The sequence below is a fragment of the Cucumis melo genome, chromosome 6 (genome assembly GCF_025177605.1).
Source record: "Cucumis melo cultivar AY chromosome 6, USDA_Cmelo_AY_1.0, whole genome shotgun sequence".
Classification (NCBI taxonomy): domain Eukaryota; kingdom Viridiplantae; phylum Streptophyta; class Magnoliopsida; order Cucurbitales; family Cucurbitaceae; genus Cucumis; species Cucumis melo.
The window spans coordinates 6,442,781-6,514,869 of NC_066862.1; the positions used below are offsets into that span (position 1 = coordinate 6,442,781).

The 72,089-nt window shown below is 31.5% G+C and overlaps 5 protein-coding genes and 2 long non-coding RNA genes across 9 annotated transcripts in view; 1 reads left to right on the forward strand and 6 right to left on the reverse strand.

Moving 5' to 3' along the window:
- Positions 1-20,372: 20,372 nt before the first annotated feature.
- Positions 20,373-21,868, reverse strand: LOC127150018 (uncharacterized). The gene is made up of 2 exons (XR_007821938.1): positions 21,620-21,868; positions 20,373-20,605 (listed from the first exon to the last, which is right to left on the reverse strand). It is a non-coding gene; the product is annotated as an uncharacterized LOC127150018 (long non-coding RNA).
- A 2,395-nt stretch (positions 21,869-24,263) lies between these two features.
- Positions 24,264-25,036, reverse strand: LOC103483976 (uncharacterized). Its single transcript, XR_536649.3, has 2 exons — positions 24,755-25,036; positions 24,264-24,635 (listed from the first exon to the last, which is right to left on the reverse strand). It is a non-coding gene; the product is annotated as an uncharacterized LOC103483976 (long non-coding RNA).
- Positions 25,037-30,692: 5,656 nt separating this feature from the next.
- LOC103483977 (structural maintenance of chromosomes protein 2-1-like) lies at positions 30,693-41,087 on the reverse strand. Its single transcript, XM_008440860.3, has 20 exons — positions 40,552-41,087; positions 38,861-39,541; positions 38,573-38,716; positions 38,142-38,432; positions 37,864-38,049; positions 37,621-37,785; positions 37,469-37,528; positions 37,048-37,110; positions 36,858-36,949; positions 36,501-36,597; positions 35,289-35,405; positions 34,929-35,147; positions 34,349-34,489; positions 33,920-34,272; positions 33,624-33,717; positions 33,469-33,557; positions 33,131-33,356; positions 31,889-31,963; positions 31,515-31,652; positions 30,693-31,171 (listed from the first exon to the last, which is right to left on the reverse strand). Exons 1-19 carry the CDS (start codon positions 40,867-40,869, stop codon positions 31,533-31,535), a joined length of 3,531 nt encoding a protein of 1,176 aa, XP_008439082.2. The 5' UTR covers positions 40,870-41,087; the 3' UTR covers positions 30,693-31,171; positions 31,515-31,532.
- Positions 41,088-45,156: 4,069 nt separating this feature from the next.
- On the reverse strand, positions 45,157-49,386 carry LOC103483979 (cell number regulator 6). 2 transcript variants are annotated; one of them, XM_008440862.3, is made up of 5 exons: positions 49,165-49,386; positions 48,866-48,973; positions 47,286-47,400; positions 46,147-46,415; positions 45,157-45,666 (listed from the first exon to the last, which is right to left on the reverse strand). In XM_008440862.3, exons 2-5 carry the CDS (start codon positions 48,971-48,973, stop codon positions 45,439-45,441), a joined length of 720 nt encoding a protein of 239 aa, XP_008439084.1. In that variant the 5' UTR covers positions 49,165-49,386; the 3' UTR covers positions 45,157-45,438. The 2 variants fall into 2 exon arrangements, with proteins under 2 accessions (XP_008439084.1, XP_008439085.1); XM_008440863.3 differs by having other exon boundaries at positions 49,074-49,358.
- A 1,407-nt stretch (positions 49,387-50,793) lies between these two features.
- On the reverse strand, positions 50,794-52,064 carry LOC103483980 (peroxisomal membrane protein 11B). Its single transcript, XM_008440864.3, has one exon. It carries the CDS (start codon positions 51,579-51,581, stop codon positions 50,910-50,912), a length of 672 nt encoding a protein of 223 aa, XP_008439086.1. The 5' UTR covers positions 51,582-52,064; the 3' UTR covers positions 50,794-50,909.
- LOC103483981 (conserved oligomeric Golgi complex subunit 7) lies at positions 52,033-58,063 on the reverse strand. Its single transcript, XM_008440865.3, has 10 exons — positions 57,366-58,063; positions 56,550-56,639; positions 56,321-56,440; positions 56,144-56,245; positions 55,777-56,057; positions 55,143-55,282; positions 54,801-54,999; positions 54,009-54,684; positions 53,217-53,549; positions 52,033-52,601 (listed from the first exon to the last, which is right to left on the reverse strand). The coding sequence occupies exons 1-10, from the start codon at positions 57,648-57,650 to the stop codon at positions 52,323-52,325; spliced, it is 2,505 nt and encodes an 834-aa protein (XP_008439087.1). The 5' UTR covers positions 57,651-58,063; the 3' UTR covers positions 52,033-52,322.
- A 13,722-nt stretch (positions 58,064-71,785) lies between these two features.
- LOC103483982 (trehalose-phosphate phosphatase A) overlaps positions 71,786-72,089 on the forward strand; it is a 4,791-nt gene continuing 4,487 nt past the window's right edge. Inside the window, exon 1 of one of the 2 annotated variants that reach the window (XM_008440866.3) lies at positions 71,786-72,089. This exon is cut by the window's right edge and continues 7 nt beyond it. The gene's annotated coding sequence lies outside the window, so the exon portion shown is untranslated. The other variant, XM_008440867.3, reaches the window with a different exon arrangement.

Below are 72,089 nucleotides of genomic sequence, written 5' to 3' on the forward strand. Positions count from 1 at the left end.
CTGGATCGAACTTAAATATCATTTTGTTTAAATACAATTCATTTGAAAAAAATAAATTTTTAAAAATGTCTTATTTTATTGCTCATTACTCCAATATCTAGCCCTAATATTTTCAAAATACTGTATACTTAATAGCATCTTAATGGGTTAATATTTAGTGGTGTTGATAAAAACGGTATAGCTAAATTTTAGAACTATAGGTTTTTTTGTCCATTTAAAAAAAATGATGGGTTTTAAATTTAGAGATAGTTATTAAATCAATTTTAAAATGTAAATCAATTTTGAAAATAAATTTTAAAACTATTAACTTTTTTGTCAATTTAAAAAAAATATATATTGAATTTTAACACTAGAGATAACTAACTCGAATTTAAAGATCGTACAGAAAAAATCTAAGTTCTCAACGTCAAGTAAATTAACACATAAATTTCTCACAACTTCAATAAGCACATGTAAAAATTAGAATTACAAAATAAAATTAAAAGTCACTATTTTTTCATCATTTAAAAAATTTAACATGTCCACTTAAGGGCTCAAATCGGTGGAATGAACATTTTATAAATTGTAATCAAAATTAGCATATATATATATATATATATATATATATGAGTCATTTACTTGTATATTTGACCTTAAAATTTTCATTCATCTTCATGTATCGAAAAATTGAACATTACAAAATACTTTCCTTGGCTACTTCTTATTGATAATACATTACGAAATAATATATTGATGGCATGCCTAAATTGCAATTAAGAGTACCTAAAATTGAAGAAAATTTTGTTTTCCACCTAAAGTTTATGTTTACAATTATTTATTGACTTTAAAAGGTTTGGAGTCGCAACCAATCATATTAAGGTGTGATTGGTCACCACAAAAAAAAAATTGGTCTACGTAAATTCAGATTGAAGGTTCGGGAGTGAGTTGTGTGTAGAGAAGGTATTAGCACCCTACAACACCCATAAAAATGATTACCAAAATTTATCTTTTAAACTAAATTAACGAGGTTCACAAAACAAAGTTTTTTGTCTGATATTTTTTAAATGTCTCATGGTTATCAATTCATAACTAAAAAAACTAAATCTAAATTGATGATTATATGGGTGGCATGAGAGCCATTAGAAAAATAGAATTTAATTTTTATTTAAAATTTTTTTTATTTACCTCAAGAATATTAAAATATCAAACTTTGATATTTTGATCTCCATCAGACCTTTAATGGAAAATTTCATGTATCTAAAGAATTAATGAATTCCAAAGAAAACACTATTTAGTCCCATTCTAAAATATAAAATTGTTAGATATACTTTGTTTAAAAATAATTTTATTAACTTTTAAAAATTGAGAAATTTCATGTATTTATGAAATTTTAAATATAAAATCCATAAATGAACATTACTCTTTCCCATCAATAATACAGTATAAAATAGTTGGCAAATATGACAAATAATACAACCAACAAATGTTGCCAAATAATACAAGTTGGAGATAATATCTACATATTCAAAAATAAAATATTGAAAATAATATAGTACATTAGAGAAATAATGTTTGGAAAGTAAATAATATACAGTGCTGAAATAAGTACTCTGTCATTCAACCAATTTAATCACTCAATATGAAACATATTTAATAATCAGTAAAAAACAACCAAATTAAACCCTACATTTAACAAATTTTAATCAAATGACTTACTTTTAATCAAATTGATAGCATAGGTAATTTGATGTAACAATTTACAAATGACCTAAACCTAACAAAATTAAAGCACGCAAGCAGATTTGATGTGATAGTATTCCTAACAAAATTAAACACAGTGACAAATTTGATTTAACACTATTCTATCGCTATTCAGTTGGTTTAACCTAAAGAGTCATAATTTAAAGAAAATAGATTTAATTGGTCTAAGTCATAATTTAAAGAAAATAGATTTAATTGGTCTAAACTTAACAAAATTAAAACACCCTAAACCTAAAAAAAATTAAACAATTAAACACAATATAGCCTAGGCAAAATTTGATGCAACAATATCCAATTGGTTTAAACCTAACAAAACTAAAATGCCCTAACCCTAAAAAAAATTAAACACAATCTAGATAAAATTTGATGAAGGAACAAAATCAATTTAACGAATTAAAAACAAATTAAATTTGAAGAATGGAAGAACAATCTAAAAAGTACTTACCTTGGCTGAATAGTTTTTTTTTTTTTTCCTCTTTTAACTGATCTCTCCTTCTAGTAATAAAGAAATCTCCCCCTTCTCTCTTTTTTTCTCTGTTTTTATAGGACACTGAGATGGTAGCTTTAATTTTTTTTTTTAAGATTCCAAGATCACAAGGATCGTGTTTGTGATAGTGAAAAAGTAGGAAGAATCGTGAAAAGGAAGAATCGTGGAGGGGGAGAATCGTGGAGAGAGGAGAAAAATCGTGGGACTGGAAGTGGTTGAGAGAACAGGAAAAGATATGAAATTTAATTATTGTTTTCTTTTTTTAAAAAAAAATAAATTCAAATTCAAATCAACTTAATTTAATAAAAATAAAAAAATAAAGTAAAGTAAATGTAAAAAAATAAATGACCAAAATATGTATCTATAATTTTTTTTAATAATCTTTAAATGACGACACAGTAAACATATTATAACTTTGGAAGAGTTTTAAAATTTCCATCTCTTTCCACTGAAATGACATCTTTTCATTTCAATACATTTTATAACTCTCTTTTGCAGTATGACACAAAATAAAAAATAATAATAATTTCAACTAAAAATCTAAAAAAAAAAAAACTATACTTTTTCCAAAAAAAAAAAACACATAAAATGAGTTTTTATGACTCATTTTTTCACTTCCCCATGTACTTAGGCTATTGTTCATGTGTCAGGGAAGTCTCTTCTTTTTGTAGCGTGTGAATTCAAATTTTGACTTTAATAATAGAAAAAGAAAAAAAAATAACGACGTAGACTAAAATTTATCGTTATTGTACGTGATAATAATTTTTTAAAAAATAGTTTTCAACGCACCAAAACTATTATACACAATAAAGATACAAATTAAATACAAGATTTTAAATGCCAACGTCGACAAACACATTCATACCCTAATTAATTTAGATAAATGTCGATAAAATATGCTTTTCAAAATAGATATTTAAAAATATAAAAATTATATCCTTCCATCCAAACTTGCATTATACACAATAAATCATTACCATTAATATAAACTAGGCCGATGATAGAAATGTTTGAAATTGTTATTAAAAGATACAAATATAATATGATTTACGTAATTTAATAGTAAAAAAAATACAAATAAATTGATAATTAATTAGTAATTATCCTTTAAAGGAAAATACAGAAAAGGAGTTTTCAAGGTTCATCCTTGAACTTATTTGGAGGATGGTAGTTTCCTTTCCAACCTCTATCCAACACTTGATTATATGATCTCTTCTCCTTCACCTCCATTCCATTCTCACCTAAGATTACACATACAAATTAAATTAATATATAATTTTTAAGCTGAATACAAATCTACCACTTTGCCCTTTGTTAAAAGAAGAACACATATTCATATTAATTTGTTTGACTCTTAGGTTTTTCATGAACATTTAGAAGAAGTATTATCAAACTGAAAAATTGGACTGTAAAGCGTCGGTGTGATAATGACTTTGAATGAAAATAGAGATCAATAACATTGAACAACAACCACACACACCCGTTTCAGGTTGACCTCTTCTTCATTTCATCCAAAATTTTAATGTGATGGGATTTTTGTTAGTAGTACAAAGGGTAGTAGTCTAGAAGCATTTATGAAAACTAAAAAGTCTTAAAAAGGATATTATTTCAACTTTTGAATTTTCAATAAATTATTGTATTTTTAAATAAATAACGTCAAAGTTTAACATTTCTTTTATTAAATTTGGCCAAAAGTCTAAGGACTTTTCGAATATTTTCTTAATTTTGTGTATAATAAGTTTATTTCACAAATCCATTATTTTATTATGATATCATCGTGATGTCGTATATATTATATTGAAAGTTTATGAATCGGTTAAGCTTTTAAATATTTGAATACTTAGTTCTTTTTTTATAAAAAAATTAGCTACGAAAAATTAAAAGGTCGTTTGGATCACAAAAATTAAGAGATCGAATAATTTCTTTTTCTACTTTGGGAGAAGGAAAGGAATAAGGAGAAAGTCATTTTCTTTTTCTACTTAGGGGGAAGGAAGGGAACAAGAGAGGATTATGAAAAGGAAAAGATTATAATAATTCTTAATTGGGAGAAAGAATAAGGGGAAGGATTATAAGAGATTATTTATAATCTTTGTTTGGGAGAAGAATAAGTGGGAAGAAATATGACAATTTTTTTTATTATTTCTTTTTTTTTAATTAGTACAAATGTATTTTTAAAAAATTCATATTATAAATCCAATATACAAATATTTGTATTTTATTTACCAAAATTTGAATTTTTTTATTGAAAAACATTTCCATTAGCTTCCATAAATACGATGTCAGTTTTGAACATTTTGTACACAAATTTTTTGTATCAAAGATTAATTGATGTATTACATGTAAAAGAAGTTACATGTATTTTCTTCAAATTGATGTTGTAAGTGCAATATCGAAAAATTGCGTATAGTTAACAATCGATTTTAAAAACTTTATTATTCTTTTTAATTCGTACAAATGTATATTTTTTTAATTCGTATTGTAAATCAAATACACAAATGCTCATATTTTATTTACCAACATTTAAAAATTTTATTGGAAAACATGTTTCATTAACTTTTGTAAATACGGTGTTAATTTTGAACGTTTTGTACGTAAGCTTTCCATGCCAAAAAATTAATTGATGCACTACGTGCAAAAGAAATCATGTATTTTCTTTAAATTGATGTTGTAAGTGCAGTATCAAAAAATTGTGTATTGTTAACAATCGATTTAAAAATTTTAATTATTATTTTTTTAATTCATACAAATGTATTTTTTTAATTCGTATTGTAAATCTAATATACAAATATTCATATTTTATTTACCAAAATTTAGAATTTTTATTGGAAAACATATTTCATTAGTCTTTTGTAAATACGATATTAATTTTGAACGTTTTGTACGCAATTTTTTCGTGCCAAAAAATTAATTGGTGCGTTACTTGCGAAAGAAATTACATGTATTTTCTTTAAATTGATGTTGTAGTACAATATCAAAAAATTACGTATCATTAACAATTGATTTAAAAAACGACGACCAACGTAATAACGTTGAAACGAAATGAAATATAGGAAACAATAATAATAATAATAAATTTTTTAATTTAAAATTATTATTATTATTGTTATAAAATAATAATAATGATGAAACCACGCCTTCTGAGAAAGAAAGAGAAGGAATAAAAGGGAATTGATAGGAAGAAAGGATTAAGAAAAATAAGAGAGATTAAATATATTCTTTTTCCTCTTCTTATTTTTTGTCTCAAACATTAAAAGGATTAAGGACTATATAGTCCTTTCCTTCTCCTGAACAGGACCTTAGAGATAACTAATATCTTTGATTTAGAAAACTTAAATCACGAAACAAACCCGTGGATTTATTTTCCTTAAAAAACTCATGTAATGTTCCACCAAACAAACGAGGCCTAAAGCATAACTTATTATTCAACTTTTTTTTTCTTTTTGGTTATAATCTACGTTAAATTGTTTGACTCAAAATTTGTCATTTTTAAATAAAATATTTACAAAATATAGTAAAATTTCATATTTATTATTAGTAAACATCGATAGACGCCGATAGTCTTCTTTTCGTGTTCATCAATGGTAGAATATTATTAATAAAATCTAAAATTTTGTTATATTTTTGTAAATATTGTTCACGGTTCTATCATTTACAATAATTCTTGCTTTATGACTTAATGGTACAAACTTATAATCAATTTAATGGAAATTGAAGGATAAGGAAAAACATTTTTTTATTTATGGTTGCACGTGAGAAAAACATGCCTAATAATTTTTTTTTTTCCCATTGTGCCTCTACATCATATTATTTTGGGATGAGATAATATACTATATATCAACTATAAATTCATATAATATTTATTATCTTTCTATTTGAAGTTAGTCTTATACAAAATTATAAACTTAATTTTCTAATATACTGTTTCTTCTTTTAACATATTGGTCAACAAATTTTTAGATTATATATATATATATACACAACTAATACGTATACATGATATACTTATATGTATATGTATATGTACATCCATATGTACATATAAGGATTTGGAGGATGGTATTACAAATCTTCTCCATTTTACTCCTTATTTTGAGTGCATGGTTTTCTATAGTTGTATATCATGATGCAAACTTATAGTTTGTTTGTTTTGATTATTTTGTTCCGAAAAAAGAAAAAGTTTCATAACATTCAATTTTTTTTCTAAAATAGAAATCAATAATGATTGAAAAGAATGAAAACGAGACATTATAAGACAGAAGTTTGAATAATACGACCCCTGTTATGATATTATATGTATTAAAGTGTTCATTTACCAAAATTAAACTTAGCAGGTAGATTGTGATAAGTTCAATTAAATTAACATGCACTTGAATGAAGTAATGATCTAAAGAAATAAACTATCATGAGAAGAGAAAACTTACGAGCTATGTCAGCCATTACATTGAGTTCCCTAGAAGAAACGTTGAAAGCAAGTAGGAGAAGCAAAGCAACGAGGACAATAATCTTCCAAGCACCAAAAAAGGCTTTTCTGGAAGCCATTTTTGTCTGCAAAAACCTCAAGTCTTTGTTATATATATTAGAATTATAGGGAGAGAGACTTTAATTTATTGAACTTAGTATGGAAGAGACATTAGTTTCTTAGTGTATTAATATAAACCCAACAAAGGCTTATATATATATATATATATATATATATATATATATATATATATAATCTTCTCTTTATTTCAAGGTCAAAGAAAACGGCACAAAATAATCGTTTTGTTTCACCCATCTTTTGTATATATACTTGATTTTATATTTACATCATTAGTTGGGTTCATAGTAAATTGGTCTTTTAGTCTTCTTTAGACCCAAGTTCAAACCTACTTTAACCCCTTCCCAAAAATTTTACATCCACCACCGCGTTTCTTTGTTTCCTTCTTCTTCTTTTCTTTTAGTGTAGTTAGCAGTACAGCTCATTTGCCGTCATGGTATAAGCAGTTCTTTCTTTGTTATTATGTTTTCAACAGAAAAAATAGATACAGTCTGAATGTATTTAAGTACTTTTCTTATTATTATATGCTATGCTATGTTAACAAATTGAGGGGTTTTGGGTTGGAATTGGTAGGTTAGGACCAAAAAAACACGTTTATTTGTAAACGTTGAATATTTGGAATAATAATAATAATAATAATAATAATTATTGAAAGAGGAAGAGGTAAGCAAAACTAAAGTATACTAACTTGAGGGTTAAGTTATCATTATCCTACCTATTTAGTTCTTCTAAGTATGGTTTCAAAAGGCAATTCGTTTTATATTAGTGGAAATACTTTGGTCAAATCTCTTAAAATCTTCGGTATCTCGTTATCAAATGGTAACAATTTTTCTTAATCAATACTTTATTTACAGTTAAAAGAACCAATATTTCTTCCTTTTTGGATGTTATTTTAAAGAGAGATGAGTGGAGAGGCTCTAAATTGCTTATGTGATGAAGTTTGAGTCTTGTAAGTACAATAGATAGACTCCGATCATTCAAACTACAAATTTTGTGATTGCTAACAAATATATATATTAAAACTCGATAATTAATAAGAAGAATAGCTCGTGTATTCTATAAAAATTTTAAGGCCACCTATTGATTTTTTTTTCAATATGGGAGATTTTCAACGTTCCTAAAAACTACACATGTTCTTCCTTCTAAACGTGGAAGTGTTTATACGAAGGGTAAGATGAACTTCAATCTTCACAAAAATATTTGACATGACAAACAAATTTGGAAGGATTTGATACTCACAAATGATAAAGAAGCATGGCAACACGATAGGTTGCATACACCATGCTTCCTTTTTTACTAAGTAAAAATAAAATTAAAATAATTCAATTTTATCGAATATTGTTTGGTTGCATAAAAGATGGGTGCAACAAAATAATGCATATGAAGTAGTATATGTGTACATTCCTAGTTGGTTGGAAAAATGTCACTTCGAACGGGAGAACGGAGAATGTACGTCTTATTCGATTGGCATGCATGTTTTCTTGTTTTTTCTTGTTTCTTTGTTTTACTTTCTATATTTTAGTCTTTTGCGCCAAGAAATTGATTTGACAAAGTCAAGAAACAAATTTTATAATTTGGACCAACATATATATGTAAGATTTGAATATATATATATATTAGGGCTACTATTCCTCATAAGGGTCACATAAATGGATTGTGAAGAAAAATGGACGTTTTCCTTGTGAAGGATTATAATAGAGATGATTTAATATCATGTAAAGAAAAAGTCAAGGGTCTGTTACATATTTTAATCTATCTGAAAGGGGAAGCAGTAGGTTAAAAAAAAGTCTAAATAGAAAGTTTTAGGATCATGAGAGATAGTAGGTATTAATGTATATTTTGTCCTTAAGAAAATTGAAGATATTATCTTATTTTATTTTGTATTATCTTGTATTATTTGTTGCCTTTTTCATTCCATACAACCTTGTATTTATACCCCTTTTTCCTTGATGTAAATAATATACACAAGAATATTCATCTAAATAAATTTACATGGTATCAGAGCCTCTTTAACTAGTTACTGTTCAAACCGCCGCCGCCGCCGCCGCCGCCGTACCCATCCGACGCCCGCCTCCGTGAAACCCAGTCGCCTTTCAGATCTCCGCGAACCCGAAGCTGCGCCTGTTTTCCCTTTGCGCGTGCGAGCCGGCCTCCGTGAAACCCAGTCGATCCCGAGCCTACCACCACATCCGTCGAAGCTCCACACTCCAGTCTCCGACCTCCGGCGTCGCTTGAATCTCCGTGAAGCCTGTCTCCAGCCGTCGCTGACCCGTCCGATCCGAGCGTGTCTCCAGCCGAAACCATCAGATCCGAAGCCGAAACCATCAGATCCGAAGCCGAAACCATCAGATCTGACCGACCCACAGCCGAGCGTGTCTCCAGCCGTGTGATACCACCGACCCGTGTGTCACACGGAAAACCCAGCCGTGTCTCCAACGATATTCTCCAGCCGTGTCTCCAGCCGCGCTTTTCCGTGTGATACCACCGACCCGATCCGAGCGCCTTCACAGACCCGCGCTTTTCCATCTACCCGACCCGAAACCACCTACCCGACCGCCGTCTGATACCACCGACCCGAAACCACCTACCCGCCCCGCGCCTTTTCATCAGTTTTGACCCGAAACCACCTACCCGACCCTTTTTCCATCTACCCGACCTGAAATTCGCTCCATCTCTGTGAAACCCGACCCGAAAATTGCCCTTATCTTTATTTAATTATTTTTTTCTGACTTGGTTTTCTTTTCTCTTGTGAGTAGATGGAGAAAAGTGAAATTGCTCGTCCGATTAGCACAATTCTTGATGGCTCTAATTATATTACATGGGCCAATCAAATGAAAAGCTTCTTAATTGGACGAAAATTATGGCGCATTGTCACGGGAGATATTACCAAACCAACCAAACAAGACAAGGAAGATGATAGCAAATTTATAGAACGCCTTGAAGAATGGGACAGCAAAAATCATCAAATTATTACCTGGCTTAGTAACACGTCAATCCCTGCTATCCACACACAATTTGATGCTTTTGAAAACGCTAAGGAGTTATGGAATTTTTTGTCCACGCGATTCAAGTCCGTCGGATTAGCGCATTACTATCAGTTGCACAATAGCCTTGTTAATCTTAATCAAGAAGCTGGTCAATCGGTTAATGAGTATCTAGCCGTGCTTCAACCTATATGGACTCAACTTGATCAAGCCACCATCAGTAAAGATCATCTTCGTCTTATTAAAGTCCTTATGGGACTACGTCCAGAATATGAATCTGTTAGAGCTGCCTTATTACACCGCAGCCCCCTGCCCTCATTAGATGCCGCTATCCAAGAAATATTATTTGAAGAAAGACGTCTTGGCATCAATCTCTCTAAACATTCTGATGCTGTTCTTGCCAGCACCTATTCACCACCTGGAGCATCAAGCACATTTTGTAAAAATTGTAAGCTCACTGGTCATAAATTTATTAATTGTCCTAAAATAGAATGCAGGTACTGCCATAAGCCAGGCCACATCCTGGATAATTGCCCCATAAAACCACCTCGACCTCGCAACTATTCTACCAGAGCAAAGAACTTTACTAAACCCAGTAACTCCTCTGCTGCTACTGTTGCTCCGGATAAATCCACCATCCCCCAGTTCCAGATAAGTGATCTTCAAAGTTTACTAAATCAGTTGATTTCATCACCTTCCTCTGCACTTGCCGTCTCACCAGGTAATCGATGGCTTCTTGACTCTGGCTGTTGCAATCATATGACATCTGATTACTCTCTTATGAACACTCCTAGTCCTACTAAATCTTTACCTCCCATCTATGCTGCTGACGGCAATTGTATGAATATCACTCACATGGGCACCATCAATACCCCTAGTTTGAATCTTCCTCACACTTACTGTGTCCCAAACTTAACTTTTAATCTAGTATCTGTTGGTCAATTATGCGACCTTGGCTTCACTGTCTCTTTTTCTTCCAATGGTTGTCAGGTTCAGGATCCACAGACGGGACAGACGATTGGGACGGGTCGCAAAGTGGGCAGATTGTTTGAGCTTCTATCACTTCAGGTTCCTTCTCCATCCATCTCTGCCCCTGTCACTGACTCTGATACATATCAGTGGCATCTTCGTCTTGGTCATGCTTCTCCAGAAAAATTGCGTCATTTAATCTCCATTAACAATTTAAATAGTATTACCAAATTTGTCCCCTTTAATTGTTTAAATTGCAAACTTGCTAAGCAACCTGCTTTGTCATTTTCTACATCCACTTCTATTTGTGATAAACCTTTTGATTTAATCCATTCTGACATCTGGGGGCCTGCCCCTACCTCCACCGTCCATGGTTATCGTTATTATGTGTTATTCATCGATGATTTCTCTCGATTTACATGGATTTACTTTCTCAAACACCGCTCTGAATTATCTCGCACTTATATTGAATTTGCTAATATGATTCGTACCCAATTCTCTTGTCCCATCAAAACCCTTCGCACTGACAATGCCTTGGAGTATAAAGACTCCACTCTTCTATCTTTTCTCTCCCAACAGGGCACTCTTGTTCAACGCTCCTGCCCCCACACTTCCCAACAAAATGGACGTGCTGAGCGCAAACATCGCCACATTCTTGACTCAGTTCGTGCCCTTCTTCTTTCTGCCTCATGTCCTGAGAAATTTTGGGGTGAAGCAGCTCTTACATCCGTCTATACTATTAATCGTCTTCCTTCCTCCGTCCTTCAAAACATCTCTCCATTCGAAAGACTATATGGTACTCCTCCTAACTATTCCAACCTTAAAGTCTTTGGTTGTGCTTGTTTTGTTCTCCTGCAGCCTCATGAACACACTAAACTTGAACCCCGTGCCCGCCTCTGCTGTTTTCTTGGCTATGGCACAGAACATAAAGGTTTTCGTTGTTGGGATCCCCTTTCCAACAGACTTCGTATATCCCGCCATGTCACATTTTGGGAGCACACTATGTTCTCTCGCTTATCCTCCTTCCACGCCTCCTTCTCTAGTCCCCAATCTTTCTTCACTGACACATCCATTGATCTTTTCCCTCTCTCTGAGTCCACTCCTGGTAATGAGCTTGCTCAATCTGCACCTACTTCTGCAACCTCGGACCAGTCGTCCATCTCTGATGGGAATCCTGACCCTCCTCCAGACATCCCTCCTCGTCGTTCTACTCGGGTAAGGGAACCTCCTATTCATCTCCAAGATTATCACTGTTTCTCTACTATTGTTTCTCTTATTGAACCTACCTCTTATCAAGAGGCTAGTACTGACCCTTTATGGCAGAAAGCGATGAATGATGAATTACAGGCTCTTGAAAAGATGCACACTTGGGACTATGTTGACTTACCTCCTGGTAAAAGACCCATTGGCTGCAAGTGGATCTACAAAATCAAGACTCACTCTGATGGTACTATTGAGCGTTATAAGGCTCGGCTTGTAGCAAAAGGGTATTCCCAAGAGTATGGCATTGACTATGAAGAAACATTTGCTCCTGTGGCTCGGATGACATCTGTACGTAGTTTACTAGCTGTTGCTGCTGCCAAGCAGTGGCCCCTTCTTCAAATGGATGTCAAAAATGCTTTCCTTAATGGGACTCTTTCTGAAGAAGTATATATGAAGCCACCTCCTGGTACTTCTTCTCCTCCTCACAAGGTGTGCCTCTTGCGTCGCGCACTATATGGTCTCAAACAGGCTCCACGAGCTTGGTTTGCCACGTTTAGCTCTACCATCACTCAACTTGGCTTTACTTCCAGTCCTCATGATACTGCACTCTTTACTCGTCACACACCCCAGGGTATTGTACTTCTTCTTCTCTATGTTGATGACATGATTATCACTGGTAATGATCCACATGCCATATCCAATCTCCAACACTACCTTGGTCAACATTTTGAAATGAAAGACCTTGGGTCTCTCAACTACTTTCTTGGTCTTGAAGTCTCTCGACGCTCGGACGGGTATCTATTGTCCCAAGCTAAATATGCCTCTGATCTTTTAGCCCGCTCAGGAATTACTGACTCTAGCACAGCTTCAACGCCGTTAGATCCCAATGTTCATTTAACCCCTTATGATGGTGTTCCTCTTGAAAATGTCAGCTTGTATCGACAACTCGTTGGCAGCCTCATCTATCTAACAGTGACTCGCCCAGACATTGCATATGCTGTTCACATTGTTAGCCAATTTATGGCTGCTCCTCGAACCATCCACTTTACTGCCGTACTTCGTATCCTTCGCTATGTCAAAGGAACCTTGGGACATGGACTTCAGTTTTCTTCTCAATCCTCTCTTGTATTATCTGGCTATTCCGATGCAGATTGGGCTGGGGATCCCACTGATCGGCGTTCTACAACCGGTTACTGCTTTTACTTAGGTGATTCTCTCATTTCTTGGCGTAGTAAGAAACAAAGTGTTGTCTCTCGTTCTAGTACTGAATCAGAATATCGTGCTCTTGCTGATGCTACCGCCGAACTTTTATGGCTTCGTTGGCTTCTTGCTGATATGGGTGTTCCCCAGCAGGGTCCCACTCTCCTTCATTGTGACAATCGTAGTGCCATCCAAATTGCTCACAATGATGTTTTCCATGAGCGTACAAAGCACATCGAAAATGATTGTCACTTCATCCGTCATCATCTCCTGAGCCACACACTTCTTCTGCAATCTATCTCCACCACTGAACAACCAGCCGATATCTTCACCAAAGCCTTACCATCTACTCGCTTCAATCAGATACGTACCAAACTCAAGCTGACAGCTACTCTACCACCTTGAGTTTGAGGGAGGGTATTAATGTATATTTTGTCCTTAAGAAAATTGAAGATATTATCTTATTTTATTTTGTATTATCTTGTATTATTTGTTGCCTTTTTCATTCCATACAACCTTGTATTTATACCCCTTTTTCCTTGATGTAAATAATATACACAAGAATATTCATCTAAATAAATTTACAGTAGGAAAGCATCATAATTATAAAATAGTATAGACTTGGAATAGTGGATTATACTAGTGTTACATATTTTAAAAATGATTATATATTAAAGTTTACTCCTGTTTAACTATAAATGAGGCAGACATTTCATAGAAGAAAACAATTATCTAAACAAAGAAAAGTTTCTCCCGGAAGAGAAAGATTAGAAATATGCCTTCCCCCTCCGTAAGATTATTCGATCATAATTAATTGTGATAGTTATAAATATAGAATACAATTTCAAAATATTAACATAAATAGTAATATTTTAAAAAAATTACAAATATAGCAAAATAATCTATCAAAGGTTAACACTATTAGACCAGTGTTAAACTTTGTTATATTTATAATTTTTTAAAAAAATGTTACTTTATACTTTATTATTATCTATCATTAGAATTACCTAAATGAATTCTTTATAGGGATAAAATACAGACCAATTCATGTAAATAAATAAGGCAATAATTACGTGCAATTCAATCTTAATGATTCGTCTCCTTTTTTCGTAAAGAAAATCATTTAGAAAAGAAAAAAATAGATGCAACATTGTGATACCATTATTAAAAACATCAATTTTATATTTTATATAAAACTTAAATCGACAACACTCTAGACTTTATACTCTTCGACGAAGTTTACTATTTCACCCCTCCAAACATATCCCTAATCTATGTTTAATTTCCTATAAATTTAGAATTTACATATAAGTAACCAATTAAATTAAATGTGACTTTTTGTTTAACTTAAATGATACAAAAGTTTTATATTAAATAAATTATATGATTTTTTTTAGTTAAAAATAAAAAGATGTTCTCTAATTTATTGAGGCTTATGTCAGAAAACATATTAGACTTTGGTTCATGGGTGGCCGATAGGTGTAGAGAGTTGGTAAGAGTAACCAATTCAACTTGAAATATCAATCATTCAAATATACCCTAAATGAAATAGAGAATGAGCTTTGCAAATATGACTTGAAATGATAGAATCTAAAATAGACAAATTTATTGATTAAATATATCATTAATGAATGAAAAATACAAACAGTTATAGTCCAAGAAAAATACATAATTTTCTTTTTTAATACGAATGGATCAATCTAAATCATTGATTAACCCAAAAAAAAATTTATAAAAAATATGTGAAGTTATAATTAAGTTTAACATGTTAAACAAGATCGAGTAGGATTAGAAGGAGGAGGGATTGCATAATTTCCGTTCCAAGGTGGCCAATCCAACTCTTGAGCAATTAATCTTCTAGATTTGTCCTTCGTCACACCATTCTTTTCAATCCTTGTCTTACCTATTCAACCGAAAAAAGAAAATTGTATGACGAATAATTTGAACCAACTCTTTTCGATCTCACTAAAGTCTCACATTATTAATTAGATAAAAGAGAATATTTGTGGTATATAAATGAAGAACCGTTATACCTATTGGTTTAATTAAGGTCCTTTTTTTGTGAGACTAAAAGTAATTAAAATCCTGAAATTTTATGTTCCAACTCCAAAGAAATAGTATATAATTTGGTCGTACCAACAGTCATATTTTGTTTAATACTATTATTGTATACTCAAATTTGAGATTTCAATATTACCAATATTAAGAAATGATATATCAATAAAATATTTGTATCGATATATATATTATTTTTTTTAAGTTAAAACAATTATAAATTTTATTTATAGTAATAACTAAGTTTTTTTACTTTTCAACTAAATCGTTTGAGATATTGTCGTTTAGAATTCATATTCGTATTAAATTAAATAAATAGTATTTTTCTTGTGTTGTACAAACGTAATATTAATATCAACTCTGTAGGTATATCAGCATCTCAACGGATATTTTAATTTTTCTCAAAACTAGATTCTCTTCTCTCTTCTTGGTGTTTTCTTTCCGGTCACCAACCGACCAACGCCACTACGAACTATATTGGATCTTTTCATCTTAGTGTGGCTCCAATAAAGAGATCCTTCCCAAAAGATCATTTGTGTAGTCGGTTGGACACTCCATTGGCCCTCACAAATTTTGACTACCACCCAACGAATCTCTAAACCAACAAATCAGTGGGGTCGGTGTATCAGTTTTAGCCAAAAACCAACCTCGATGGACCGATGAACAACCCTAGCTTCTACTTAAAGTTTATGTTTCAGAGGTTATTGAATGAACATAAAGTTCTGTATTCGAATTCCAAACTCAGGGTAATATTAAAATACGACGAATAAAAGATTATAGATCATTCTTATTATGTAAACTATATGCTTATTAACAAGCTTACGAGTTGAGTGATAATTGAAAGCTGAAAACTTACTAGCTATCCGAGCAGCTCTATTGGTTTCGACGACGTTCATCGCAGAAACATTGAACGACACATGAAGCAGCAAAGCAAAGATGACAACAACCTTAGCAATGAAAGCTGTTATGGAAAAAACCATTTGTGGTTGTAGATTTAAAGCTGAAATAATGTTTTGAATATATAGATAATGTTGGTGGCGTTTATAAATAAACAACCCAAACCAAACTTTGTTACAACTTCAATTAGGCGATGGAGCTTGAAGTGTTTAGGGTTATTTTTCCAATAGCTAACGTGTCATATCCTGACAACAGATATTTTACTTAGTATGACAACACACTAACAAGACATTAAATATCAATTAAGTTCAAGCAACGTTTAGAATATTGATGTTCAATTCATAGGCAAATTCCCCAACATCGGTCAACAGAAGTTAAGAAAGTTATAGATCGATAGAGATGCAGACTTTAATACTTCGTAGACTTTATTATGCATAGTCGACCCTATAAGGAGAAAACTGACATGGATATTCCTGAGAAGCTAAGACCTTATTATGTCTGAGTGTTTAACTTCTACATAACAGTTTGCTTATTAATGTTCCTATAAATTTTTGTATTTCTTTCTGAACCAAAAGAAAGAAAAGAAAAATTGGCATTTCTATTTTAATTACAAAGACCGAGTCTCCTTATAAATGGGCTTGCTATCAATTCAACTTTAGTAGTCTTTGATCGATAAATGCTAACATCAATGCTAATAAAGGTTTGATGAAATGGGTGGTTGTTGTAATATTGGAGAAGGGAAGCGGAGGTATTGTATATTGAACTCTTTCAAATTTGATTTTGGAATTGCTACAAAAAAAAAATGGGGAAAATAAAAAAATAATGTTGAACCTACCAAAAGAAAATTTGGTTTTGGAGTGATCATGCCAACCTAACACATTAGATTTTCCATTCAAACTTCGTAGTTAAACGTGTTTTGACTAATAATAAGTTAGATAATGTCACTTGAAATAATGCCATTTTATTGATATTTCTATGATAGTATTTTTTTAATTGAGGCTTTAATTTTTTTTTTTTCTTTAAATCTTGGTGTCCACTACACTCTCACATGAATATATTTACGTCTATCCAAGTTGATCTAAAGGATTCTTGAGGATTTTATTTTTATTAATTTTTTGAAATCCATAGTGATGCTACCCAAGAGATCTTCTAGTTTGTCTTCTACTAAAAAAACGATGAAATACATCCATAGAATCTTGGAAATTACGATTTAACCTTATTTAATAAGAGTTTGAAATGTGTTTATTTATGAAAATCGATGTAAATGGAAAAACTTTTAAGCAAAATTTTATATTCTATCACACAGAATAATGATTGATGTCCACCAAATGCCACTGATTCATTAATAATATCTACCATTGATATAATATAAAATTTTGATACATCAACACTTTATCAATATTTTCATAAAATTTTAACATTCAATACTAACATTTTAGAGCATCAAGTGGTTCCAACTACACACTCACATGTACATATATATATTTAATCCAAGTTGACTTAGTATTATTTGATTTTGTTAATTTTTAAAAACCATGGGGATGCTACCCTAGAGATCTTCAATTTGTTTGCTATTATTTCTTTGTCAAATATATATGGAGAAGAGACCTCATTATATATATATAGCCTACTTCAAAAAAAAAAAAAAAAAGAAAAAGAAAAAGAAAGCTATGTATACGTATGTGTACTTCATGCTACAAAGAAAATAAGGCCACATGAAGGAGATTTTTTCTTCTTTTTTTTTTTTGGAAGAGGATCACTTTTTTTATACATAGTGCAATAATGTTTTTTTTTTTTTTGGTTGAGAATCTCAAATTGAAAAATTTGAGAAACTTTACCGTACATGTATTAGTCGAGGAAACTCAATGTTATTTAAAATGATATTAGAGTTCGTAAAGTACAATAAAACTGTTATTTTCTTTTCGATGACAAATACAACTTATTTGCACACCCAATAATTGACGCCTGTATATCTTTTTATCAACAAACTAATTAGTTGACAAAAGTAATAACTTTGGATTTCATTTCTCTTTCTTTCAAGTTTTTTTTTCTTTATCTTAGTCTTTTACAATGATATGAATTTGTAATTGCATCTTAGTCAAATTGTATTTTTTTCAATGTGAAACTTCCACATTGAAAAAATTGATCGAGATCTCTCGATGTTTGTAAAGACACATGAGTTTCATTTTACATTGTCATTTGATTTTGAGATGAACTACATGTTATCTAATAAACGTCAGTAAGATTTTAGATGGATGGATTGATGAATAGATTAGCCTTTAACAAATGCAAATTGAACATTGAAAAAACAAAATAATAGATGAGAGAGAAATAACAATTAATCTAATATGTATGTATGTATATATATATATATAGTAGGGTTAAGAACATGATATTGATGCTTCAAAAAAAGTCAACACCACCAACCAAATAAAACAAACACACAGCTTGATGTAAATCTAAACATTGTTTAAGATTAATGTCATCATGGGTTGCTTAAATGTGGATGTTCAATATAACCTCCTCCCCATGGGAAATCTTGAGAAGTTGGTTTGACTACTTTTGGTACAACACCAGCCTTCTCAACATTATTTTTCTTATCCACACCAATCTTACCTGAAACCATTTACATATAAAACTCAAAACGAAACCATATATATTTTTACCAATTTAACTTATGCTTGTCATTGCTTAAATGTATTGCATATGCTTTCTCTAAAAATAAGTTTCCTAAATTAGGGTTACTTATTTATATATATATATATATATATATATATATATATATATATATATATCGCTTGATAAGATTTAGTTCATGCGTGTTTATCGTTAGATTCGGTTCAATTTGGTCAACTTAATAGGTAAAAAAAATAAGTGTATTATATATTCAATCAATCTTTTTTATTTGAGAGAAAATAAGAACAAAACACGGTTCAAAAACGTTATTTCAAAAGTCATTTCAAATACATTTTTAAAACATTGAAAAAGAGTAGGTATTAGATAATAATGAAAATGATGACTTACGAATGCGAGGTTTTTGGAACAAGGGCTCAACGATGTTGTTGGTTGTAGAAACAATAGAGAAAATGAGAAGCAAAGCAAAGAAAAGAAGCTTCAACAAAAGGGAAATTCTCCAAGGGGAAGCCATTTTTTAGGGCATTGAATAAGCATAGATGATGGAGTTGGCTCGCTAGGTGAAGAGCTAGTTTTTGTTTACTTGTATTTATAGGCAAATTTAAGGTGCAAGGACTATTGATAGTAATTAAAAAATGGACCATAGTGAACTTAAAAGAGTCAAACAAGTGGTCATTTCTATTGACACTTTCTTAGGTGTTTTCATGGCTGTCCTGAGCACATGGCCCCATGCTACTCAAGATTTTTATTTTATTTTTATCTTTTTTGTTTGATTTTGAGGTTATCTATAAGATTGAGATGCTTTTATTAGATAATATGAATTCCCATCTTAAAATTCTACTAACAACAAGAGAAATTCGTATAAATATGGTGAGATGTTTTTAAAGGGGTTTTTAAAAAATAGAAGAAAAAAAAGACAAACTATTTATACTTTCGTAAAAAAAAAAGTCAATAAAAGATCAAATGCATTATACGTGAATTTTTCTACAAAGTGCAAGTATTTTATCTATTTTTCTATTTTTAACAATTTCTCTTCATTTAAATTCAATATAAGTATAAGTTTATCAATAATATATAAAAGTCTATAATAAACTCATCTTTAATTTTGTTGGATAAAAAAATTTAAATTGACTCAAACAATACACTATTCATCTAAACAAAGGGGAATTGTCAAAAATAGCAAATAAGACAAAATATTTGCAAAGCAAAATTTTAAATTCTATCAATGATAAATATTGATAGATACTGATACGTTTTTATCAGTGGCATTGATAGACAATGATCGAAGTCTATAAATTTTTATCGTTGATAGAATTTAAAATTTTACTATATTTTTTAAATATTTTAATTTATTTTACTATATTAGAAAATACTCCTTAAACAAACCAACAAAATTAATGTAAAAATAAATAAATAAAAAAAAAGCACCTTATGGGAAACTCCAATGCACCAAAAAATTGTTACATATGCATAGAGCCATCTTATTTTATTGTTAATTAGGTCTTTTTCTAGGGTCACCCCAACAGTACAGTATTTATCTCAAGAAATGAAATTAATGGAAATGAATATGACTCGAGCATGCATGTTGAAGTATTAATCTATATGATCCCATTGGAAAGGAAGAGCTTGAATAGTGTAGTGAGAATAAATAAAGTAATAGATAAGATTATGAAATTATTGAAGTAATTTATTGCAGGGTTAAGAACACTTGGAGATTGAAGCTCCACAAAAGCTGATGATCATCCAAACAATTATAAAGCTTCATACATCATGGGCTGTTCAAGATTGGAGGACGATGAACATAGCCTCCACCCCATGGGACATCATCAGAAGTTGGTCTATTTACTTTTGGTACAACCACAGCCTTCTCACCTTTTTTGTACTCCACACCCATTTTACCTAAAATCTTACGAAAACAATTTGTTAAATGATGACGTACATTATGTATTTATTATTTCAAAAGCACAATGTTATGAAATATTTGTTTCATGTTTGTTATGAAATATGTTCTAATTTTGTGGATCCAACTTTCGTATTTCAAATTAGTTATTAATTAATTTATAACGCTTTGGTCGACTATTTTATTGAATTTTAGATCGAAACTAAAAAAAGAAATGATACAGATTATACCTAAAAAAATAAAATCAAAATAACAACTTTCAATGCACGTTGTCGGGAGTTGAAGCTCCCCAATTTCGAACGGTTTCATTTACGCTTCGAGTGCTAGGATTATTCCCGACACACGATTGCGTTGTCTAGAATGATATGTTTCCGACGCCTAAATGAAATGCGTCGGGAGATCAGAACTCTTGATGCTGTATCGAGAATGATAAATTCTCGACACCTTGCATTCTCTACGTCGGGAAGTTCCTCTTCCGACGTGGTTTTCCTGACCACATCTCCAACGACCATTTAGTTGTCGGGAGAACTATTCCCAATGCCTTTTTGTATACATTCCAATGACTTGATGTGTTGGGAGATCTCCAATTTATTATAGTGTAATATTAAATTAGCCTTTGTTCATTATCGGCTCTTTTACATCAATTAGTGAATTGATGATTTAACAAAATTCAAAATGAAACTATGGAGGCATTTGGACATCCATAATGTAATGAATTTGTAGTATAATGTAATCCAAAACTCATGTTTTAATTAAACGTTTTGGGCTTGATTTTAACATCTGAACGCATTTTGTTCAACTCAACCCTCTTTTTTTCCATCGTTCTCATATTTTACGATCGCCCCAGATACCTTGTTGTGTTCATATCACCCCTCCAAACAACCACCATCTTTTTCTTACCAACTCGACTCCCATTTCTTTTAAAGAGAAGTTTATGTTTCTTGCTTGTGTAAAATAGATTTCATGATATATTCATTTATAATAATGATAAAATAATGGGAAAGAGAACTTACGAATAGGAGGTTTGTGGAGCAAAGGAATGTTGTTTGTTGCAGAAACAGTAGTAGAGGCAATGAAAAGCAAATTAGCAAAGAAAAGCAGTTTCAACATAAGGGAAATCTTCATGGGGGAGGATGCCATTTTTGAGACCATTGATAAGCTTTTCATTAAGGTAGCTGAATAGTTGGTATATTATTTATAGCCAAATTTAGTTAAAGGGTGATGAAACTCAAATGACAGTAACAAACTAAAGAAGAATTGTGGCTGTGTGGCCTACTGACTACTTACAACTTCTACTCCATATATTATTCTTTCGTTGAAATTTGAACTTAAAGAGTCAAACAAGTCGGCCATTTTAAGTGGTTCATAAACTTTGTTCTAGATTTCTCACGCCCCCACACTATTGATTTAGATTTTTATTTGGATCCATATGTATCAATTTACATCCAAGTTGTAACCATTAAAATTTAGAAAAAATTTAGGTGCATTCAACGAAAATCTGATATGTGACTATTTTGTATGTTTCTTCCTTTAAAAAAATCATTCTTAAAACTCATTTGTTTTGTAGAGAAGGGAGAGATGCACCTAATAATTGTCATTAAAGTTATAAACTAATAGTTGTACTCATTTAAAGGCTAAAATTTTTATAAATATATTAATTTTAAATTACTTTTTCTTTCTTATTTTGTTCGATTATTATCTCAAGAAACTTATAATATGAGTAAATTAAAGTCCTATTTTTTAAAAAAAAAATTATTATAAATGATAAAACTATTTAATATATTTACAGAACTCCGATAGATATTGATAGGATAAACATGGATAAAAACTATCATTAATAGAATTTCAAATTTTGTTATATTATATTTTGTAAATATTAGAGTTTATTATACTATTTTTTAAAATGCCTCCTTTTAAGTTAACGTGCATTAACTGAGGTAGTCTAAGTAGTATTGAGTAATCTTCCGAAAGATCAAAATTGTAAATCTATAAGGATGGTAATGGTTTCATACTAGAGGAAGAATCCTATTTATAGAGTTTATTACGATTGGGGCGAAAAGAAGAGAACCCAGAATACTCAATTAACCTCATTCTTCTTACATCGTTAATTCTCAAGCATATATATAAATTATTATTCAAATGTTGAGTTTACAAAATAGATTAGCGTAAAGTGAATGCATGAACGATTCTTAAAGAAAATTTTGTTTAATAATCTAAATTGATTCACTTATGTTACTTTAGCGTATAGCTAGGCTGATTTTTTTAAAGAAAAAACTTAAGCAACATGGCTAGTCAATATGTCAAGACGACAAACAGCAGCTTCAACAAAATATATTTTCTATATGTGTGATTTGCATATTTTCGTGGATTCCTTATTCTCCTGTAAATACTATTTTATTCTCTCCAAAAATATATTTCCATAGCTAGTCATATTTATATTGTGTTCTCATTCTTTTTTAGGGTCAGTTGCCTCATGTTGGAAAATGTGTACATTAAACATTTTGAGGTTAGGGTTTGTCTAACTCTCAATCATCATGAATTGATGTACTTATACTTGTCGTTGAGACTTTTGCTCTTCAAGAGCCATTGAAGAACTCGAGAAGAGGTCGGTATCGATATATATTGTATTTAGGGGAGCCTAAATGTGGTGTGAATGTGAGGGGATTTCAAACTCTCAGGGAAAACCCAAAGCATATGTAGCGAGAGTATCTCATACAAAGCTTGAAGAAGCATTTTTGTGGAAGTGGGTGGAGCTCAAACTTAGGGGGATCCTAAGTTGAAACGGTGGAAAGCAAGTTATACGAGAGTCACTAAAGAGTGAGTCTAGCTATCAAATAAGTACTTTTGTTGTAATTGCTAAACTTTTTATATAGTGAAATGAGTTTCACCGTACACTACTCCCCAGACGTAGGTAATTTTGCACCCAACTAGATTACCAATCTTTGTGTCATTATTTTCCTATTTGTTTCTACAACAACCCTATTATTGTACTTATTGTCGGCGACATTGTGCTTAACATTGGGTCCTCTATTATATCCACCTACAATTTTCTCCACTTATAAAATTAATTAATTAGGGGTTTTTCTAAAAGAAAAATGTAATAGAATAAATAAATTGATGTTTCAAACAATTCAAAGATTAAATTGATACATGTTATTAGTCCAAAGGTTTAAATGTCAAGCAACCTCTAAAGTTCAAAGGTATATGTATTTTGTTGAATGCCAAAATTTGACCATATTTGAATGGAATTTATAATTTGTTAGCTAAGCTTTATTAGTTTTTTTCCATACGACAGTTCCAATGAAACTTTTTATTTCTTTTGGGAATATAATTCAATTGTTATTATGTACAAATAAATTTGATATAATAATATTCGAAATGAAAAAGATAATAAATAATACAATTTTCCCCAGAAAAAGATCACCTTCGATACTACAGTAGCTTTGAGAAAAACAACTCTACTTTTTTCTGAGGCAACATAGCATATTATACAAATTAGATTTTGGGGTATTCCTCCTGAGCTATGCTTGATTATTGGAAGCACCATATATAATATATTCATGACATTTCCAACACATACACATGAGGGTTCTTTAACCAACTAGAATCAAAGTACACTGTATCACACATTATAAAGCTCAATAAATCAGAAGTGTATGTTATTAAACTTTGATTAAATATTATTATATCAAGACTATTGAATTTAACATCAAAAAGTGTTTGTGGCTGTAGTTAAACTCCACCAAAATCACACACAACGCCATTAAATGGCTACATCCTTATAAGGGATAATAACTGATTCATACAACTTGCGTAGATCCTCCCAAAAAAAAGACCAAAGAAGGGTAATTAAAAATAAAAACATCCCATTGTTCAAATCAAGACCTTGGCGCTCTTAGGAGGAGAGGGGAGGAGGAGAACGACGGGGAGGAGGAGGAGAATAATTTCCTCTCCAAGTGATATCCAATTGTCTAACTACTAATCTTCGATCTATCACATCATTCATCTCTCCCGTCAGCGATGGTTCACCTATTTATCAAAAACAAAAGACGTAAAAAATTTTTTGGAATCGGTTAAATCACCGATGATGCTTTGATTATACAGTGAATATTGTCATAAGGGTATTACGGAAAGAGAAAAAGACTTACGGGTCGTGCGAGCAATAAGTTCTCTCGCAGAAATGTTGTAAGCAAGAAGAAGCAAAGTAAAGAAGATAACTTTCTTCCAAGCGACCAAAGTTGTTGCAGCCATTAGTTTTGATTGTAAAAAGCTTACAAAGGAGGGTGATTGTTAGTGTAGATGTAGAGGAACTTTGATGATTGTGTGTATTTATTAACTAATTAACCCAATAAGCCAACGGGGAGGGCTTCACTTTCAAGGAAACAAATTAGAAAATTTTGGTCTCCACAGGACTTTTTGGGTCTTAGTTTAGTTCAGTCAATGAATTTGGTCGTTTATATATTTTCTCTTTTGAAAACTTACCCCTACTTTTTGTTTAAAGAATAACAATAATATAGTATACCTCCATGTCTAATTTCTTCGACCATCCATTTAAAAAAAACAATACTTAAATACATTTCAGCAACACTTTTTTTTTTAATCTTATATAATTAATTTTTTAATCATAATTTTTCATGTGCGATAAATTTTTTTTTGTTAAGAAATATCTTCAGTTTTGTTAGTATGAGTTATGAGAGGAAATGTATAAAATTGTGTGTATCTTGCATATGGAATGCATTTACTTATTATCCCTAATTAATTATCGTATTGTTTTTTTTCCAAAATTTAACATATTTATTGCATCTTAGAAAAAGTCGATAGCAAAAAGAGAGCCTAAGAAAAAAGTGTTTTTAATTAAGTTTGTTTGCGTCCTTAAGTTTAATTTCTACTTTTATCCTAAATTTTAAATTTGTTAACACGAATGTGAGTTTTTTTTTCAATTTTATTGTAGACAGTAAATTATTGGTACGAAAGAAGATTTTATGACAATTGCTTTTTAACTAGCTATTATATCTTTTTAGGTCGTCTTACAAAGACTTGAAATAATTATCACGAAAACTATTCACGATAATTTTTACATATTAGAAAAAAAATAATAATAATTAACTACGCAAGGAAATAAAAAGGGTAAAGAAAATGAATATAAAGAAAGTGGTAAGTGACTGACCCACAGATTCTTTGATTTTTGCAATTAATGGTTTTTTCTACATAGTTGAAAAGTCAAAAAATACAACCCAATGGCTTAAAGGTTGAGCTTTCCTATGTTGTTGAGATCATGCTTTCGTTATGGTTGAATAAGAAATTTTGGAACCAATCACAAATTGTCACATCATTTACTAAAATAATTATATTTGGGATTAACTAAAAATTGGTATGTGTCCCAAATTAAATTCAAAGACAAATTGGACAATTCTAATGATGTCACGTGTCTTTATTATGACAATCGGGTCAAATTAATTATTTTGGTTCAATTAAATATTATTTAATTAGGCTAAAATTCAATTGAGCCGAAAAATAAGCTTAATTTAGTCTAAAATAAAATATGACCCAAAAATCCATGTGATTGAGCCCATGGGTATGTATGGTCCATGGACCAGAACAGGCTCAAGTCCATAAAAGCCCACCAGTATAGAGGAAGGGATAGTTGCAAATGTAGCAATTATATTCAAAATAATTAAGTATGTAGCAACATTTTAAAAAAATTGCAAATATAGCAAAATCTGTCAAAACCTATCAATGATAGGAGTCTATCACCGATAGACCAACATTTGCTACATGGTCTATCACTGATAAAACACAAGAGTCTATCAACGATAGAAGTGTATCACCGATAGATTTTGCTATTTTTGCAATTTTTTTAAAATATTGCTACATACTTAATAATTATTCTAAAAATTGCTATCCATTATAATTACCCATAGAGGAATTCTCTTCATTTGTGGGGTTGAAAATTTTTGACTCCATAAGGTCTAGAGAGGATTTTCCCAAGAGATAGAAGTCTCATCAACTCCTGAAGTCAACCAACCTTGAAGATCAAAGTTCTTTGAAGATACAAACTTTCTTCCAAGACTTCAACTTCAAGAACACCCTCCAACTTTAAGAACACCCTCAAAGATTGAAGCTTCTTTGAAGATACAAGCTTTCTTCCAAGTCTTCAACTTCAAGAACACTTTCGAAGATTAAAGCTCCTTTGAAGATCCAAGCTTTCTTCCAAGTCTTCAACTTCAAGAACACCCTCGAAGATTGAAGCTTCTTCGAATATACAAACTTTCTTCTAAGACTCCAACTTCAAGAACATCACGTGCTTCGCCTCCTCAAATCAAGCGTAAGCATCCAGACGAGAGAGAATTAGAGGATCAAATTCTAGAGATCGAACCACATCGCATCAAATCAACATAAATACAACATCAACACAAGTTCAACTCCACGAATCAAATTTCTTCGGAAATCTCGTGTGAACAGTTATATATCTTGTTGAGATAAAATTAAAGAGTCAATCTCAGTATTAAATTAATATGTCTATTAATTAATTTAAAAATATTAGTTAGATTAATTGTAATTAGATTAGTTTTCATTAACTTTTTAATTAATTTTTAGAAAAATTTACATCAAATTATTTTAAATTAATTAACTGGAAATTAGTATAAAAAATGAAAATGAGAAAACACAACGGTAAAAAGGCAAAATATTTAAACCTATTATACACCAAATTAAAACACTAAAAATTAATTAAGAGGTGAAATAAAAATTAAATTCAAAACATTTAGGTGAAATTATTTTAAAAGCTATGAATTGAGTAGAAGATAGATTCAAAGATTAGAGACACATTATAAAACTCAACTTAAATTTTACTTCAAATTTGAAGTAGTAATGAATTTTGAATTTAATTACATTTGAAAAGTGTCAATGAGAGTATATTGATAATGTATTTAATAAATACAAAAACATCTATTTTACAGAGGTATTCACAGTTTGAGTTTCGAAACCAAATCGAACTGAAAAGTTCGATTGTGGACTTATTCCAAACTAACTCACTGCACCAACTCCTTGCTCCAAACTAAACTAAACCAGACAGTACATATATATTTGGTTCTATTTATCTTCAGTTTTTATATAATATATCATGTTTATATTGTTATATTTCTAAAAATATATATAATATGCATAATCAAAGACAAACATCATTTCTCAAGCACAACTATCTTTGATTATATTCTCATGCATCTCATGTTGAAGAAATTGGTACAAAGGAAAGAAACACTCGATTAGAAGAAATAAACTTTTATTAAGAAAATTTACAAACCGACACACTTTCGAAAAAAACATTCATTTTTACTCTCAAAACACTCTCTCACTTTCATTCAAAGTTTCTCTCTAACTCTCTTACTTCCTTTATTTCTCTTTTTGCTTACTTTATGCTTATTTACCTTGGTTTAGAAATGAAGATACAACCATTATTTATAGGTGTGAGATCCTTAGAGATATTTATATCCTTATCTTAGAATTCCTCGACCTAGGATATTTCTAATTTTTTTACTTTGAGATATTTATTTACATCATTCACCATAGTTTTAGGGAAATCTAATTTACATATTTATGTCATACTGTAAATATTTAAATAACCTTCTAGAATAGTTAATGTTGTCTTCTACTTCAACATTTTGCTAGCCAACTCTCTGCAAAACAAAGAAGTGGAATTGAATTAAGATGTGAACAAACGTAGCTTAAAGTCGCAATGGATAACTAATATTTAACGTGCAAGAATTTGTATAATCAATTATCTTTAGGTATGAGATTTTCGATCTTCACCAGCTAACTATATATACTCATGTTGACGATTTGGTGTGTAGTTCTTAAATGTTTGATATGAACATACTCCCACACTCATTATTATTACTCATCTATATTAAACTTGAATCAAAGCAGTCAATAACACATAGTTTTCAGTTCCATTTACATAAAAGAACCATCTTTATTACATCAGAATTCTTGAAAACTTTGATCACACACAATTGAATTAATTGACATTATTAAAGGAATTATAGATAACCCCAAATGCACTTGTGCCCCTGGCTCCACCCAAAGTCACACTACACCATTAAACGTCACAAACCTTAAAGAAAATTAGGAAGTTCATACAACAATCTGCCATTATTCACGTTGACGATTTTGCCTTACTGATGATTAGGGAGGGAGACAACGACGAGGATAACATGAACGACCAGGGCGAGGAATACGAAAATAAGGAGGGGGCGGAGGAGGACGATTAGGAGGAGGAGGAGAATAATTTCCTCTCCAAGAGATATCCAACTGTCGAGCTGTTAGTTTCCGACCCATTTCACCATTAGTCTCCACCGCCACCATTTCACCTAAAGGGAAAGAAAACAAGTCAAACATAGGGCTTATGAATTAATTCAAACATAGGGCAACGTAGCCCTCCACATATATATCTATAATCGTTAAATCACCCAACATGCTGGATCATACCAATAGACGTAATATAATTATCGTCATTTGTATTCCGCAGATTGTCTCTACATCTAATTTTCTAGAAAAACATTAGAGAAAACAAAGACTTACGGGTTGTTCGAGCCAAAACCCCGGTCGAAAAGTTGAAAGCAACAAGGAGGAGCAAAGAGAAGAAGACCAAAAATCTTGGTGTAGCCATTAATTCTCGGTGGAGAGATGTGCTAAAATATGTGTATATATATTAAGTAACAAAACCAAATTATAAACAGGTGAGGAGGGGCTTCATTTTCAAGATAAATAGAAAATAAAGAAGACTTTTTGGGATTGTTCTACGAACTTGCCACTTTGAACATGTCAATTGTTACATATTTTAAACAAGACTTTATGTGGAAACAGCTCATCTAAGAGAGCATATATGGGGGAAAATAATATAGGAAAAAAAAAATTGCTGTCAAGTTGAAAGCTTCTCGAGATGGGCGAATTACCCTCACATCTTACATGGTTTTCACCTGGGAGAGCATACATGGAGGAGTTGAAATTGTACCCTTGATTTGAGGAAGCACTTCAACTTGTCCGTTTGATTTGAGGAAGTAAAGTTGCATGATGATTTTGAAGTGTGGTCAACTTCAAGAGTTAGGAAAGCCTATAGAGAATTATCTCTATCCTAATTTTATGAATTCCTGCATACCTTTTCCCTTATGTTTAAGGAGATTTAGTTATCCCATTTTAAAAGTAATCGAATTAGACTTAGAGTTGATTATCATTATTTTTTTCAAAAGTCTTATCCACACGGCACAACAATATGATCGACATTTAGTTCTAACACTATCTTGATCAACCCCAAAGTAATTAAGTTTATTATGATTTCAAGTGAGCAGAAAAAGGGAGAGAAACTTGAACACATTGAGGATAATGCAAAGGTTGAAGTACATAAGAGAGATTAAACTTACGAAAGGGAGGAGCCAATACGGAAGAGTAAAAGAGAAGCAAAGAAAAGAAAAGCAAGAACTTAAACACAAGGAAAATCTTGAGGGATGCCATAATTTTAAACAAGCCACAATCCATCTGAATATGTCTAATCTTATTTACTGGAATAGGGGCAAATTAGATATATAAAGATATGGTCTGTGTACTAATGGAACTGAGGTTAAAGATATGTTTGGAACAGTTAAAATTAATGTTTACGAGTCAAACAAGTGTTTGCCAAATTTTCCATTCATCTTTGATAGTTTGGGACATGACAGTCAAAATGATAAATGGCTTTTAGGTAAGCCTTCATTTTCTACATATTTTCTCTGTCTTTTCTAATAACTTCTTCAACCTCATTCTCTCTAATTTGCACTCTAGAAGTTATAACAAATAGCATGATTAGGAAATTAATCCCAAAAAAATTTGTAAATATAGTAATGAACTTGTAAAAGTTTTTAGAATTTCAAGGTGTTTTTAGAATTCCAAGTTTACCTGTCACTACAATTGTTTCCACCAGTGAACTAATATTCATCGATAGTGTTTGTACTAGATGGAATTTTATGCAACTGGTCCAAAGATTAATAATAAATTTCTGGAAGATGTAGCTTGCTTCTAATGTCGTTTTGTTCTCTTAAATTTCATTAAAAAGAATTGCAAATCAACAATATATTTAACTAAATTTCAAACTAAAACTATATACAGATTAGATAAAATGGAAAAGTGATTGTCCAAACCCACATGGAACAACCTCAAATCATTCCAACCCAATCAATTTAGCCTCACTTGGGCTTGACCATCAGCACTCCATTACATATTCAATCCAAAAACTTCAAATTCTTTTTGTGTGGGACTAAACCAAATTGATGACATTTGGTTTCATTTATCCAACCTAACAGTGGTGCTTTGGGCCAAATTTAATCAATGGGAGAGCCAATGTTGTACTCCAAATTGCTACAACTTTTGATGTTACGCTTGAATTACAAGATTTTGTACATTGAGAACATAAATGTAACTGGATATAGGCAGAATGATTTAACATATACATACACAATACACACCAACTTCTGCGATCGCATTCACTGGTTGGATTTGCACACAAACTCTGAGCAAATAGCTTAACACTCCATCTAAACAAACGGAAGCAAATGGGATGTTAGTTCAATGTTTGAGAGAACGGTGGTTTATGAAGCAATTTTTCAATGAGGAAGCTTTATGACTTGTTCATTCAGATGACCAATGAAGGTGTAAAGTTTAAGTTCTCCTTCATCTTAAAAAAAAGTAGACCTTTATTTTGACAATCATGATCCCACGCTATTTCATCGACCTTATTTATAGTGATTATGACAAGACCGACTGTGATGAATTGCTAAAACAGCATTACTTTTGGTCAAAAACATGGATATGACAAGCTAAATAAGAAAAAACAATTGCTTCCACAGAAATAAGAAAGAAATAAAAAAGGACTAAAACCTTGTACAGCTACGAGGATCACTTGTTTTGCTTGGCGGTAACTGTTCTCTGAACGGTGGAAACACCATCTACAAATTTGGTTCGGAAAAGTACATTGGCATTGTTAAACATGCCTTCTTTGAGTGAAACCACGATAAACTGTGAGATAAATGAAATGAAAAGGATAAGCTACCATGATATTGTCTAGTTCACGCATTTATTAATACGGATCATTTTGTTTCAATGCTGCTGAGAGTCATCCCATCTTAAATCTCACAATTTTATTATTCTATGGGTAATAAACCTACAAGCTTTTATTCGGAAGTCTAACCGTATGGTAAACATATTTCAAGAAAAATAAAAAATAAAATTAGTATCAAGAAAATGAAAGAAACCTGGGAATGTGGGAAGTGAGCCTTAATCATCCTCCCAATGTTCTGTGTATGGCTTAGATCAAGAGCTGCATCAACCTGAAAATGAGGTTGCACATTAATTTGATGAGGACTAGATGTCAATTAAATTTGAGTAAACCAAACTATAACAAGAGAGATGCAAGTGAACAAATTTTTACCATGCAAATATTAATACAGGACATCTCGAACATTTTAGCACAAATTAAGGAAAGGACTTTCAACAATACCCATCGACACAAATTCATGAGGTCATTGAAGGTAGCTAATCCCTTTCATTACGGATTACTATCATGGATGGTTACTTTTTTTGGTTGACAGGAGTGCACGGACCAACTAAGGCTAAAGAAAGATTGTCCTCCTAGGAAGAGTTGTATGACCTATCACACCCCTGTAATGACCACTTGATTATAGGGGGAGATTTAAACATGTCGAGATGGTCTTATGAGAAATCTAATGGACGTCCATGCATGTCATTACCAGCAAAGAAAGCTAATGACGGGTGAACAGTCTATTACAGCCACTTTCTTTAACATAAACATGTGGATACTATCACTGAAGAAACATCAAGAGCAATATTCTTATCTTCCAATTAGCCCAGTGATTTCGACCAAAACTCATCGAACAATATATCCCGACACTTTCCAGCTGTGCTACTAAATAAAAAATAAATAAAACATTGGTATTGGCATTATCAGATTGGTTCCACCCATTCCTTCTAACTGTCCATGGCATGGAGTTGTTCCCTTCGATAACCCCTTTCCTTTTTTCTTACCCTTTTGAGACTTAAGACTAGAAGGGCACCAGGGTGAGATATTTAACATGTGTGCACCCATTCCCAAACCCCAAGAAAGAAGAGGGGACAAAAGGGAGGAGAGGAAAAGACACAAAACTCAAATTAAAATCCTAATACATACACCCATCTTTATGCATCCTTTTTCACCATTCACACTAAAAAAAAAAATTATTAAAATATTTCAAAAAAGGAATAAAAAGAATTTGTCACATGTTAAATTATAATTGGATAGTTTGGTGGGATGTAAAAAAATAGGTGCTACCAGGAATTCACCCAAGTATTTTTCAGGAAAGGTGTTAAGTTAAACAAAGGCATAAATCATCCAGTAAGTAAACTGGATGAGCTAGTCTACATCAAATTTGCAAACCAAGATCTGAAATAAATGACATAATATCTTGATCAAATTTTAAAGTCAAGAAAATTGAACAAACCTCATCCAATATATAAAGTGGAGCTGGTTTGAAGAGAAGCAATGCCAAAATTAGAGAAAGTGCCAACAAAGATCGTTGACCTCCACTTAATTCTGATAACGACTGCTTCCAAACACCACCAAATGCCACCCGAACTTCCAGACCATCCAAAAAGCTGCAACCTTCAGGAGGTTCTAATTTAGCTGTGGTCCCAGGTAGTAATGTAGAAAAGATGGAACCAAAGTCACTGCATAAAGATCAAATAAGATGCTCAGTTCACTCGTTAAAGTGAAGTACAATGGGAGAAAATAGACATGAATGCACCAAAGTAAGGTGGCACATGATTTACACAAAATCACCTGTTAACTTTGACCCACGTAACTTTCAGAGTTTCCTTTTTTTTCTCATCTAGTTCTTCAATCACCTTCTTTATTTTGGACTTGTCTTTCTAAAAAGTAGAGTTGAGTTAGTAAAACGAAGACAAGAAAATGTATGCATGATTGAGGAAACTAACCTCGATAATGTTTTTCTTTGACATCAAATCATTGTACTCATCCTCCGCTTTCTCAAACATTGCCATTACCTTCTTGTTCACCCTTTTCTCAAGGCTTCATATGTAAAGAGAAGATTTGAGAAGAGTAAGGGTAGGATGGTAATGATCTTAGCATAATCTTCTAAAGTATACAACAATCAATTAAGAGGGGTATTGCATAACTACTAAATAACCTCCGATACGCCTAAAAATTTTAGAACAGCCATTTGAAATAATTTAATAGTTAAAAGTCAAAGTTCTAAGCCATAGCCACTCACCTGGATTGTTGAGCCTCCAATGTTTTAAGTTTCTCCATAGCTTTAAGAGGATCGTGTGATTCAAAATCGTAATCAGTTCCACTTTTTCCAAATAATTGTTTCTCAGATGTAATCCATGCATGTTTTTCAACCAATTTGTCCACTCGAACCGAACAATCTTTCTTTTCCATCTCCAATCGTTTTGCTTCATTTTCCATTTTCTTCCTCTCAATACTCATTTCACTAAGTTTGTTTTGAAGTTCCTGTTGCTCTTTAACAATGCAACTGATCTGGGAATCACATTCCTTCATCTTCAAACGAATTGTGTTGAGCTCAGATTGAGCATGATCATTATTACTTTTTATAGAAAATACCTATAATTGTGAAAATCAGGTAAAAATAGTCAATAATTGCTCTACTACTTGAATGAGCTAAAGTTTTTTCTTTTACCTTGGCCCTCTGTTCTTCTATTTCCAAGGTTAGATTGTTAACTTGTGTTTTCAAAGCAACTAATTCTGCCTCTAATGATGCCTTCTCTTGTATAACAGCTTCCATTTTCATGACTAGCTTCTCCCTTTCATTTTCATGCCCCTACAAGCGGGTAAAACTAGTTGTTAAAAGGATTACAGGTTAGACACCATGTTGATAGATCAATGGCATAACTGTTGTTAACTTATTAGAATATGTGTTTAGCGATAAAGTATCATAGAGTCGCCAGAAGAATAGAATTAAATGGTGGGTGGCTTTGCCCATAACAACTTCATATTACATAGGCCTCAACTCTTGCAAGGAGCATATGAAGTAAAAGAGGAAGATGTACATACTTCCCTCTGAATATTTGGGTTCTTCTAAATGTTTATTCAGTTTTTGTAACTTGTCTCATCACTGGTGAAAGTTTGTAAATGTGACTTGACCAAGTGGATGCAAAAGTTTCAATATCGTCATGTTTGAAAGGAATACGTATGAGAGGCATGTATTCCACATGATATTTTTCTTAAGTGGAATTGTAATTTCTACTAAATTTGTTTACCTTTAAATCCTTTAAACATGACTGCAGCTTAGATTTTGTTGTCTTAATCTTTTGCTCGAGATTTTTTAGCCTTCCTTCCCGATTATTGTCATGTTCTTTGATTGATTTTTCAAGCAATGAAACGGCATTTACACGATCTTTATACTCAAGTTCCTTTCCTTTAGCAGCAGCCTTTGATTCTTCAAGATCCTGCTCAATCCTCTTCACCAATTCACCAAGCTTAAACGAAACCAAGAGAACATAATGAAAAAAAGAAACAAATTGAGTTCAATAAGCAGACTCAAGCATCAAATAATAATCTAAACATAAATCCTAAGTTCCTAACATTAAACTTATCTAAGAGTTCACAAGCGATAAAACCTTATGATGCACATTTTCTTCTGCTCTTGTCTGAAATAATGAAAGATCGTGCATTTTGAGCTCTAATTTTGTCTTTAAGTCAGCAAACTTTTTTTGGAGTGGAAGGATATCCGAAATCTGAAATATGAAACAATAAATTAAAAACAAATAAACATAAGAATTTTGAAATGGGTAGCTGTCTAGAACGCTCTTCAACTTTCTAAAAGCATCCGGCCACAAAGAAGTAAAATAGTTTTATATATCCGGGAGTATTAAAAAAGTTGTGCAACCTTCAACACGTAATAGACATATAACTTGACAATATAATAACAAACTTGAATATTGAATTATTTTCCCCTGTTACGAAGACCAAATTTGACAAAAAAAAAATTAAAACAAATATCACATTATAAAGGAAGACAGATGTTGGTTACATCAACATAAACAGAATAAGTTTAATGGGTTATTTTCGAAGTTCGAAGATGAAAGTTTCCATTGTTTGATAGAAGGATTTCCCTATATCTTATTTGTTAAATAATATGTAAATTTGTGTATGGTATAGTTGCATTTGAATGAAAATATTAATCATTTATCGTTTAATTGTTTTGTAGATGACTTTTCCATTTTTTATTTATCTTTTATCTTTTAATTCCATCAGTTACAATTTCTCTTGTGTTATATTTACCTATTATTGGGTCTTTTTCAAAAGAGAAAAATAATGTTTCTCCAAAAAACAACATAATACAACATTGCCAATATTATATCATACTTCAACTTGTCAAAATTTTCACTAATTGAAGCTTGCCAAAATTAACCTAGAACTTGTATAACTGCTTACAACATGACTTCTGAACAATGCTTGCCAAACCTTTCCACCTTGCCTCCAAATTCAAATTAGCAACATCAACAGCTATCAGTTTATCTCGACACTATATATGTCATGTCATGCAGTATGAATATATATAGAGAGAGAGAGAGATTGAGAGAGAAGAAAAGGGCAAGATAGAGAAAAATCAAGCATTCTGTATTTGCTTGTTACATTAAGGAATTCCTCATTTTGTGTATCATGTAATAAAGCCAGGTATAACCTATTGACGTTATTAATTTTAAAACCAATAAATGGTATAAACTACAACCAATTAACTTCAGAAATATATTGCAGAAATCTCTTAATAACTGGTATATTTATATTTCTCACTTTTCATAAGAATGGAGAGAAACTGTACAGCCTACCTTTGCTTCAATGTCAGATAATTTTTTCTGATGTGTGGAAAGTTCGGCTTCCATCCCAGCCAAATCATGAAGTTGTCTCAACAATTGGCCACCACCCCTGTCAAGAAAGATAGTTGCTTAATATCTAACAAGTTGAGTTCAAATTTTGAAAGCATTTTAGATTCTTAGAAATGAAAGCTTGAAGGTAAATATGCTATTATCATTCAACATATTCCCATGTCAAGCCATAAGGTGTTCCTCGAACCTAATCAAAAAATTTTAAGTATAAAAAAGAAACACCAGTTTGTTTGCATATCCATAATAATATTTGGTGCTCATACTATATCTTGAGATATAAACAAGAGTTTTGAGGTATACTTGCGACTTCCTCCAGTCAATAGACCACTCGGCTGAAAAATGTCACCTTCAAGTGTAACACTAGGGGTGTGAATTTCTCTATTAAAAGCAACCTGGAGATTAATAAATGCCAAAAGTCTACAATAAGAAAACTAATTGTGGACTCTAAGAACACATTATTTCTCTCAGCAGAAACACTGAATTAGCATACCTCTTTTGCAGCATTAATATTTTTGCAAACAAAGGTTGAACCGAAAACATACTCCATTGCACTCTACAATTTCCACCAATTTGCAGAAACATGTTATTTACATTGAGAAAACAAAAGTTACCTAAACAACCAAAAAAGAAGCCAATTGCTACCAGTCCATTCATGCTTGTCATGCTATAAAAAAAAAGTTTCTAGTACAAACTTGAAATGACAATCACTATTGCATACAACCACAACCAGGTAGCTAAATCAAACTCAACTGCATAAATTTCTCTATATTTTCCAAAACCTATTATGTAAGCTTTCCTTAAATATAAGATCTCACAAGCAAAGAAAAGCCAATATATGCCAACAACTAAAGCCTAAACCATGGCGAGCATGATGAAGTCTCATCCAACAAAAAAGTAAATTACAAGGATACCTCCAATTCTTCGTCATACCCAACTAAAGAAAGTGCAAGTTTGGCATTCTCCTTCCCAACCTAACAAGGCAACGATAAAAAAAATATAATTATCTGAGTAGACAAACTTAAGATGACAACAAACTGTGAGAGAACATAGTTAAGTAACCAACCAATTTGGTAGCAGCGTGTTGAATTCTAGAGGGAACGGGATGGGATTGTATCTTGTTTAATGGTATAATTGTTACTCTCCTCTGGAGATCACCATTCTGAAGCAACTGCTTTCCAGTATTTTCATCATCTACAACTATATTAAACATTTTTCCACCGGCAGTGACCTGCATATTCACTTAGTTTGAGAGCACATATTCAAGTAGATATACGTCAAGTCAATTGCAAAATTTATAACAAGCTACCTCTAAGGCGGTCATTGCAGAACTATCCTTTACTTTGATAAGTTTTGCAACTACTCCTTTGACCTTTGACCGATCAAAATTTCGTACAGGGTCACGGTATTTGAATTCAACGGAAGCTAATTGTGCTGAAAGGTTGCGTATCTCATCTTTCAACTTTTGTACTCTCTCCAATTCAAATGCACGTTCCTACAAAAAGAAATACGTTAACAGGATAATCAATCCAATCAATATAGAATCATTAATTAGTTAGTACAGAGAATAAAAGAAATAGCACTTACCTTTTGTAAAGCTTCTAACTGACCCTCTTTATATGGGAGAGACTCCAATGCAAACTTGACATTTTCTACATCTTTTTTTTTAGCACTTAACTCATTCTCTACGAAAATAGCTTCTTCACGCTTCGACAATAATTGCTTAGTTTTCTCCTCAAGTTCCTTTTCCCAATGGCTTATTTTTGTTTTCAATTGTTTTAGTTCTGTTTCAGCACTTCCAACAGCTACCTTAGCATCGCCTAGTTGATCTTCAAGACATTTCTCCTCATCTCCACTTCCCTTGCCAGCTAAAACTCCCTGTACAAGTTTGTTAAAAAGAAGAGGAAAGGAAAGAAGGGAAAAATATACACCTATATGTCAAATGCAGTTTGTGATTGAGATATTTTGCAAGAAATGAAGTGTCAATAGTGCAATCGACACATGTACCCATTAGTTACCTGGTATTCTTTCTCATAATCTTCCACGTCCTTAGACAGCTTTTCAACTGATTTTCTTAGATCAGCAGCTCCTTCTTCAGCCTTTTTGACAGCAGAAGCTCTCTCTTCCACAGAGTTCATTAAATCTTTTATATCATTAACCATCTATCAAAACCAACATTAGAAATTAGAATAAGGCCAAAGATGTGAAATTTTATATGGACCAAAGATAACTATATAGGCATTTCTATCGGGTTCATAAGTTTGGTCATGCATACAAAATTATGTTTGAGATTGTAAGCTAGAAACCTTATCCGCATTTTTCTTTTCACCCTTCAGAGTGTCTTCTTTATTCTCCAATATAGTCGTTTCCCTAATCAGGTCTTCAGATAGCCTATCGACTTTCTCTGTCAAAGTTTTTACTTCACCACCCATACTAGCTTCCTTTTCAGCAGTCAAAGTTGTGATTTTTGTCTCCAAATCTTTGATTTCCAACTGCATCCTTTCTGTGCCATCATCAATTTCAGAAACATTTGCCTTCATTTGCTCTACCTGACTAGCTGCATTATCCCTTACGTTCTTAGCTTGCACGTATTCATAAGCTATGCAAAACCTCTTAAGCCTATCTAAGTCAGCATTGCCATTAGACCATTGCATGTACTGTATTCGTTCTTTCCTCAACTTCTCTAGAGCAGGCAGTATCTCCTGGTCAAGAAGATTATTGATCTCGTCTACCTTATTTTGCTTCTTGTCAAGTGTTTTCAGAGCAGCCTCTTTTTTAGTCTCGTACATTCTTGTCCCAGCAGCTTCTTCAAGCATAGATAAAATCTCTGGCGGTTTCATATTTAAAACTTTGGTAATGCGGCCTTGCATAATCAGAAAGTGTGGATTATTAACGTTAAGCTGCACTGAGTGGAAAAGATTTTGAACTTGACTAGGCTGCGCAAGCTTCCCATTGATCAAATACTTGTTCCTCCCTCCAACCACAATCTGTACAATGTGCTAAATTAGCTTCAAACATCAAATTTGATAATTTGACAAAAGAAGACCCATTGATTGAGGAAAAGTTCACGTTTTTCTCTTTACTTTCTAGATATACATAAACTAAAGATGTATGTCATGGTGTAGAGGATAGCAAACACATTTTTCTCTTTGAGCTAAGGTATCGTCCATGCTATCCTCTAACCCAAAACGTGAAAATGTTACCCACCTGACACGTGATTGTCAAAAAAAAAAACTTCCATTCCCTTAAAACAATATTGCACGAAATAGAATTCAACTTTCAAGATTCTGATGTCCAAGTGTAATGCTTCCTAAGGTTTGAATTGTTAAAAGCATTGGGATGTGCCTTCAAATCAGAACGCAAATGGATAAACTCAAAGAGAAAATCTAAAACTTGGAAGAGTCTAAGATATTGTATGTGAAGCAAAGCCCCGTAGGATGACAATGGGATGGCAGCAGCAGCGACAAACTAATCTAACAGAAGAAAAGAAAATAAATGAAATAAAATAAAATAAGAGAGAGAGAGACCCAACTATCAACTAGTTTAAAACCACAACTTGAATGTGCAAGTTATATATTAGATTGACCAGGAATGTTTATACATTTCTATGAATGTTGTACAAATTACTTTTTCTTTTCTTTTTGTGTTCAAACAACAAGTAGGTGGAAAACGAATCATCAACATTTTGGAACAGTATTTGGTTTCTTATCCACTTAATTGGCAAATTTTGTACAAGTTACTAATAACTGTAATTTTCCACACAGCTTACGTAGTTAGTGAGAAATTCTAATGGGAAATATGAACAGCAGCACTTATGCAACAAATAATCAAGACGCTGTTTCAAATCCCACTACTAAACTTAGACAATAGTAATGGAAAATTAACAAGCCAAAGTAATAACATGCCATATAATTGTAAGTAAAAACAAAAATGACCAATTTATCTAGAATGGATGAAAGTCAACACAGAATAAAGAACAGCTACAGATTTACAAAACCTGTCTTGTGACTGTAATCTCCTGATGATCCTCATACCCAAGTGGACTCCGATTCCTCTCAGAATTATCAAACACAACGGAGACAGTTGCTTTGGTAATACCCGCTTGCCCCTGCTTGTACACTAGCTCTTGAAGATTCGAAGCACGAACCTGCTGCAAATTGGTAATTCCAAGAACAAAGCAAATAGAATCTAAAATGTTAGACTTTCCAGAACCGTTGAGACCAGTAATTGCATTGAAATGAGGATCAAAACCCGGAACAACGGTCCTCGTGGCGTAGGATTTGAACCCCTCCAGACAGATTTCCTTGATGTGCATCGTTCCCAAAAATGCTTGGAAAGCTACCGCCGAATGACCACCCCGAGCCCTAACACAGATTGTTAGAAGGGGAGGTGTAGTGAATCGGGTTTCGGAAATCGAAACCCAAGAAGTGTGGATTTTTCAGAGAGTATGTTTGTGGGAAATTTTGGAAGTGAAGAAATGTTTGAAGATTTGTCCGTAGAAGAGAAGAGAACACGAGAAGGCGGGAAATTGCTCCTTCTTCTTCTTTCTTAGTTCTTTTCAAAATAAAAATAATTAACAATTAAAAATAAAATTTCTAATGAATTTGGGCTTTCATTCGACTATGGGCCCTGGCCTGTATTCATGTTGGGTCCATTCAAGGCCTAGCATTGATGCATAAATAAAAGTGAAAAATATATGATTATTAGGTTAGGTATCAATTTTATGAATAATAATTTAGGATATAGCAACCTTCTAAAACTTCGTAAATATAGCAAAGTCTTTTAATAATAGACTTCTATCGTTGATGAACTCTTATGGTTTATCATCATCAGTGATAAACTCCTATCATTATCTTGAATCTAATTGTTATATTTTAACTATCTCATATCCTTTTTTGTATCTGTTCACACGAGATTTCTGGAGAAATGTAATTTGTGGAATTGAAATTTATATATTGATTCATATGGTGTTGTGGATCCAATCTCTAATATTTACTCATTTGATGTTTTATCTCAAATACAAATTAAGACTTAAACTTTTTTATGTTTGATATTTAGGAAGTTGTGGTTGTTGAGCTTCAAGGAATTCAAGAAAAGTTTAATCTTTAAAGTTTTCAATCTTTCAGAAGACGAAGATTTCAAGATTGGTAAGAACTTGCACATTTTTGGAGCTTCAGTTCTTTTTCAATTAAAGATGCCCAAATGAATGACAAAGTCTATTTCTTTGGCCCCATTTTTTCAGCAAGAGCATGAACTGGGTTGAATATGAGAAAACTTGATTACCCAAATCCAATCAAATTATAATTAACAAATTTGCTGTGATAACATAGTACGATTTAATTGGTCAATTTTCTTTGTTCAATAGTATTGTTTTGGTATAGTTCAAATATTTAAAAAATTAATTAAAAATAATTGTATATTATAAATTGAGTTAAGTTATAATTTAGTCTCTAATGGTTTATAATCAAAACTTAATCCGTGTAAGTTGTTAAAACATACCTAATCTGCACGACACATATTGTTTTTAGGATCAAATCAAATCATTTATAAAGAGTATTTATTGTATATGAGATTTTATCAAACTATAAGGACTAAGTTCTAACTTTTTAAATCATAGGAACTAATTCTCATTTTCTCTGTAGCTTTTGTAAAGTCCAAATCATAAAAAAATTACGTAACTTAACCCAAAAATCATTTTTTTTAAAAAAAAATAGCCAAAACCGAAATTCACTAAAATTGATGATATTTTTAAGGGTTAGTATGTGAAGCTAAAATGTATTCTTAATTACTATAAATCTACAGAGTATTGGAATGAGAAATAAATTCTAATGAAACATTAATGTGATACTTGAATTTACATGAATTTATAAAAAATCTCTTAACAGAAATAATAAAGTGGACTGACGTTGACCAAAACATACCATTTAAGATCACTATCTCCGGCATTAAAGTTGATAAAAAAGGATGATTTGGTAGATAGAGACTTGATTTATCATAATTTGTTTTTAAAAAGTGAATGAATAAAAGAAAATATTTGTAAAATAAAAGAAGAGTTGTTTTTGAGATTATTGGAAATATTATATATTGTGGTTTAGAAATGGCATGGTCGGTTATGGAGTGATGCATAGCCAAATGAATCCACAAGAAAAATAAAAACAAACAAAAAGAAAAGGAAAAAACAATGAGTGGATGAAAGAGGAAGATGATAAGTTATTTAATTGGAATCAAACTTGGAAAGGATCAACACAACACAACACAACACACACATTGCCACCGACGATGGTAGGGTCAACCCTAAACCCAATCCCTATACTTCCTTCATATATATATATATATATATATATATATATAGAAAGAGAGAGAGGATAAAAACAATTTCATGTGCTGGAATTTGTCATTTCGTGAGATCTATAATGAGATTTGTGTAAATATTATGCAATTTTTAATTGTCATTTTAAAACTACTTGTAAAAATTTTTGCAGAAAAACTTAGCACAACAAAGTGTGGGACTTTTTGTCATTTTGTGACATTAATTTCATATTTTACTCATTTTTTAAATGACATCCACGAGATACCCTCACTAATAATTTGTTTCTCTTGATTTTCATGTGATACTTGTGAAAATGGTAAACAAATCATAATTCTTATTTGAATATAGAGAATAAAGGGAAATTAATTTAAGATCATAAATTAGATTTGCATAAAGGGAAATTAATTTTTAAGAGCATAAAGGGAAACTTTTGCTGACAAATTAGATTTGCATAAATTTCCTATATGATTTATACTCTCTTGTTTGAATATAGAGAAATTAATTTCACTAAATGTAGACATTAGTTTGCGTAAACGAAGTCACGTTTACGCATGAAAAAAAATGTAATTTACTTTCAAAAGAATTCGAGTTCATCGATTCAAGCAAAATCTGCGTCACTCGGTTGACCCGGTGCTGTTTGAAATCCAAGAAAATTCCTCACACCAAATTGAAATTGAAATTGCAAAAGAGAAAGAGATTTTATACACATTCTGAAGCTTTCTAAACAATAGAAGTATATACAGAAATCACAATTTCTAATTACAAAATCCTGGCTCAGAAAATTCCGATGAATGAGCATCGAGATCGAGCGAAGCACAAGAAAAAGGATCGAAGATCATTAAATGGATATGAACATTTCATTCGATCTACAAAGAGGAAAAATTAAAAGAGAATGAAGAGAGTTAGAATTTGAAAGAGCAAACGATTCTCAAGAACTCAAAGCAATTGAATGGTTCTAGCTTTCTTCTGCTTCTCTTTCTCAGAGCTTTCTTGGCGGATTCTGTTTCGATGAATCGGACTGTTTCTTCGGTGTAAACTCCATCCCATGCGTACTCTTTCATATCATCCTTACCGAAGAAAACGTCTCCGCCGCGCTCGCTCTCGCCCCCGCCGCCGCCCCCGAATTCGAAGGGAAGGATATCTCTGGCCATCGGGGAGTAGCCTTTTGGAGAAATGGAACCTTTGGAGGTCTACTTTGTTGTTTAATAGTTGCATTTATATAGGGAGATAAATATAAATAAATAAGTTTTTTCTTTTTCTTTTTTCTTTTTTGATGGGAAAAGAAAATTAATAATAATTTCTATAGGGTTTAGATAAGGATAAAAATTAGTTTGGTGGGGAAATCTTTTTAATTAGAATGTTAATATTTTAATGGTTATGATTAATGGAGCCTTCCTGAATTTACTGAATCATTGGTTATTTAAATTCAAAGTTTAGTTAGTTTCGATCTTACTTTTAACTACTTTTTTACAAATTTTCTTTTTTTTATTATTTAAATTTTGGAAAGGTAAAACAAAAGTCAACCAAAATTCTTTTTTCTAAAAACAATTTTAACTTTTTTTTACCCCATTGTTATTAATTTAATAAATAATTTATTATTTTTAAAAATAAATCTAAATTTATAATTAGAGATAGAAGTGAGCAGAAAAGTAAAAAAGGCAAGACCAGTTGTGAACAAATTTAAAATTCTAGATTAAAGTTTTATTTAAATTACATAAATAGAGATTTTAACCACAAATCTATGGATTCGTGTGGAATTAAGCAATTAAAAAAAAAAAAAAACAATATATGGTTAAGGTTTTCTTAATACAATTTATTTAATTTTCTTTAAAAGAAAACTATGAGAAATGAGCGGGCAAAGAAAGTACCACCACATCCCAACGCTACAGCCTCACGAACATTTCCTAATTGGTATTAAGAAGACAAGTACAATATAGAGTGTTTGAGTCATAGTTTTCATTTGATTTTCCTCGCACGTTAGGTTTAAATATAATTGATTGATACCAATCCTTTTTAATCACTAATTTAACTATAAATATTAACGCTTTATAAAGAAATGTTCAAATTTCACAATTAACATCAATTCATTATAAGGAGGGATGAATAATATTCATTCTTTCATGTAAAATGAAATAAAAACTTCAAATTTTGATTAAATGAAGTACCTGGATCACATAGCAAACCTTTGCTTTAGAATTTGCATCTCTTTTCAATAATTAAATGATTACAAATGTAACAAATCATTTGGATTTCTATACCAATAATTAATAGAAGGAAAATAAAATAAATAAATAAACTCACCAACCAAAATTTTTATATTTGCATAATGTAGAGAGATAGCGACGTCTGACGAGCAATGACCACCCATAATATTCCAAATCTCCATCATAAAATTGTATATAATTCATGCCCAAGAAAAAAAAAAATCAAATATTAAAGAAATTAAAAAAAAAAAAAAAAAGAGAATGATTCAAGACTGTGCTGAGTTCATTACACTCTTGGGGGATGGTCCGAGTCTCATTGAAACTATCTAATGTATGCTTGTGGTGGTTGTGATTGTATCTATGATGGGATCTACAAAGCCTGCATTTCCAGATTGGTCTGCCCATTCCCCATGTTCGAAGACGATGTTGTGCCTTCATCATCATTTTCTGACTTCATTTCTTGAACTGGTGGGGGGTTAACTATTGTCATTGGCACCGCAAAGTTATCGGCTAGACGTCCCTTCATCTCCCGGTGTTCTTGGCATAAAGCACACCAATGCAGGCAGCAATGTGTCATGCAAGGATCACATGGGGAGTTCTGCAAATCAGCAGTACAATTAATTAGTAGCATACAGCACGTTCTGTAAAAACATACGATTGTAACAACTGTCTCGACTCCATGAAGCATTGATTAGTAAGATGATGGTCTCCAACTTTTGAGATGTTGATCACACATGTTTAAAAGAAGAGGATGATTGTTCGAGCTATTCAAGCTCTTCCCCATAACGGAAGGTTATTACTTTCAGGTTTGACGAGGTTGATATTCTGGTGTTAACAGCTTTCGAGAATGAAAACGTTTTAAACAATATATCCAATGCAATCCGCAAACTTTTCTTATGTGGGGATATTTTTTCCTCGTATAACACATGAGAGGACACTTCAGGATCCACGAAACACAAAGCGAACAATTCTAGAACAAGTGATGTTTTAATTCAATGTGCTTAACAATCATATATATATATATATAGTTAATAATCAAGGCTGAAAGAAATTGTTATGCACATAAACAGAACATTACCTTAAGATGATACTTCTTCTGCAAAGATTGGCGGACGAGTCCAGTGTAAATGCCACACATCCACCAGGTAAACAATAATCCCTCACAAATGAGAAACGATGTGTTTGGATCAATGCAATGGAACGCTGCAGTTGCTGTCGCCAAGGCAATGCCACCTTCAACAAATATAGCATGACAAACACATGGCCTCGTCCAATCCATATCATCGTCTCTCAAGCTTTCGACATTGCGGCCAAACAAAACACATGGACAAAACAGCCCAGTCCAGCCTGTAAGCATGAAATGGGAATATGTAATGAGTAACGCCAATTGTATAATTGCAGAAGTTTCCGTATTTAACATTAATAAGGTTTCCCAAACGTTCTATGTATGATAGAAGTGGAAACAGAGCAACCAAGGAAGCCAAGGGCACGAGTACACAGTTTAGGTAAGGATAGGAAGAGAGGTAATGGTAAAAACATCTCATAGTTTTCATAAAATATGGATAATTAAAGGCAACATTGAAACTTCTAAAATCAAAGGGCCATTTCGCTTACTAAGTGGAGTTAATAAGTTTAGAATTAATATGTTGGAGTTAGGACTTGAGATTGGAGTGTAAAGTTGTAAGTGAAGTTCCTTGACAAATGTGAAAAGTAGAGAAAAAGTGAAAAATGAAGTTACATGATAAATGTGAAAAATAGAAAATAAGGGAAAGATTGAGTTCCTCAATAAATGTGAAAACTAGAGAAATAGAGAGAAATGGAGTTACTGGTGCAAACTTCAATGGTGTTTACTATTGAATTTAGGTTGTTTAATACAAACTTAAAAAGTTGGTGGGCCAACAGGCCGAAGTGTTTTGAAGAAAAACTTGATTAAAAAGTTGATGCAAAACATGCCGATAATAATCTTCTTAAAGAAGTGCTAAAGAACTACTCTCACTTGAAAACTAGCACCTATAAAAGTAATCCAAAATTCACTCTTGCCTTGAGTAAACATAAACATTCTTTCTCACTCTTCCATAATTACCTCACAGATTCTATCAGCTTATTTCTACACCCAACCAAACAAATCATTATCATTATCATAATGGAAAGCTGTTTACCAAGATCTCATCGAAGGACCATAGATTAAGCAGAATACTGTATACATGAAAAACTTACAACTTTGTGGATCTTCAGCACAGCCAAAAATCCCAGTTGTCCAAGGTTCATCCGCTGGAGGCTCAAAGCTTTCAGGTAGTGGCTGTCCACACTCGTTACACTTTCTTACATTTAGCTGAAATTCAGCCAGAGAATTGCAATTGTAAATGGTATGTTTTTTGGTTTCCCCAAGGACATTCTTATCTATGTAAAGTTCCTATCAAAATTATATAAATGCCCATACACAAAATATAAACAGCATAACCTAGGAAACCATAGAATAGTATCTGCAAAGAGAATTATGGTTTTTTTTAACAAGGAACAGTGAAATATATTCATAAAACCAGCAAGAAAGGACAACCCCCCTCCCAAATAAAAAAAAAAAGTAAACACGGAGAGCCATCCAGTTATTAATAATTATAGGAAGGCTATAAGTACATAAGAATTTGGTGTAACTAGCGCACCACCAAGAGGCTATTATGTACAAAACACCAAAAAATGGAACATAAAAAATAGTCAAACACATCAAGAAATCAAAAAATGCTTCAGTGTAATGGAAACCCTCCTACAGAAGAAAACAAGGTTGACATCAAAATAATAATTTCAAAATACGTTAGCTTGAAGTTTCAACCTGACTAACAACACTGTCAACATCTAACTAACAGACAGTTTAACAAGTATGAGTGTTAGCAAATTATTGACATACAATAAACAGAAACAGGGCAGCATCAACGAAGATTGGTGTTCCTCCATCATTTTGCATTCATCAATCTTAATAAACAACAGACCCTACAACTTTTAATGTAAAGAACGCTACCATAAGTTGAACACTGAGAAACACTAATACAAATATGAGACATGAATATGACTCGAGCACGACAACACATCATTTTTTAAAATCTTGGACACGACACGGCAATGACACATTTAAATATACATTTTTAAAAATATATCTCATTTTATGACCATACTGACAGGATCTGTTCTAGGTTGTACAATTGTGTTCTTGAGTTCCAAAAACATATCTCATTTTGAAGAAAATTCAAAATAAATTGGCTGATCATTCACATGCTTAAAAAATTAGTTTGATTTATTAAAAACGATTTATTATATTTGTCAAGGTTCTATACATCTCTAACACATTTGTTGCACTAACAAGTATTTGATACGTGTTAGGTGTTAGACACAGACATGATAGCCAAACTAAAGTGTTTATCCTTCTTAAGGTGAACCTATCACCTCATAAACATCTAAAAATTACCTTCCTCCTTTGAGCATTGCTTCATTGGACTCGTGGCATATGATATACTCTTCACTACTAAAAAATCAATCTAAATTTCCAGTGACATTTATCCCGGGAACTTTTACATCGAAATGCACAGCTTCTAGAACAATTCATTCACTAGTCAGTACTGTCTCACAAATGTATCTACAGACAAAACTACAAAATCTTGAAGTGAAATTTGCTAAGCAAATTCTACCCCCATTAAAAAATACCAACGATATGAACAGAAAATCTCGAATCTACAGATAGAAATGTGAGAAATAAACAGTAGCAAAAACAATTCCTAGAAATGTAAGCTTTTCACCACTCAATTTACCTGAGGAACTTCAATGGGCTGGTTAAGCTCCCCTGGTTTGATATCTTCCAAAGGCGCTTGATCTTTCTTCAATTTCACATACCGAGAAGGCGCAGCCCCATCACCCATCTAAAATCGTCCACCGGCAAAAGAGAATCAATAAAAATCAAGAAACAATTTATATTCAAACTTATAGAAATCAAACCATATGGGCAAAATATAAATCGACCCTTCTGCTAATCTTTCTCCCGGACTGTGAAAAATGCAAAGATCAAAGTGAAGAACAACAAAACAGCAAGATGTAAACAATTCTTACTAACCCCAGCAAGAAAATGAACTTGCGCAACAAATCTTCAGCTAAAATGGTTCGCTTAGTTGTCGAAGATCTGATTTACCTCCCCAAGACTAGTGGAGTTGAAGAAGAGTCAACCGATCCAAAAATTTCTTTGCCCTGACTAGAAGAAAAGAATGGAGAAACAATAAAAATCACCACAGCGGTCAAATTGAATGCGTTTGTTTTGGACAAAATGGGTGGGTAATGGGTAGATAAGACTTCCCGAACCGCCCGGATTATGTTTCGTGGAGAAAAGTATGGAAAAGTTACCATTTTTTTTTATTCTTAAAAGGTAAAAATTCGATTTTTATTTTTGTTTAGTGGAATCAAATGTAATCAAATTTAATTTGAATGCTTCGTTTGGTTTTATAATTTGGGTACGTCTTGGAAATTCCATGGAAGAAAAGGTGTTTGAGACTTTTTGGGTCATTTTGATTTCTTTTTTATTAATGCCTAAGATTTCAATCATTTAATCCAAATATAAAAATGTCCTAAATCTTATTCTTTCAACATTTCAAAAATAAATAAATAACTAAATAAAATAATAATAATTAACAAAAATGTTACCTACCAAAATACAGCTAATCATTAATCTTACCGATATCATTAATAGAATATAAAATTTCAATAAATTTGTTATTTATACCGAATTTCTATTATTTTTTTTCCTATCAGAAGAAAAAAGTTTGGAAAGTAAAGAATTATTTGTATTTTAAATGTTCCTATCCTTTAACAATTTTATATTTGAATCAAATGTTATTATGTGGACTACGAAGACATATATATGTAAACTATTGCTTATTACGACTTTTTCGTTTTTCCCTTAAATTAATGGTTGACTACATTTATGCATTCGTCTTTATTATATTTAACCAAAGTGTAATGTTATGCAAACATTGGTTCTTTTACTCTTACAAACACCGAGTTTGGGTTTGTTGGTTTCGCCGGTGAAAAAAAAAATGTATCTTTTCAGAACTCATTTCCATTTAAATTCTTTTAATATATACAATTTTAAATATATTTTAGAAATTTTTTCTAAAGCTATTTTTAACGGTTCTAATATACTCCAATTTCTCAAAAATTAACACTTGAAATGTAAAACCAATTACACTTTAGACGTATATTTTTTTTTACTAAGATTGTCTTTGAAAATCATGTATGCATGGTTCTCGAGTGCGTAGATTTTTTTAAATATCAGTTTTACAAAATAGACGATTAGAATACGTACGTTGACTATTCTCAAATGAAAGTATGGTTAGGAGTCTAATTTGATTCACTTATAAAAGTTTAAGAGTTGTTTCACACGAGTATTTAGTAAATTGAAGATATACTGTAAATTGAAACAGTTACGAAACTATACATTTAAATTGATAGAACCCATGAAGTTTAGCAATATAAATTGTTATTTTTTTCGACGTTTTATTACTAAATGGAAACAACAATTTAATGCACCTAATTATCTAATCTTGAACAAAGATTGTCCACAAAAACAAGGTATTAAAAACTAATATAAGAATTCATATGTTTCAACTAGAATCTCAATTCATATCTAAACTACTTGCAAAGTTGGTTAGTTGAATTTCTATACTCTTTTCAACAACACCATAGACATAACTTTTGAGGTAAAGATAAAAAAGGACTATCATAAAACCTTTGAAAGTATATAGATGAAATGGACATAATGGTTGATGAAACATAGGAAAATGCAAAATGTAACATAACATTTTGATTCTAAGATGGCCAATTTCTATACCAACCAGCCCAAGCAGAGACCAGCCCACTTATCCCAAGAGTGATTGTATGGTTGCAAAATGGATTAGGCTCAATCTCAGCCAATCCAATAATCAAATCAGCAACATTCGCTGCCACTGCCATAAGCCTCATAATTCTATCACTTTTGATTTTGTTAATACTTTCCTCTTTTGAATCCTCTTTAGAACTTCTCAGCTTTCTCTCTGCCTCAATCCCTTGTTTAAGCATAATAACATCAGCAACTATGAAGAATATGTATCCAAAAGACTCACCAAACGCTGATATAAAGCTCATCTTTTTAGCTAACTTTGCATCAAGTGTCCCAATTCTTGACAGCCAAAGCAAGTGGTCAAAGAAGAAGTAAACCATTTCACCTGCATTAGCAAGAACAGCCAGGAACTGAAACATCGGGGTTGAGCCAGGGGAGCGTCGGAGGGCGTTGAAGCCAGTTAGGAAACGCCCGGTTCGAAAGGCTTTTCGACTAATCCCCGAAGCAACTTCCCAATTCTTGGCTCTGGTTGCTTTGTCTGGATGAGAGGTTTCAAGGTGCCAGTGAACCAATTTGGAGACATATTGGAAGGTCTTCACAAGCTTGTCTATGCCATCTCTTTTGGCGAAGAAGATTACAAGTTTATCCACTGTGTCATTCATGGTGGATGGCTGCTATTAGAAACTAAAAAGATGGGTTTGCAGCAGAGTTTTTGGATGGTTTTTGGTTCATAGAGCTTTGTATACACTAGGAGTTTGAAAGTTATATATATGGGAAATTAAATGAGAGCCACAAAATATAGGCTTGTTGATAATTGTGTGTGGCATGCCATACTACTTGTGGTTGGACACCATTTTTTCTTCCTCTTTGTTCCAACAGTTTACTCATTTTGTTTTGTTTTGCATTTTGTCTCTTTGCATTATTCTTTTCGCTACTTGTTTTCCTAGACGTTTTATTTCGTTTTAAGGTCTTGTTCATTATCATTTCTACCTATAAGTTTCTTTATGATCCTTTGAAAAACTAAGTTTATTTTTGTTTTTAAAACCTGATCAAGAATGTACGTGTAGAAATGTGGAAACTGCATCATGAAATTTGAAGGGAAATAAACATAAATTTCAACAACCGAAAACTAAACAAAATCGTCATTAAAATGTATGGAGAAGTGTCATGAAGGTATATATATAGTTTAAATTTGAGAACCTTCCGAAAGCCTGTTCTTGGCTATGTAAAAATATTGACAAGATTAAATGAAGAAACCAACTTGTTAAGCAGAACCCCAACAAATAACCTAATTTAAACAAAACTGATGAAGTGTCCAACTCGAGCTAATCCTATTACCTAATAACAAGTATAATACGGTAATTATCATAAGGCCAAAGATGTTTCAATAAAAAATATTTTTGCTAATCTAAGTTGACACGCCGCATCTTACATACAAGGTTTGCTGTTGGAAGATCAAGCTCCCTTCCAGAATCAGATTTGAGAAGATCTTTAAGCTGCTCTCTTGGAGTTGAAAAGCAAGTGAGAAATGTGGAGAGAGCAGGAGGAATTTCCATTGATAGTGCAGAGAGCACGTTTGTCAAATACTCGATGTCGACAGACAACTGTTGTGCCCCACGATCGGTTACATGTTGTATCCCACGCAGTTGCTCTGTGTAAAGTGCGGCGGTACCCTCGGCCACCTTCAGAAATCAAACAAGATCTAGTTAAGTAGTACATTACGAATTTCTTATGCACGTCTTGAATAATCACACGGAACAATTAGTCTACCCTATAATATTTATTCGTAGAATACTAAACTCTATGTAGGTAACTACCGTAGGTTGAACCCACTACCTCTTAACCCTTTACCAAAGCTAATTCTTTTATTTATTTCACTACTAGATCAATCCATGATGATAGATTACAAAGCTATAAACATTTGGTCACATTACATTGGTACTCTACGTAGTATGCTCTATGTTTTGGTAACTGACACTGAGATTCTGGATAATCGCAGTGAGTATCTATAATGAGGGCACCCAAGTTAGACAAGAATTTCATAGCAATGATGATGTGAGTAATGGGGTTCTTTTCTTCAATTTCTTTAATGTATAAATGTACTTTCCTTCTTTTACCGATGGGACTTCTTTTCTACTCACCTGGTTTCATGCACACGGGTTTCTATAAAATAATATATGAAGCAAACTGAAACTATGTATAGGAGGAAGTAGTTCGTTTAGAATTTGAGAGGGAAACTTAAAAAATCGCAATATTGGGTCAAATCGTTGAAATTTAACCGAATGTAGCTAAAGTACCTTGCACATCCATTCTGCAGCGAAAAACTGAGCCTCATCATTGTTGGCATTGCTATTAGAGATACCCTCAGCAAGTGGCTCCAGCTGTTGGGGTAAAGTGAGAAGATATTCACCAACACTGGTAACGTAAGACTGAGGGTAAGAGCTGAATGTTGGAAGAGGTAAGGCACTATGTTCCTCAACCGAAGACCATATTGGCAAACGAGATACATCGCTTAGGCGTTGTCGTACTTTGGATATGAGAACATCATATACGAGTTCATTAACCTTGTCTGCAAATGCTGAAACTCTCTGAGATGCAAGTGGAAGAGCATGGAAACGTGGATCTTTCGACTGCATGACATTAAGGAAACTACTCAGATTCCAAAACAGAGAGAAAGACCAATTGAGCCCAAAAACTAAGCGGCAAACGACAAGTGAAAAACAATAGAATACAATTAAGCAGCTGTTAAACCTCTCCCTTTCTCTCTCCAACTTCTTAAAAAGGAAGGTCTTGGTATTTTCTGAGGTAGGTAATGGTATGGTCAAAGATGACCCGAGTACTTAGCTTGAATGGGATAAGTTGAAACCAAAATCTAAGAGCATGGTCGACACACAATATACCTTCATCTATAAAATAGAATTTTATCCCTATTTAGTTTTGAAGTCTCAATTTGAGAAGTTTTTTGGCCAGTAAAATTAATAAATGAAAATACTACAAATCTACCTGGAAAGCAGGGAAACAGGCATCTCACAGGAAAAAAAGAAGTAAGGGGAAAAGGAGAAGTAAGAGTGGTTGAAAAATTGATTAACCTGATCTAAGAGGTTGAAAAGTTTTTTTGCCTTCTCAGGAACATCGACAAGGCGAATAGCTGCCATATCCAAGGCAGCCCTGCCACCAATAGTCACTTCCCTATGGCTGTAATCGCCGACTATGTGAGACTGTTTTTGGTCCAAACTCGAACCAAAGACTGAAACAGATAAGGTTGTGCTCAGTCTAGCAAGAGTAGCCCTCAAAGAAGCTTCAAATACAGAAGACCTGCTAGTCAAACAATCAGCCACAGTTAGCATCTGTAGTGTCCCCTGGACGATGGACCACTCTTCCTCATTTGACATCAAGTCAACTTTGCGTGTTCCATCCTTCTTGTCCAGCCCAGTTTCCTTCTTTGACCCAACACCATCACTACTCTGATCAATTCCACAGACAACTCTAAGGGATTTTAGAGTTTCCTGGAGTGAAGAAATATACTGTAGCATCACATCATCAAGAGCTAGAAGTATTTCATCAGCCTCAGAACCACCCGTAAAGCTAATGCACCTTTCAACAGCTGCTTCAAGAAATAAAATAACTTGTGGGATAGACTCCTCCATTCTGCGCACTGTTTCACTAAGTTCAATCCCTTGAGCTCCCACACCTCGAGTGACAGCTCCTCTAAGATCTACCTCTGCAATTTCAGCTGAAAGGATAGCACGCTCCATTTGTCCATATCTAGGAACAGGGAGAATAAACTATTGTTGGATGTATTGCAAGAACATAACACTCACTGAATACAGGGGGGAAGAGTGCCTAAATTTCTAGAAAAAAGTCACCATGTATGTTAGTACCTTTGTTTAAAGGTTTCAAAAGGAAAATATACAGCCTTCAGCGTGTTGGTTAAAATGTTCAGATCTGATTCTGAGAACAAATGTTGAATATTCCGAGCAAAGCTTCCCGTCATATTATGTAAATCAATAAGTGCTTCTAGATGCTTAGTTTGAATCTTGACACCCTTTGGCATATCTCCAGATAAAACATCTAATATTCCTGAAACAACAAAATGATCGTTTAGGGGGGAAAATATAATGTGCATAGATAACCACCTGGCACACGATACACATCAATACATCATAAACAATACGTGCTTGGAAGTGGAAAGTATAAAATTGATTTGAGATGTTCACTTCAACCTTTCCCCAATGTTCCAGGAACAACATCCGCAGTTGCATGGTTAATACGGGAAATAAAACTTGATCCCACAACTGCCATTATCTCAATCAAAAGCTTTGGGACAAGAGCTTTGTAATCATCGGGAAACGCAATCATACACCTACAGATGATGAGTTCTCATGTTAACAAGTAACACATATAAAAGAAGGAAGCCTCACCACAAGAATGCTGAAAATTTAGCTGCAAGTGTCAAAAAATAAAACGAAAAAGAAAAGGAAAACTAGATAAAGGTATTGATTTCGTCACTTGTTCAAACTTGATGTCCACTGTCCAGTATGATGAAGTTAACAACTTAACATTTAGGGTTAAATTTGACTCAATGGGATAAGTACAAGTAAGAAAAAGAATCTCAAAAATAGTAGAAAGAGATCCAATAATAATACTAAAAGAAAACAAGGAGGCTATATTTCCGTATATTGACCAGGGAACTAGTGAAGCAAGACCACTATTTATGCCCCTTTGTTCAACTCTTACCTTGAAGATACTCACGGAAGTCAACATCCAAAACTAATACCGTAATAAATCACCTCAAATTATCTACAATGCATTATTCAGAATAAACAGCACATAAAAAGATTTGGACATAAACATTACCACTTCCATTCTTGTTCAAGGTAAAGTAGCAATTCGTCATAGAAACTTGGCAGCCAACTTGTGAATGAAACTGATGGAAAACTTGATTGAAAATCATTATTAGTTGTTGGTCTTTCATATTCATTCTTTTCATTAGCAACTTTATGTGCCCGTTGCTTTGAGTCAAAATCTTCCCAAAGTTGCTTTATAGGCTTCAAGTGAACTTTTGTATAGTTCTGCTCCAGAGATTTGAATCTGCCAATTCGAAGGAGAATCACCCTCAAATCTTGAGCAACATCAACCTGTACCATATATGGAGTTCTAGAAAATCATACATTCAAATACGAGGCTTTGCGAAAGAAATGTTCTTTTTAGGCAAAGAATGTACCTTTCTATTTGTTAGTGCATCTGTTAAACGAGGTTGAACCATAGCATCAAGCCTGTCCTCTAAGACCTCAAGTTGCTTCCTCACATTAGCAAACTCAGCAACCTAACAGAACCATCAAATAAATCTTGCACCTAGCAAACATGTAAGCAAGGAAAAGGCACCAATGAAGAATTTTACCTCACCAACTGCAGACAAGCAATGTCTCATGTTGGCCAAGGTTTCAGCAGCCCGAGGAAGATCGCCACTGGCAAAGACATCTTCCACTGTTGAACTTAATTGAGCCAACCCAGCAGCATCCTATTGAATACAATTAAAAAAACATACAAGTACATCCATATGTTATCTAAACATTGGCTAGTGTAAGCACTTACATTAGAACTTGCATACTTCATCTAACAGTCTCTACCTGTAATGTCTCATAAGCAGCTTCCATCCTCTGCTTAACAGTATCAACTCTAGCAAGGGCAGCTATAGATTCGGCGGAGGATCCCTCTGCCTGCAAAAGATATATACTTGAAACACTGAGCATATTTTTCTCTTTTTTAGTAATAAAAGCAACCACCAAAAAAAAAAAAACATAAACAAATACAGAAATAAAAAGGGAAAAGTGAAATTCCTCCTCCAAGTTTCCTCACAAGTACGGAAACAATATCATGAACATCCCTTCACCCAAGGACGAGAAGAATATCATGCATCAAACACTTTATCTAAATAAACTCCGGTTAAGCTTTCAAAAATATAACATGTATAGCATCCTCTTCATAATATCATTCTCTGTACAACAAAATGTTGATACTAATTTGAACATTATATTCACCTCATCAATATGATGTAGAACCCTCATTCACAGCTTCACATAGAAATACTTAAGTAACAAGAAAATCAAGTCCCAATACCATGAGCACGAGACTTCCACTAATACAAATTAACAAAAGTTGAAACTTTCCATAACCTCTAGTCTACGCATTCAGTTTCTACCTCCAGTCCTTTCCTCTAATTTTCCTCTACTCAATTTTGGTGCAACATAGTGATTGTATACACATTAAAAGGAAACCCAAACTCATGAAATGCTAAAGAAACTACGGAACAAAGAAGCCCCAAAATGTAGCATCAAATAACGGAACCAAACAACAACAACATCCTCGAAAATGGATAAAAGAAACCAGAGATCGTTGGAAAAAAGAAAACCAAGTGAATTGGATGGAATAAGAATCAGTTTCACCTTCTTAAGCTTCTGGAGGATCCCAGAGACGGCAGATCGGAGAGAAACAGCATCATCACGTAAACGGATAACATCGCGAGTAGCACGAGGAACGCGAAGGAGAGCATTGGCACTGAGCTCCTCGAGTGAGGCAGCGATCTCCTCGGACACCATTTGAAGCTTCATCTCCAAATCGACAAGGTGCTTGTCCAAAGACTCCTGTGGATGGCGAGTCTGGCAGGCGGAGTTGATCCATTTCTTCGGGTCAAAATTCTCGCCGGAGAAGGGACCTAAATCCAGATTCATCGCTGCTTTGATGTTCTTCCGTTTCAGAGATTCATGGAATTTGGAAGCTGATTTGAGATCGGGAGAAGGAGTCTTCTTCAAACCTTCAAACTGAACTGACTCTTCTTCTCTTACACTCCAATATGCTGATGGTAACAATTTGGTTCGAAATTAATTACTTGTCTTTTCTCTTCTAATTTTATGGATGGATGGGTACATTGCTTTAATACACGTCGATCATCCTTCGACCCTATCTTAGTTGAATTATGTTCATTTTAAATGTATGATTTGTGTTAAACTTTTCTTTTTTTAAAACCATATATTTGAATGCAACATTTCTTTTAGAATCAACGACATAAGATTGTTTAATCTAAGGTACATCACGATTAAATCATTGACTTGCTTAATGAATTATTCACTAACATCTCGTAAGTATTCTTCTCCATTGATGAGACTAAAAATGTAGTCTATAGTTGGGTGTTTAAATAGCTGGAAGAAGTAAGAGTGTTGATCAATCGAGAGAAAGTTATCTACGACACAATTATAGCATAAGTAACAAGAGTATGTGCATCATGCATTCATGTAAAATAAACAAAACCTGGGCCGATGGGCTAGGTAAATTTAATAATTGGGCCTTTGAATTGCACGTGTGGCCCAACTCAATACACTTGTTTAGACCTGGGCCGAGGACATTCGGCTTTTTGTCAAATTGAATACAAAATTGTAATTATTTTGTTGATTTGGAAAATTGGATATCCAAAGGGTAGAGAGTACACATCTTCTGATTTCAACAATCACATTTGAATTGTTCATTAAGGATGATTTTGGCATGCCTACTAATTAAAATATGTATCTCATACAACTCTTTGACATTAACTTGATTTCAATTTAAGAACTTATGTCTGATTGTTTACTTTAGCATTTGCTGGGCTGTACTACAAAGTGATTGTACAAATATCAAATTTGCTAAATAGGAGAATTTTTAAGTTTTAGGTTAATTTTGTAATTTTAACGTTACATTTCGCTTCTAAAACCTCAACTCACAATAATTTTAAACAATAAATTAAAGTTTCGAAACAAATAATTTTAAAATTTAAAATAATAAAACATAGAAAACATTCTAAATAAAAAGGTAAAACCGACCAATCCCATGTAGCCAAACTCTTTTGACTTCTTTTTCTATATATATATACACACACATAAAGTTATTAACATGACAAATTAAAAAAAAAAAAAAAAAAAAAAAAACCAACAACAGAAGATAAATTAAGCAATTAAACTCTTAAATTTTTAATAGTATAAAGTTAAATCTCTAAACTTCTACGAGCATTAAAATTAGACTATCAAGCATACAAGTAATTGTAGAAATTAGACATGTAATTGATGAACCTAAAACTCTAATGGTAAAATTATAGTTTTGTTATTTATTCTTCCTTTTATTTTATAATACGTTACGTGAAAGAATCAAATTTCATAAGTTCGTGTCAACCAAACCTATTTCGACTTCTAATCCAATTTCACACTAATTTTCTTTCTCTAACTTATACTTCTTTTTGTTTATTATTTTCAATTATAAAGTTATAGAAACCAAATATAATGCACCACTTCACGTGCACTAATCAATTCTATTATTTTATATAAATTAAGTTTTTAAAACCACTTTTTAATCTGAAAAAAGTCCAAAATATATAATACAATCTTTTCTGTTTTTTTGTTTTATTTTTTAAAAAATTGGAAAGTTAGGCTACTTTCAATTATAGGGCATAGAGAGAACATGCCTAACTCCCCTTTTTCATATAATAATTAAAATATATAATTGGAGTTCTCCCCACATTTTGTCACTATACATTTTTCTACCTAATTTTTAAAACCACTTTTTTTTTAAGAAATAAACCAAACATTCTGACCTATGTTCTTGCTCATCTTTACTTCATTCTAGACGTAATAAATCAACCATAGCATGAAAAAGTGTAGATTATATTTGATTAATTACCTTTTAGGTTTTTGTTTACTCGTGTGTCAAGTTTAATTTGTAATCAAAACTCACTAGCCTAGAAATAATGTTCAATTTGATTGCGATTAAAAATTATCTATAAATGACTATATCGTTAATGATAATATTAAGAGAAGAGAATTATAAAAATGTCACAATTATGATTACCTTTTTCGATTATTATTATTACCAATTAAACCTAATAATGATTGTAAATGTAAGAATGGATATTAAGTTTAAAAGATATTTATATAAACGTGGTAAAAAATAATCTAATTACATTTACAGCTAATGTTCATGGTTATGATTGATTTATTAATGGAATTTTTTCGCATCCCACAAATACAAAACATTAATTAACTTAATTTATATGATTGAATATGGTTATTTGCATTTCACGTGGCCTAACCTTAAACCATAAATTTGTGTAAAAGACTATAATATAAATAAATATGAAAATATAATATATAGTGTGTGTATGTGTGTGTGTGTGTGTATATATATATATATTATAGTTCAGTTTATTTTAAAGTTTGTAGCTAAAATATATAATTGTCTGTCCACCACAAATTCCACTTGCTAATATTAGAAAGTTTATAGTATTCAATGTTTTGTGGTTGGGTGAGTTTATATATGAACGTGACAAAGGATATATAAAGTATTATGAAAATTAGTAAAGAAAAGTCAAATATTCCTTTTGAGTTTTTAATGAAACTTTACAAGCAAGCATGTACTTCTAATTAATTATTAAACTTAGACTTATAATATACTTGGGAAACTAAATAGTATCCCTCATTTTATTATTGTTTAACCCTTTTCTGATTCCATTACCACGATATCTTTTAGTTAATTTCTTTATTTTCAACCTTTTGTAATCGTTTTGAATAGATTTATCAGAGAGGAAAGAAGATGGAAAGTTCGTTAGAGAGATAAGTGGTCCAAAGACAGAGATGAAGGTTTTAGTTAATAGTTACTTGTGGCCTTGGGAGGATCTAATATGAGAAAGAGAGTTTAAGGACGATTAATCAAAGTGAATTAACCTTAGTATGACTGATAGATAAAGAACTTATTCGTAGCTCAAAAAATCCATGAAGAGCATATAGAAGAAGCTTGAAAGATCAAGGTAATAATCACTTAGAGATCGATAGTCCATCAAGAATCTAAGTAGCTTAAAAAACTTAGGAGGGGACTAATTTAAAAGTAGCTTAGAGTACTAATATTCTATGAGGATTATTCTAACACTACCTAACAACAGTGTGAATGTTTTTTGTAATACCATGGAAGACCCAATGTGCTATCAACACGGTAGGTTGACTTAGTGTAGTGATCTAAGTTTATTACATACGACTCATGAAGAGGATTAAATGGAAAGTCAAGCATATGAGGTCTTGGTTGCTACTTCGAGTAGTGGTATTGTAACCATGCTTGAAGAGTGAAATTATTCAACGGTTTAACTATTTGTTACATAAAATTCAACCTATATACAAGATATGATTCATTCAATAAAGTGCTACATATAATTGAAACAATCCACACACTAGTTAGTATCTACTCTAGACTTCTTACTAACTTGAGCTTCAGAATACAGTTTTATTTAATTTATTCATTTTTTAATATGTCATTATTTATGTGATTCTTTATTGAAATACAAATTTAAAATTGATCCAATTTGTGTCATCAACAATGATCATATTTGAATCTTAGTACAAAATCATACTCATTAAACAATATTCATGCCATACCAAACTTGACTAAAACTAATCTAAATAACCAAAAAGGAACACAATATCATAAATTCCTAAATCTACAAAATTAGATAGAAAAATGTCTAAATATTAAATCGTAAATATTTTAAAGAAACTCAAACGTAGATTTAAAATCAAAAGTAGTCGGTGAAAGTATTCCAAATCTAACTTAAAAGAATACTTACCGCAACAACATATATATATATATATATATATATATATATATATATATATATATATATATCTTTTTTCAAAAATAAAATAACATTGTGCCAAACCATTAATAATAATGTCAACTATTAATTGAAGCAAACACACAAGTACTTCACATTCATCTCACACCAAAACTTAAAATTATAAAGTTAAAATTAATTGGCAGATTAAGAAGATATGAATGTTTTTGTTTGTTTCCCCCCCATTTGAATGAATTAATAAAATATGATTAAAAACAAATTAGGTGAGTTAGGTGCAACGTGGTTGGTTGCCCTAATTAGATTTCTTAGAGATTAAATCTTCCTAGCCAATGTTTGATTATAAATATACTACATTTATAATTTTTATTGCATAGGTCAACTTGTAAATCAAAAGCTCCCACCAAATCTGGACAACCAATCAATTTTTAGCTTCCAACCTATCAAAATAAATAAATAAGTAAAACATTAATATAATTCAATATCTCTCATTATGTATGATATGGCACTATAGGGATTTATTGTAATTGTACTAAATAGTTAGTACTTTATTTTAACATTTTACTACCTTTAAATAATTAACCATTTGTTAGCGTATGTGATTTGAATTTCTCATCTAATATTAAGTTAATTATAATTTTATATTTTCCCAATGTTTCTAAAACCCTATAAAAAAGATGTATATACCCATCTACATGACAGGGAAGAAAAATATTTTTTTTTTTTTTTTTTTTTAATGTTAAGAAGATAAACTAAGCTTATAATCCTAGATTTTGTCTCTAATATTATATTTTTTTATCATAACAAAATCAACATCACCACATACATACATATATTTGATTGTATAATATTTTTCACCAATTCCCAAAAAACAACAGAATTATTAGTCCCTTGCTATGATTGGCCTTTTTGTGGCTCCAAAAGCCATTTTTAAGCACTTTGTACTTTCTTCTAATTTCTTTTCCCTTTGCTTTCTTTAGTCATACAAAACTGACAAACCATCCATAAAAAAACATTGTTTTTTAATAAATGTGAATGATTTGGACTTTTATTTTCAGAATAGATATAATATATAGTTGTGTTTATTTGTTGAGTAAAGTTATAACTAATTTATTTATATCATCAATGACATTTGAACCAACCATTTATAGACTGAACCATATACTAAAACACTTTACCTTCTGAGTTGAGACACCATCCAAATAATTTTATTGTTTATTCATATTTTCTTGTTCTGTCGGAAACTTTTATTTAAGATATTTTCGTGACTCCTTATAGTGATTTAAGTTCGTTGATTACGAGTTTGATTAAATCTTTTTGTAGTTATAAGGACTTAAACAAACGTGAGTATAGAGAATCGGGGGATTATGATTAAACATTGTGGATATTCATTCTATAAAACCACTATTCAAATTTGAAAGATATAATCAAAACAATTACAAAAACGGACCTTGAAGTGAGGTTTGTAATTTATGTCACATTTTTACATTTGTAATCAAAATTAGCCCAATGTTAATCTATTCATGTGTCAATTGTAATTGGTCTTAGTGGCATTATGGTTTAAACCAGCAATCATATTTGATTCCCACTAAGGCTGTTTTCATTGATACTTGTAATGATATAGAAGATGTATGATTTTTATAATGTCCTTGAGATTTAGGGAAAAAACTTATCAAATTGATCGTAATAATTCGAATTCTTTAATTAATTTTTGTATTACTTCGTCTTTTTCTAACTATTCTTTGATCAAGCATGATTTTGTTGATTTTTTTCTAATTAATGTTTGTTCAGCATACCGATTCAAAGATGTGACGCTTGAAAAATAAATGAAAAATAATAATAAAAAAGAGACAACAAAACATAGAAAATGTATTGCTATCAATCTTATGTATCGACATCGATATTTGATATGAACATCTACTTAATACCGATTTTAAATTTAACCAAAATCATATAACCGATAACTAATGACTTATAAGTGCAAAATCTGAAAAATCATCAAAAGATTCACACAAAAAAAGTAACAATAATTTTTACAAGCAATTATCAATCACAATAATCAAACTAAGCATTTTTCCTTTCACAATTCATACAGTTGAATCGTTAGTTCAACTCAAGGGCCTAACGTGTTTTACAACTCATATTACCATTATTTCGATTATGTTTAGAAATGATGAAACGTGAGTTTATTTGAATGGTAGGATAGAGATTTATTTAATTAACAATTGAATTGATATTAATGTTTGAAAAAAGAGTGAATGTTGTGTGATTGAGGGTTGAAAGCTAAATATAATGTTTTATAATGTGAAGCTTTCATGGTAGGACCATATGAAAAAATAAAAATTAAATCCGCATCCCAAAATTCAATTGTCATACGTTTCTTTCCAAAATAATAATAAGAAGAAGAAAGAAGAAGAAGAAGAAGAAGAAGAAGAAGAAGAAGAGCTTACTTATTTACTCTGACACGTCTACTAATAGAGTATTGATTCAATAATTAACTAATAAATCATGTTTTCATAACTGTAAAACATTTTCTTTTTCTTTTCTGTTTATATGTGTTTTGAAGTCAAAATATCCAAAGTCAACTCAACAATCCAAAAATAAAAAGAAGAAAAAAAGAAAAGAAAATTAGGGATATATATTGTCATAAAATAATAATAATACTATTAATATGTATTTGTTCGTTCATTGTTTAACTTCATCAAAATTACTATTTTAAATTATATTACGATATATTTAGATTACGTTTTTCGAATATTTAATTTAGAAAATAAGTTATTTTAAAGAAAACTATAATTATTAAAAGTCACTCAAAACTATTTTTTAAAATGTATTTTAAATAATTTTTATAAAAATTAATTTATTAAAAACAGATCCTAAACCCTTAAAATAATTATATAGAAAAGATTATAATTAATCGGTTTTCACAGTTTTGGGACATTTGCAAATTTTCATATTAAAATTTTCCTCGTAATTTAATATGCATTTGATATTTAGTTTTCACGTGAAGAATGCTCTCGTCGATCAAAGTTTATGAATTCAAACCTAATTACCATCTAATGACTAATTTGATTTTTATGTAATAGTTAAATCATGACTATTATCGTCGTTTATCATTTTCTATTAGCAAATTAAATGCACGTTAAATTATAAGGGAATTTCGATAAGAAAATTTGTATGCTCTAAAACTCTACGAATATTTATTTATTGCTATTTATCATTAATACACGATATTTTGTTATGTTTGGAAATAATAATTTACATGCTTAAAGGTAATCGAGTAATCCTACAAAACCTATTAACCCTAGATGCATATTGATGCCAATTGAGATAATTAAGCTCTTGTTGACTTGAATACAAATGAAGTTATTGCCAATTAGATAGTCAATCTTTCATTGGTCAAAACTTTTACCTACTAATAACTTTTAAATGCCTTTGACTATAGCAATTACAATCCGTTAACATATCAAACTAAGTCTAATTCAATTGACATAAAAGTTTATGCTATTAAAATTAGAAATCCGATTTTTCCACTCCACATGTTGTTAAAAGAAAAAACTCATTGCAAATGATATCGACTACGCGATTACAACTTCAAATCTAAATTCTTACTATTTGATTGAAAAACACTACAATCAGTAGGTTTCCTTCCAAAATGCCTAGAGAAAGCTAATTAGTTTAAATTTTTCTTCACTTGTTAATAATGTAAAATTGATTAACTTATGTCTATTTTTCTCTAAAATAAATATGAATCATGCATAATGTAAAGAATGAAATGAAAATTTTAAACGAATAGTTGTATTTTTCAAAAATTAAAAGAAATAATTACAAATATAATGATCAGGTTTAAAATATTATTAAAAAAATTAAAAATATAGCAAAATCAATAATAGATTACATTATTGATAGTTTATCGAGAATACATATAAGAACCTATTAGCAATAAATTTTATTCTATTTACAATTTTTCTAAAATGTTTGTTATATTATTTATTATTATTATTTCTAAAATTGACGATGGTGAATCCATTTTATTTGAATTTATCAAGTTAAAATGCCTTCAAGAGAAAGTTGCTTATTATGTTAAGCCAACTCTTTTGATTAGGTTTATATATATATATATATATACACATATAATTAGTACACATTTAACAAATTTTATTTTCCAAAAAATTAAATGAAGTAACAAAAATATGACAACAAATTTGTCACCATTCATCACTATACAAAGTTTAATTCAAGAAATTTGGTAGTGTGACCTGTCAAATGTGTCAGCCATAAACAATGAAAATACAACATTTCTTGTCAATTTATGCCTAAGTGGATGAATGTCAATCGGTCAATTTTTGCACATTTTTGTTCTACTTAATTCTTCTAATACTACTAATTTTAAAATAAGAGCCTCAATTCTAAATTTTAAATTATGATTGGAAATATATACAAGGAAGACTTATTAATGACATTTTCTGTGTGAGGTCACCGATAACAATCAAACAGAAATTTCTCAATTATTGAATGTATGATGAAATGGAAAACCCCATTAGTCCACTCTTTTAGGTGATCATAAATCATCCATAAAAGTTCCCCAAATCTGTGGGGACTTACCTTCTCTTCTTCCCATGTCACATTCAATCGTCGTTTTTCTTTTTTTTTCCTTCTCGAACATTGCTTCGATAATCATATTTTGACAATTCAACCGTTAAGATTTGGTTCATTTTATAGTTTATACTAAACGATACTAATTCTTTAAATGATCGAGTAAAATACTTCGAACAAGCATCTAATATAGATGTTATTTATGAATCAAGTTGTATGCATGAATGTTTTGAAATACGTTTGGACCTATTATGGATAATTTTTTTAAGTAATGTTGGAGCATAAAGTCACAATTCATAATAAAATTCATGCAACCATAGATAAAGAACAATTTCCATACCATTTTTTTTTTATATGATAATTATTGCTGATGAAAATTTAATTAAAAATGTCATTTTCTTTAAACAAACCAAAATTGTAATCACCATAATCTTAAATATCGCAAATTGAAATCTAATCAGTCCTTTGCTTTTTTAAAAAATATTCTCATATTTAATTCATTGTTCTTCAACATAGTGACCACATCATTTGTACATAAAAGAAGGAATCAACCAAAGTTTTACTTTTCCATATGAAAAAAGAATCAATTATTATCAAAGGATTTCCCATATTCAATTTCTTTCTTTTTTTCCATAAGCTTCTAGAAAGAGTAAATATCAAGTTAAACAAAAATTCAAATTCTAATTTAAGAACAATATTGAACTTTGAAAATTCGAAATTTAAGTATAAAGAAATATATTTCTAATTTTAGCTTTTTAGTATCGTTGAAGATGAAGATTTGAATCAAAATAAATTTAAGTAAAATAAATTCTAAATTATTGAATATGTATAATATGTTTACCTTACTAAAAAGTAATCATAATCATAGCTTTTACTTCCACATCATGTTGTTTGAATTATTTTTCTTTTTTTATGAATCAATTCCACATTTCACTCTCATACATTGCGTGTCAATAGCCTATCAAATAACTTGTTGTTTAGTTTCTAAAGAAAAAAAAAAAAGAATAGTAATTAGTAATAGAATTTGAAATTATTATTTAGAATCTTAATATTAAAATGGAGTGAAAAAATTCAAACAAATGCCTCAAAGGTCAAAAAAACTATATGTTAAAAAGTCGTTTCCTTTGGTTAGGCCTCCAATTTTAGGGAATCCAACACGTTAGAATAATTTTATTATTTTATTAATGAGATTTAACACATCAATTATGTTTATATTTACGTTTTAAATTACTATTACCTATCTTTTTCAAATGTATCGATATTACAAGCTACATAACGAAAAGTCGTCGTTCTTTAGATATAACTAGATACTTCTATATAATGTTTGGAAAGAAATGGTTGAAGCAACCCTAATTATAGGATATGTTTTCGATCATTTATCATTGGTAAACTTAGATAGATATTTATGATTATTTTACCTTTTAAAATAATTACCCCTAGTTCACCGGTGAATTTAGCATAGGCCCAGGAAGGCTTGAGTCCCCCCTCAACTTTATTATCTTTATATAATAGATATAAAGAAAACTATTTAATTTTTAATATTTATAGTTAGCTTAGTGGTTACTTTGATTGTTAACTTCCTTTCCAACCCAAATTTAAATCTTACCAATGTTGTGTCAATATATTTCCTAGATCTGTCATAGTTATAATACGAACTCTAGACTTCAAAACTGAAATTCTACGATATTTTAATTACCACGATTTGACTTTTGAAACTAAAAAAATATTTAGTTTTTGTTTCAAGAACTTAATAATAATAAAAAAAAGAGATATTTTTAAATATAGTAAAATAGATCATAATATTTACAAGATATAGTAAAATTTAGTTAATGATAAATACTAATAGACTTTTATTACTATCTAACAATATTACTGATATAAGTATATCAGTGTCTATTATTGATAGAATGTGAAATTTTGCTATATTTTGTAAAAATTATTGCGAAACAAAACCATCGAATATAGCTTAAATTCTATATATTCATACATAGTTTTTAGTACAAGAATTATCACGTAGAGATTGAACTCCACCTCTAAAATAAGAGATCATGTCAATTACTGTTATACTAAATTCAAGAAATGGCTTTTCACTACTTGAAGTTGCAAAAAGAAAAGTTAGAGGGAATATTGTTGCAGGAGTAAAGTTGTAAGAGATTAGGAGTAGGAAATAAAAACGAAGAGAAAAAGTGAATGAGAGGACCCACTTAGAAAAGCAAAATGCAAAGAGGAGAAGTAGTTTCTTTGCTTCTTCCTTGACAATTAAAACATTAGTATAAAATTAAAAGTATAGTATTAATTTGTCATTATTATTTTGGTAGTTTTCTTCCTTCCTTGCTATTTCCTTTTAACTTTTGTTTTTGCATTGTCAGCATCTTTGACTAAGTAAAAAAAATAAAATTCATTCCTCTTTGTCTCTCTATAATTGGAATCAAAACCACAATTCAGTGGGACCCACTCAATCTCACTTTTCCATTTTATTTTATTTTATTTTATTTTTCACAATTGATTTTTGTTACTATAATTATACTACATTTTCCTTTAATACTTAACTTAATCACCTTCATACTTTTTTTCTAATTTTGTATTGCAAATTCTATGTAATGCACATACCCAACCAAAAAAAAAAAAAAAAAAAAAGAAAGTGAGAAATTATGAAAAGTTAATTACTCTATTTGTTGATTTCATTCTATTTTAGTTCATATTTTCAATATATCTTAAAAAGAAAAAAACTTATAATATATGATTGTAATTCATTCGTTGTTTGATTAGTATTTCCATTGAAAATATACTTACGTGAGAGTGTTTTACTTATTGACGATGTTAATTAAATAAGTCAACTCTATCAAATTCATCATTGTGGTATTGAAGTTTGTACATTTGTCAAATAGACATAAATAGTAAGTTTTTCTTAGTCTATCGACCGTTCATTAAAATAGATTATAATAATTCATTTTGATACGGGGTTTGGAAAAATAAATGTGAAGGAATATTGTGTGAGGGAATGGTGGAGTTGTAAGTTTCGAAGTTATTTCGCCTTTTAGAAATGAAATTTTGACTAAAGGAAAGCCTATTGTTATTATTATTCTATGAAGACTTTTTCCAATTTCCTATTGGTATTTAATTCCTCCCTTGTTTACTTTCTGTGCAAGTCTTTCTCGGGAGAATCAATTTTAACCTCTTTTTTAATGCATTTTAAATATAAATGTATTTGAGTTGGGAGAACGTGGTCGATTTATTGTAGCTCTAAACATAATTCAATTGACTGACATATATAAATTTATTATTGATCGAGAGATGTCGTAGAACAAACTTAACCAAGTCATATTGATATGACCCACATTTCCATACTCAAAATTGTTCTACTGACAAATTGATATGTGTGTTTCAAATCTATTTTAGTTTTGGAGATTGTTTGGCCTACCAACATCTTTTAACTTTTTTCCTACGTTTTAACTTTACTCTATTTTAGAACAAATTAAACAAAGTTGAAGTTTGCATGCTTGTATTAAAATTTCTTTTTTATGTTTTTCCACGTTTGTATTTGAATTTTTATTGAACTATTTTATGACTTGAACAAAGGCTTCATCACTCCAACGTATTATCTTTAGATTTCAAATTCAACTGATTGTTACAAACATTTGTTAGTGTATAAAAAAAACTTGTGAAAAACTCAAAAACTTATATCCTAATATAAACCATATAGAAATAATGAAGGCTAACCCGAACATAATTTAGTGAATTAAAAAATTAATTGTCATCCTGAATTACTATTTACGCTTCTCTTGTTCTGTGATCTACTTTTTACAAACAAAATTATTTCAAAAACTATATAAAGCAAGATAATAATAATATTTTTTTTATAAACAAAACTTGATTTTGTTAATGAATTTTTGAAAGAATTCAACTTATTGCTTGAGAAAAAAATAAACTATTGTGAGAAAAAATATGTTGAATTTTAAAGGACGAAACATCAAAACCAAATGACTACGAAAAGAAGCTTTAAAAATTTTCACTCATGATTGTCGGGTAAAAAGACGTGGAAAAGATATATTTTGAATAGACAAACACAATACAAAATTCAAAAGTAAATATATTAATATACCCTATGCATCATATAATTATTCTCTTGTTCCTAGTCAACATTACCAACTGAAAGATCCCCATTAGTTCATACTTAGTATTCATCACAAATTTTCATCTGGAATAACAAAACTTGTCATATATTCGAATAAAGTTTGGCGTAGTTATTGATGACAACTATAAATCATATCATTCAACGTTATTGAATAATCTATTCATTATCTTTTAAAATTCTTTCACTATTTTCTTTCTTTTGCAATCGACAATGATTCATATACGTGAGATCGAGCCATTAGTCCTTATAATTAGCATCGTCGTTCACTAAACTAGGTTTGAATTAACAAAAATAATATATAAAAACAAGCATTTAACATATACATTAGGATTAAAATTAGAACAAAAAAAATATATATTTTAAAAATGAGTGCATCTACTTACATAAAACGTGCTCTTCAGTTCAGACACCATAGGTATCGATTGTTCTTACATGTCTAAAGAAACAATGTGTATTATTAACCGAAGTTGTAGATTTTTGCCCACGCCAACGAATAATTGGAAATTAGGGTTTGAATTTGATGGGTGAAATGTTAAAAATCAACAAATATAAATTTCTCCCTCGTTGCTTATTTACTTTTCTTAGTAGAAATTAAGAAATCTTTCTATGAAAGAGAAAGGTTTGCATATACCTTTAAGAAAAAAAAAGAAATAATTGAAAGTGGTCCAGATTGCCACGTCATAAAAATCCTGCGTTGTGTACAAAATTTGGCTCGGACGAATTAGAAAGCGCCAGGTGGGAACAGAGTGACGAGCACCGACGGCTAGCCACTTGTAGCCGAAAGGGACGACACGTTCGCACACGTCCAACACTGACGTGGAGGGCCCCACGGAACGACAACGTGGCCCCGTCAGCCTCGACACGGCCACACGTGTCGTCACGCGCTTTCTACGCAATAGCTGTAAGCCACGTAACTTAGCTCTGGGTCCCACAGGCGATGACTTTTGACCTATTTTCTTTCCTTTCTTTTAAATAATATAATTAATTTAGTTCTTTCCGTTATTTTTATTTATTTATTTATTTATTTATTTATGTAAACAAAAAACGGAATTTAGACGTAAAAAACAACCGAAATTCGCTCGCTTTGTTGACGTATGTAATCAAATATTTTAATTTAGTTTTCTTTCTATGTAAGGGGCTGCACCCAAATCAAATAATAGACCACCATTAGTCTTTGATTATAAATTTTAAATCTTTATAATTCAACTATTTTCTTTAAATTCTATATTTAGATATTTTTATTTCAACATGTCTCTAAACTAAAAGAAAAAAGAAAAAAGAAAAAAAATAATTTTTTGAAGGAAAAAGGTTACCTAACAAATGTGGCTTGAAATCTTGTTCACAAGTCATAACTAATATGTTTGGTACGCACATTTGAAATTACTTAGTTAATTTATTGAGAAAAGAAAAGGTTTCACGCAAATAACTAATTTAATTTCGGAACTAAGAATAAACATTTTAAAAATGAGATGAAAGTGAAAGAAAATTGATTGGATGTTTAGATGTAGGAAAAGAGAAAATGTGTTTGGATCATTGAAAAGGCGGCGTGGATAACACGATGAAGGTTGGCGCGTGAAGATTGATTCAGTGTATGAGGGGTGTTCCCGGATTCAACAACCACGCCCCCTTAGACCATCGGAAACAGAGGTTCTCTATAAATAACCAAAAACCAATTGATTTTCTTCTCCTCCCTTCCTTTTCCTTTCTGCATCAAGATTTTTCCTTTCTCTTTTCGCTTCATTTCCTTTCTTCTGTCTTCTTCCCCATTTCGGGTTCTTGTTTTTCTGCATTTCGCCACAT

Bases quoted from the DNA above. Each gene is read 5' to 3' on its own strand.
- LOC103483977 (XM_008440860.3), bottom strand. From the start codon at position 40,869: ATGCACATCAAGGAAATCTGTCTGGAGGGGTTCAAATCCTACGCCACG. The intron at 38,433-38,572 runs GTAACTAATGGG...AAACTTGTACAG, and splicing joins ATTATGAGAAAGAATACCAG to GGAGTTTTAGCTGGCAAGGG. The intron at 34,490-34,928 runs GTAAACAAATTT...ACCCGCTTGTAG, and splicing joins CATGTTTAAAGGATTTAAAG to GGGCATGAAAATGAAAGGGA.
- LOC103483979 (XM_008440862.3), bottom strand. From the start codon at position 48,973: ATGGGTGATGGGGCTGCGCCTTCTCGGTATGTGAAATTGAAGAAAGAT. The intron at 47,401-48,865 runs GTAAATTGAGTG...GCTGAATTTCAG, and splicing joins AGCCCATTGAAGTTCCTCAG to CTAAATGTAAGAAAGTGTAA. The intron at 45,667-46,146 runs GTAATGTTCTGT...GCTGATTTGCAG, and splicing joins AGAAGAAGTATCATCTTAAG to AACTCCCCATGTGATCCTTG.
- LOC103483981 (XM_008440865.3), bottom strand. From the start codon at position 57,650: ATGAATCTGGATTTAGGTCCCTTCTCCGGCGAGAATTTTGACCCGAAG. The intron at 56,441-56,549 runs GTAGAGACTGTT...TGTATTCAATAG, and splicing joins CTGCTTATGAGACATTACAG to GATGCTGCTGGGTTGGCTCA. The intron at 55,000-55,142 runs GTTGAAGTGAAC...TTGTTGTTTCAG, and splicing joins TCCTGGAACATTGGGGAAAG to GAATATTAGATGTTTTATCT.
- LOC103483980 (XM_008440864.3), bottom strand. From the start codon at position 51,581: ATGAATGACACAGTGGATAAACTTGTAATCTTCTTCGCCAAAAGAGAT.